This window comes from Puma concolor, chromosome E2 (genome assembly GCF_028749965.1).
Source record: "Puma concolor isolate L17-30 chromosome E2, mPumCon1.1.hap2, whole genome shotgun sequence".
NCBI lineage: Eukaryota > Metazoa > Chordata > Mammalia > Carnivora > Felidae > Puma > Puma concolor.
The window spans coordinates 57,551,679-57,623,767 of NC_141681.1; the positions used below are offsets into that span (position 1 = coordinate 57,551,679).

Sequence of the window (72,089 nt, forward strand, 5' to 3'; positions counted from 1 at the left end):
AACAAGGTGATGGATGGGTTGGCTCTTGAAGCTCCCATGGAACAAGAATGTCCTGTCTCATTTTGAGGGGAGTAAGAATCCCTGTCCCTTTCAGGTCATTCTGGGTGGACTAAGTATCAAATTGACATGACACAGATGAATGGGAGAGAATCAAACTTAATAGCATAATTATAAGGAAGCCACACACACACACACACACACACACACACACATAGACATCCCAAAGGCAAGCAGGCAAAATGAGGTATCTCTCTCATCCTGAACCAAGTAGAAGGGAGCAGGAGTCTGGGATTTCAACATAAAAAAAATGTAATTGATAGTGTGAAAGGAGACGAGCAGGTGTTTGAGAAAGAGGTTTAGGACAGATGCCCCTTAACCCCACCCAGAATGTGCCAATTTGGCATGTCGATTATTCTGAGCTGAAAACACATGAGTCCCTATGGTCTCAAGATACAGGTTTGTCCCCCCCTTAACCACACAGAACAACCTAAGTTGAAGGTCTTCCCAGAATAAAGGGTATTAACAAATTTTCTGAGTGATTCTTCTGTATGGTAGGGCTCATGTTTATCACCAAACCTCTGTTCTTCCTATTACCCTGTGAATTACATTTCTTTGCTCTGAAATTCCAGACCCCTACTCCCTTCTTGACAACCCAGAGGCCCATATATACCTCATTTTGCCTGTCTTTAAAATTTCCATGTCTCTGTGGATTCATTGTACATATGGCATTCCACTTGATTTTCTCCTGTTAATCTGTCTTCTGTCAATTTGATTCTTAGTCAAGTTAGAAAGACCCTTGAAGGAGACATGTGTTATTACTTCCTGACATTGGTAATTAGATGTTTGGTCTGCTGGATCTATGGATCACTCAGATAAAGTTTATCTCCTATAATAACCCTTATTTTGAAAAGGGCACCCAATTTAGATTCCTCTATGTAGTTAAGGGAGGAACCAAAATTTCCTGGAGCCCAGTGTCTTGATTGCCTTCAGCTCCAAATAATCCACATGCCCAACTGGCACATACTGGCAGGGCCTATCCCAACCCCTTCCAAAGCACAGAATTTTGTGAGAAAGACAGAAATGAAAGCACTAAAACATACAGTCTTTGCTTCCACGTATATCTGATTTGAGGTTTCAACAAAACATTAGCACCTAATGTTTGAGAATCTGTTTAAGAAGTGGGAGGAGGAGTGATCCAAACCTCCGGTGATTATCAACTGCTATTTTGGATCACACCCTTGTGGAGGGAAAAATAATTAAATTTAGTGAAATATTAAGAATTCTTTAATTCTATAATATTAATGTGTCATTGTTAGTTGTAGGTTTCATCAAAAGTACCAGAGTAATATCCATTGTCAACAACAAGGGAACAGGGTGAGGAGTAGATGAGTACTCTGTGTCCTCTCTGCCACACTTCTGCAAGTATTAATTACATAATAAAAATTCACATTAAAATTGTAACTCTATGGGGGCTCCTGGGTTGCCCAGACTGTTAAGTCTGTGAGTCTTGATTTCAGCTCAGGTCACAATTTCATGGTTCATGAAATCGAGCCCACATTCTCCACAGTTGTTGGGTTTCTCTCCAAATCATATTCTCCTCCGTCATATTCCCTGCAGTTGTTGGGTTTCTCTCAAATTATATATACTCTGATGTCAAGGAAATTCTGAGGAATATTTAAAGAATTCAGCCAATTCTTTACATCTGTAAGATTTCTTCCCAGTACGAAATGTCTGATGCCCAGGAAGACTTCAACTCCAGGTATAGACTTTGCCACATTCTTTACTTTTGTAAAGTTTTTCTCCAGTATACACTCTGTGATGTGAAAAACAAAAACAAAAATAAAAAAAACCTGAGTACTGGTTAACGGCATTGCCACATTCTTTATAGGTAAGGTTTCTTCTCTGGATGAAAATTCTTCCTTTAGCAAGTTTTGAAGACTGCTTAAAAACTTTGCCAAACTTACTACATTTGTAAGTGTCCTCTCCAGCAAGGAAACAGTGACATTAAGAAAATTTGAGGTTGGATAAAAGACTTTCCCACATTTCTTTCTTTTAAACTTATTCTATTGAAACTGAGCTCTCTGCTATTTATTCAGATTTGATACATGGTTAACCTTTTTCCCAGATTCACTGTATTGTTATGTTTTGTCTCCATGGTAAACACATTGGTAATTATTAAATACACAGTCCTTACTAAACATCTTCCCGAATTCACAACACATGAAAAGTTGCTCCAAATTCAGGATTATATGATACTATTGAACAGTGATGTTTGGATAAAATCCTTCCCATAATTATCAAAATTAGAACTTTGGAACAAAGAGGAATTATTTGTTCGTGAAAGGATAATAACCCCTCAAAAAAGAACACCCCAGGGGCGCCTGGGTGGCTCAGTCGGTTAAGCGGCCGACTTCAGCTCAGGTCATTATCTTTTGGTCCGTGGGTTCAAGCTCCGCGTCGGGCTCTGTGCTGACAGCTCAGAGCCTGGAGCCTGTTTCAGATTCTGTGTCTCCCTCTCTCTGACCCTCTCCTGTTCATGCTCTGTCTCTCCCTGTCTCAAAAATAAATAAAATGTTAAAAAAAATTAAAAAAAGAACACCCCAAATTGATCATATTTAGACATTTAATCTTCATTTTTAACTTTCTAAAATCTAAAACTGTTGGAATAATTTATCCAATCATATATTTGAAATGATTGGAATTACTACTTTTGGCACACACTCATTGAATTTCTAGATTTTCCAAATTTCCTTTCAGAGCATATATATGTTAAAAAATGGACTTTGGTCTTTATGTTCATAACGACATTGTTCCACAAACATAGCTGTCTTAAAGTGGGGTTACCCTCCAAAAGTTGTATATCCTTGTTCTCTTTTTAAGGTTTATTTATCTATCTATCCATTCAATCATTCTTTCATTCATTCATAAAGATAGGCAGGGAGGGACACAGAAAGAAGAGAGACAGAAATCTCAAGCAGGCTGCACACTCTCAGTGCACAGCCAAACTTGGGGCTCAAACTCACAAAACTGTGAGATCATGGCCTGAAGCAAAGTCAAGAGTGGGAGGCTTAACTGACTGATCCAGCCAGGTGCCCCTCCTCAATCTCTTTAGTCAGTAAACATTCTATTATGGGTAAATAACCCAGTTTGGTTCTATCCATCATAATATTCCTTCTGCTCTTCCTTCTCTCCTTCACCTTCCCAATCTTCCACTAACAGTGAATACTCAAAAGTCACAGTTACCATATCTTCCCAATAGCACCCCATGGAAAGAATCTCCTTGGCTTATCTTTGTCAACAAGCCCAAGGTGTCATCAAAAGGCATAACTGAAAGATACCAAGTAAATGATCCCACAACTGCACTTGCATCAATATACTATAAGGTGCTAATGCAAAAACTTAATACCCATCACCAGACATCAGCAGACTTGAGAAATAGGAGGAACAGAGACTTTGCTCCTCGAAGCAGAAACAGACTGACCCAACTGCCCTTTCAAGTGCCCCAGAATCCGGTTGGGAGAAGAAAGCACTCCCAGGCAAGGACAAACTGAAGAAGACTCACATCAAAGAGGGAAGAAAAGTTAGTGACACTTTCCCCCAATAGCTCTTCACTCTACCTGGGACTCCATGGCAAGATTATGAGAAAATGCTCAACTCTGCATAGGAAATAAGACATGAGTGACCTGTGTAAAGATCTGGCTCTTTTGTAGCTACCTGAGGGGACTGGATCCTGTCATACAGGACACTGAGGGCTCAAGGAATGGAAGCATATTATGAAAGCATTGTGCTGGCTGCTCAGAAAAAAAAGCTGAGTATTTCTTCAAACACCAGCGACTGCAGAACTTAAACCAAACATCAAGGAGAGAGAGATGTATCATGTGTTCTAATTAAGACCCAACACACACTTTCTTAACTGGGAAATTACAAAAGCTCAGGCTTCATACATCTTCAGAATGTTTCACAGGACCCAGGATTTACTAGCACAGCTGTGTTTTCTGTTTTCATTTACAAAGCAAGTTCACAAAGCCTGGGACCAGAGGCTGGTTTTTAAATTCCAAACACTCAGTGAAAGATCACAAAGCATACGAGGAAACAGAAAAATGTGTTAGGGGGCACCTGGGTGGCTCAGTCAGTTGAGTATCCAGCTTCGGCTCAGGTCATGATCTCACGGTTTGTGAGTTCGAGCCCTACGTCGGGCTTTGTGTTGACAGCTCAGAGCCTGGAGCCTGTTTCAGATTCTGTGTCTTGCTCTCTCTCTGCTCCTCCCCTGCTTATGCTCTCACTCGCTCATGCTCTCTCTCTCTCTCAAAAATAAATAAATAAACATTTAAAAAAATTTAAAAAAAAGAAAAATGTTTTACAATTGAAGGAACAAAATAAAACTCTAAAACTTACCATTAATTGTTACATAACTATTCATTACCTGACAAAGAACTCAATCATCATAACCATGATCATGGAGGAAGAAGAGAGAACAGATGGGGCACTAAGTGATACCAGAAAAACTATGTATGGCCAAATAAAAATTCAAACCAACAGAAAGTGTTGAAAAAATAAAACAAAATTTAGGAGTTAAACAGTCCAGTAAATGTATTTTGAAAACCAGTAGAAGGGGTGGCAGTGCTTAGCTGGCTTAGTTGGTAAAGCATGCAACTCTTCTCAGCGTTCTTGGTTTGAGCCCCATGTTGGGTGTAAAAATTAGTTTAAAAATTAAATATATTTATTTAAAGAAGAAAAAGTAGTAAAGGGTTAAGAAAAGACTTGATCAGGCAGAAAAAAAAAAAGAAACAACTTAAAGACCACTTGTTTTGAATTAATCACTGAGGGAACAAATTACAGTTGGAATAGAACAGAGTCCAAGGGACTTCTGGGACACCAAAAGTAAATCAATATACATAAGGGGAGCCCATATGAAAACAGAGTCAAAGGAGACAGAGAGCTAACATGAAAAACTAATGGCTCATAATTCCCACATTGGTGGAAAGAAACAAACATGCAAGAATTTCAGTGAATTATTAACACAGGATGAATGCCAATTCTTAAACAAAATGATACACTATAATTAACTGATCATAAATCACAGGTGAACAGAAAACTTTGAAACACTAGGAGAAAAGCAACTCATCTTGTGCAGCAGATCCACTGTAAGTTAGTAGTGGTTTCTCAACACATCTTATAGGAAGTAGGCATAGGATGATACATTCAAGTACTAAAATACCAAAAAATAGCAACCAACAACATGGTACCTGGTAAAACTGTCCTTCAAAATGGAGAAATGAAGACTTTACCAGGAAACACCCCTAGAAGTTTACCAGTAAACTGTCTCTACAGGAAAAATTCAAGGAAGATTCTGGTTAAAGTACAAAGAGTGTAGAAGTAACTGACCCAAAAGGAACATATAAAACTCTCCGCTTGATGGAAATACTTAAACAAAGAGAGAAATCCGTCGTTTGTAATAAGGTACCACAAATCACTTTTATTTCTGTGACAGAGTATTAAAAAATTTAAAAGTATAAAAATCACGAATCCATATCATAGTGTATGCAAAATAAAAGACAGAATTTGGGATATCAGTAAGACAAAAGGGGTGCAGTGGTGGACATGGCATGTGTGACAGGTTTTCAGTCATTCTCATGGAAACCACATACAAAATGCCTATAGAAGACATAGAAAGGATAGGAGAATGGTATCAAAGCATGTCATTACAAACACCACAAAAACATAGTGGGACACAGGAACAGTGAGGAAGTGGCATAAAATAGCCACAACAAATACAGAAAACTATAAAAAATTGGTAGCAGTAGTGGTTCCCTTTCAGTAATACATTGATTGTAAAGGGATTCAAGTCCTCCAATCAAAAAGCATAGACTGGTTCAGTGAGTTAGCAACAAAATCCTACAGTCTCCTGTATATAAGAGACTCACAGTAGACTTAAGAACACACATAGGATGCACGTAAAAGTGTGTCAACAGACATTCCATGCAAATGGGAGCCAAAAGAAGGCATACGTGGCCATACTGTTATCAAACAAATACACATTAAGTGTCAAAAAGTGTCAACCATAGAAAAAGGACATTATACAAAGTCATGAAATTACCAGGGCACTAAAACAATTATATTTATGTGTGCACCTAGCGTCAAGGATCCCATACATGTGAAGCACACATGACGGAATTGAAGCAAGAAGTAAACAGCATCATAAGAGTAGCAGAGGTCAACACTCCAGTTTAACTGGATAGAAAGACCGCATACCATTCCAGTAAAAAGCACACTTAAGCAACATTACATACCAATTACACATAATAAACATCAAGAGACAGTTCCACCAAGGAAGAGCAGAATACACAATCTTGTCAATTACACACTGATCATCATCCTGTATAGATACTGTGCTAGTCTACAAAACAAGTCTTAAGACATTTGGGAAGATTGACATCATACAAGTATCTTTTTTGTCCACCATGGAATGAAACTAAGTTTTAAGAGCAGATGGAAAATTGTAAATTCCACAAACATTTGGAAGCTTAACAATATGCTCTTGAACAGTCAGGTATTGAACAAAACGACCAGAAAATTTCTTGAGCCAAGTGAAATGACACACAATATACTCAAACATACGGAATTCAGACAAAGTAATTCTAAGGAAACAGAGGAATGAATAGACAACCCGTGAAATGAAAGGAATTTTTTTGCAGAGCACTTAGAGCAGAAGGAGGTAATATCCACAATAAAGAACTCGTGCATCAACAACCAGAAAGCACATAACATGATTTAAATTTGGAGAAAGGATAGATGAGCATCATCCAGTGAAGATATACAAGTGGCCAACCATATGAAAGATACTCAAAACCATTATTCCTTAGGAAAATATAAATCTGATCACAGTGAGTTATCACATTACACCAGTTCACATCCCACTATTAAACAAGCATATGTTGGAAAGGATGTGGACAGACTGGAACCCTTACACACTGCTAGAGTAAACACAAATGGTGCAACTACACTGGAAAACAAGATGAAGGTTTGTCAAGAAAATTTAAATAATATTATCATAAAATCCAGCATCCCACTTGTGGATATATAACCAGAAGAATTCAAAGCAGGGTCTGTAAAAGACATGTGCACAAGTAGATTCCTAGCAGCATTATTCAGAAAAGCCAATAATAAGCGAAAGCAATAGAAATGTTCACAGGTGCACGAATGGGTAAAGCAAATGTACCATATACACACACTGGAAGAATATTCAGCTTTGAAAGAACCTATCTCATCACATTATACAACCTGGCTAAAATGTGATGACATTATGCTCAGTGTAATCAAGGAGTCACAGAGACAGATACACTGATTTCACTCATGTGACTAATGTAATGTAGTGAGCCTCACAAAGAAAGAAAGGAAGAAAGAGGGAGAAAGAAAATGTACTTGGGGATTAGAACAGATACAAATGTGGAAGTGGTTATTTAAGAGGCGTTGAGTTTCAGTTTTCCAAGATGAGAAAATTCCAGAGGTTGGTTTTGTAACAACTTAAGTATACTTAACACTACAGTTTAAAATGGTCAGAATAGTAAATTTTATGGTATATGTTTCAACCACAATTAAGAGTAAAATATAAAACTTAAAGTTGATACACAGTTATGAGTTTTAAAATATTACCTTCAATTCAATACGTTATTTCTCATACAATGGGAATATACTTTCATACAGAAATACATTATGACCTGAATTCTACTATAACAATTCACCAAGACAGAATAAAACAACCACTGATCACTCTTCAAGAAAGGAAACAAGGTAAATCATAAGCAAAAAAAGTATGGGTAATATTAATACCAACAAATATATAAGTAATTTATTGGCAATTGACATATGGCTGATTCCTGTTTAAATTAAACCTTAAACTATACAGAGTTGTACTGAGTTGTTCAGTGAGTACTGAAATGTACGGAGTTGAAAATTGTTATCCACAAACATAAAACGTAGATAAAAAACAAATACAAATTAATTAATGTTGTGGAATCTATCAGACAAAACGATGAATGGTTACAGAATTGTCTAACAAGAATAAAAGAAATTTTATCCATCAAAATCCTGAATAAATCATTGATATTTATTAAAAAAGCATCTGCTAAGAAAAAAAAAAAAAGAAAACCTCCACCTCCAACTATTATTGATACAATAACAAGCAGTGGAAACTAAAATGTAAGTAGTAGCCAATACCGAGAACCCAGAAAAGGACCCACAAACGTATTGCCAACTAATCTTTGACAAAACAGGAAAGAATATCCAATGGAATAAAGACAGTCTCTTCAGCAAATGGTGCTGGGAAAACTCAACAACGACATGCAGAAAAATGAACAGGGACCACTTTCTTACACCCTACCCAAAAATAAACTCAAAATGGATGAAAGACCTAAATGTAAGACAGGAAGCCATCAAAATCCTCCGGAGAAAGAAGGCTAAAACCTCTTTGACCTTGGCCGCAGCAACTTCTTATTCAACACATCTCCAGAGGCAAGGGAAACAAAAGCATAAATGAACTATTGGGAGGGTCAGAGAGAGAGGGAGACACAGAATAGGAAACAGGCTCCAGGCTCTGAGCTGTCAGCACAGAGTCTGACGCGGGGCAGGAACCCACGGACTGTGAGATCATGACCTGAGACTAAGTCCGAGGCCCAACCAACTGAACCACCTAGGGGCCCCTGATTTTGCTTATTTTGATGCAAATACTATGTGCCTTCTGAATGTGGATTTCTGTTTCCTTCCCCAGAGTAGCAATGTTTTCTATTATTTCTTGAAATAACTTTTCTTCCACTTTTGTTCCTAGAGTTCCTAAAATTAAAATGTCATTCTTTTTGATGAAGTCAGAGTTCCCTAAGTCTCTTATTATGTTGGAAAACTTTTCTCTCTTTTGTTCAGGTTCACCATTTTCCATTATTTTGTCTTGTAGGTCACTAATTCATCACTCTGCTTCCTCCAGACTGCTGTTCATGGCAGGAAGCTGATTTCTAATCTTGTTTATTGCATTTTTCGTCTCTGTTGGGCTGTTTTTTCACTGTTTTACCCCTGCGGAAAGGGTCTCCATATGTTTCCTATTCTTTTCCTAATCCATTGAGTAGTTCTTAGGATTATTGTCTTCCATTCTATATCTGGCATGTTACTGACAACTGTTTTTGCATAAATCTCTGGCCGAGGCCATATGTTGTTTTTTTCGTTATGGAAGCATTCTTCTATCGTGGCATTTTTTCTAAGTCTCTGCTTTCTTCTGTATGTTCAGAAAGCCAGTTCTGTCTCCTCACTGCAGGCCAGTGCTCTGCAGATGCTCTCCTTGCCTGCTGTAGACAGTGTTTCATGCCTGGACTCAATGTGGTGAGTGTTCACTGGGTGTGCTGAAGTCTGTTTGCAAAATCATACCTCACACCGACTCCACTAGAACTATGGCCCTGCAGGACTGTCTAGTCCAGAGACATGGTGTGGCCAGGGGCTTGTGCAGGTCTCTGGAGAGGGGCTGACCTTGCTGGGCTTAAGGGAAGCTTGATTAAGAAGGATACTCCCACCACAACATGGGGGTGGTGGTGGGGGAGTGGGGCTCTGTGTAACCAACTTAGACAACCAGGGACCATGCTGAGATGCTCTGCTCAGGGGCCCTGTGTTTATGCTGGGGGTGGGGGGGAGGAAATGGTGCCACCCAACTCCTTTCTTTTCAGACAGGCATATCTGTGAATGTTGCCTCTAGGTAAGTCTCCTAAAATAGTGAATAATCTCACCCTGTGTGCCCCGCAGTGATCTTCAAATCTCGGTTTCCAACCTGTCTGCCCCACCCACCAGTTGTATGCCTGCCTCCTCTCCAGGAGCAGTGCAATACCCTTCTGTCTACAGCTGGCCTTTGAAACTCTAGGCATTAAGCCATGCTGGTTGAAAAAACTCACAAAATTCAACTCCTCTTGTTTTCCAAGCCACTGGCTTTGGGGAAACATTCTCCTTGGGCATTCCTGTGTGGTCCTCTTTCTCTGCCCTTCTCCACATCCACACCTTGTTGCCTACTTAGTGATTAACTTTGTATTCTTCCCTACAATGAATATTTTGATATAATGTCTGAATAGAGTGACTGACATAGTGCTTTCTACTCTGAATTCTGTGACAGTTACTGATATATGATGTTAAATTAAATACTTTTCCAGGTATTTATGGCTTTCAAGTTACTTTTATGCATCTCTGGTGTTTGTTAAAGTGTACTTTTAATACAAAGGCCTTTTCTCATTCAATATGTTTGCACAGTTTAAATCTAGTGTGCATGCTGGGATATTAAGGATCGAGTTCCAGTGAAAGGCACTGAAATTTTCTCTACATATTTTAGTTTCTATCCTCTAAGACAGCTATGATGTTGAGCAAGTTACGAATTCCATCTACAGGCTGGACACATTTATGACCTTTATAATGTTGGACTCAGTGTAAACTATCTGATGTTGAGTAAGGGTTCAGCAGCCCTAGAAGTTGTACCACACCTTGACATTTTTAAGTTTTTTCTCCAGTATGGATTCTGTGTTGTAGAGTGAATCTTGACCTTTGATTAACAGGATCACCAAATTCTTTATATTTGCAAAATCCTCTCTCACTATACATTCTATGATCAGTAGTCGGGGTTTAGCACTGCTTACAGTCCTTGCCACACTCTTTTGTATTCAATTGTTATTCTCCAGTATAAATTCTCCAGGGTGACGTAAGGGGTGAGCAGTGCACAAAGATTTTCTCACATTCCTTAAATTTGTAAGGTTTGTTCAAGTATGAATTCTGTGGTCAATGTGGTAAATGTCAAACAGTGATCAAACACTTTAGAAATTGCATTGGTAAGCTTTTTGTCAAAGATGAATTCTGTGATGTTGAATAAGGTGTAAAATTTGGCTAAAGACCTAGCCACATTCTCTTTTTTTCTTTTTCTTTTTTTTTTTTTTTTTATAAAATGGGGTTGTGTTTTTTTTTTTAATTTTTTTTTTTAACATTTATTTATTTTTGAGACAGAGAGAGAGCACGAACAGGGGAAGGTCAGAGAAAGAGGAAGACACAGAATCCGAAACAGGCTCCAGGCTCCGAGCTGTCAGCACAGAGCCCGACGCGGGGCTTGAACCCATGGACCGCGAGATCATGACCTGAGCCGAAGTCGGATGCTCAACCGACTGAGCCACCCAGGTGCCCCTGGCCACATTCTCTACATTGGTAAAGATTATCTCCAGTATGAATATGGTGGTGATTAATAAGAGTTGAGTGATGGAAAAAGAGACACATTTGTGGGTGACAAAATGTTCCCCTTGAGTAGGGAAATGTTTCTTTTCTTTTCTTTTTTTAACGTTTTTATTTTTGAGAGAGAGACAGAGTACAAGCAAGGGAGGGCACAGAGAGAGGGTGACACAGAATCTGAAGCAGGCTCCAGGCGTTGAGCTCTCAGACACAGAGCCCACAATGTGGGTCTTTAACCAATAGACTGTGAGACCATCACCTGAGCCAAAGTCAGGCACTCAACTGACTGAACTGTCCAGGCACCCCAGAAATTTGTATTTTCAAAGGTAATTTACACACAGTTTTGCAAAGTAAATGTACTTTTTACATTCCTCTCAGCAACATAGGCAAATTCTAATTCCTTAACATTTTCATGAATATCTGGTGTTATCTTTTTTTACTTTAGTCATTCCAGAAAATTTTGACAGGTTCTCATTGTAAAATATGAAATGGTGTCACTACAGTTATCCTGGTGACTCAAAATGAAACTACTTAAATGTGTAAAGTTGAACAAAAATCAAAATGTCTGCAGTCAAACATCAGTAGGCTTGATATTGAAATAAGCAAAGTAAGCAAAAGCAGGTCCACAATGAGACATGTTTGAATTAAATTTGCAAACTATGGTGATAAACAAAAAATCTTAAATGCAGCAAAAGAAAAGCAGTCCTCACTTGCAAAGGAAGGCCCATAAACCTGTTGAGATTTCTCAACAGAAACTTGGGAAGCAAGAAGGGCATGGCATGATATATTCCATGTACTGAAGGGGGAAAATCTGCAGCCAAGAACTCTATCCAGCAAGGCTATTCTTCAGCATAGGAGAGATAAAGAGGTTCCCAGAGAAGCAAAAACTAAAGGAAACTCACCACTTAAACAGCCCCATGAGAAACATTCAATAGGAATCTTTGAGCGTGAAGAACATACCAAAAGTGACAAAGACTTGAGAGGATCAGAAAAAATCTTCAGAAACAGACAAAACAAGTAATATAATGGCAGTAAATGCCAATGTATCAATAACTCCTTTGAATGAAAAGGTACTCTGAACTCCTGTCAAAACACATAGGCTGTCTGGATGGATTAAAAACCCAGACCCATCTACATGTTGCCTACAAGAGACTCAATTTAGACCTGAAGATATCAGCAGACTGAAAGTGAGTGGGAGGAAAGATATGTTTCATGCAAATGGAGGTCAAAAGAAAGAGTACCGACACTTTTGCGTTGGACGAACTAGACATTTTTGTTCCTGTATTGTGCTTATCATCCTTTGCTATCAGAGTAATTCTGGCCACATAGAATGATTTTCAATGCTTTCCCTCTATTCCACTGTTTGCAAGATTGGGATGAACACTGTCATTTGTCATTTTTTAAAAAGGTTTCTTAGCATTGGGGCGTCTGGGTGGCTCATTCGTTCGGTTGAACGACCGACTTCAGCTCAGGTCATGATCTCACAGCATGTGAGTTTGAGCCCCGTCCCTTCCCAGAGCTCAGAGCCTGGAGTCTGCTTCGGATTCTGGGTCTCCCTCTCTCTCTACCCCTAACCCACTCGCATTCTTTCTCTGTCTCTCTCAAAAATAAACGTTAACAAAATAAAATAAAATTTAAAAAATTAAAAAATAAAAGGTTTCTTGGCATTGACCAATGAAGGCATGTGGTCTTGGGCTTTCATGTGTGGGAGGTTTTTTATTCCAAATTCAACTTTCATTCTTGTGGTCTAAGAAGATTTCCTATTTCTTGGGTTCAAGATTCTTATTTCAATTAGGTAACTTATGCATTTTTAGGAATTACCTTTTCCCCTACGTTATGGGATTTGTTAGCTTATAATTGTTCATAATAATCTGTTATCACACTATATACTACTTGGGGTATTGTTTTCTCATTTTCTCTTCCAACCATTTTCTCTTCCAAAAACCAACTCATTTGGATTTTGAGTCTTCTCTCCTGTTTTTATTCATGTAGTTAAATCAGCATCTATTATGCTTATTAAAAAAAAAAAAACAGAGCACCATTTTCAATGTTATTTTATTATTTGGTCTGTATTTTATTTATTTCTGATTATTCCTTGTAATTTACTACCTCTACTAAGTTTCACCTGTATTCCTTTCCAGTTCACCTGTATTTCCCCCCAGTTCCTTGTGGCTTAATGTCAAGAACATAAAGTTAGGGCACCCAGGTGGCTCAGTCAGTTTACTGTCCAACTGTTGATTTCAGCTCAGGTTATGATCTCATCCTTCATGAGTTCGAGCCCTGACTCAGGCTCTGTGCTGTCAGTACAGAGCCTTCCTGGGATTCTCTGTCTCCCTCTCTCCCTCTGCCCCTCCACTGCTCTTTCTCTCCACCTCTTGCTCTCTCAAAAAGAAACACTGAAACAAAAGAAAAAATGGTGGAACAAATTGATTCAAGCATTGGTAGTATAAAAATTCAAAAATAGAGTGTCTACTAGATCAGATTAGCAGAAGTAAGCAATACAAGTGATGACCAAAACAAACCAGTAACAACAAAGATAAAAAAGTAAGGATTCTTGGGGTGCCTAGGTGGCTCAGTCGGTTAAGTGTCTGACTTTGACTCAGGTCATGATCTCATGGTTAGGGAGTTTGAGTCCTGCGTTGGGCTCTGTGCTGACAGCTTGGAGCCTAGAGCCTGCTCTGTTTCTGTGTCTTCCTCTCTTTCTCTGCTCCTCCCCCACTCACACTCTGTTTCTTTCTCTCCCTCAAAAATAAATAAAAACATTTAAAAAATTAAAAATAAAAGTCATGACACCCTTTAAAAATTAAAAAAAGAGAAGTAGATAATATGAATTAATGTGGTAGAAATGAAGAAATCTTCATAGATATAAAATACTAGCTAAGTCTTCCCTCAAATGGCATGGGATTGTACATTCACATTTTTTTAAGAATTACTGGAGGACTGGGGCGCCTGGGTGGCGCAGTCGGTTGAGCGTCCGACTTCAACCAGGTCACGATCTCGCGGTCCGGGAGTTCGAGCCCCGCGTCAGGCTCTGGGCTGATGGCTGATGGCTCGGAGCCTGGAGCCTGTTTCTGATTCTGTGTCTCCCTCTCTCTCTCTGCCCCTCCCCCGTTCATGCTCTGTCTCTGTCCCAAAAATAAATAAACGTTGAAAAAAAAAATTAAAAAAAAAAGAATTACTGGAGGCCTGAAAGTGTGTTAGTATGGAGAATTAAAGAACTAACAACTTAAAATGCAGGGTCATAAGTAGGTCATGAGGTCATAAGCCTCATGGTAACCACATATCAAACTCGTGTTCTAGATATGTGAAAGAGGAAAGGATCGAAGTTTACCGCTATAGAAAGACCTAAATGTGAGATAGGAAACTCGAAATCCTACAGGAGAAAATAGGCACAACTTCTCGGACTTAGGCTACAGCCACTTCTAGTGAAGATTTCTCCAGAGGCAAGGGAGAAAAACAAAACAAATAAAAAACAAAAATGATTTATTGGGACCTCATCAAGATAAAAAGCCTCTGCACAGTAAAGGAAACAATCAACAAAACCAAAAGGCAACCGAGGGAATAGAAGATATTTGCAAATGACATATGGGATAAGGGTTAGTATCCAAAATCTGTGAAGAATTTACCAAACTGAACACCAAACAAATTACCCACTGAAGAAATGGGCAGAAGACATGAATAGACAATTTGCCAAGGAAGACATCCAGATGGGTAACAGACACATGAAAAAAGGCTCAACGTCCCTCATCATCAGGGAAATACAAATCAAATTCACAATGAGATGCCACCTCACACTTGTCAGAATGGCTAAAATTAACAACAGCATACAGAGAAAGGAGGACACTTTTCCAGTGTTGGTGGGAATGCAAATTGGTGCAGCCATTCTGGAAAACACTGTGGAGGTTACTCAAAAAATGAAAAATGGAATTACCTGCAGCCCAGCAATAGCACTACTAGGAATGTATCCAAGAGATACAGGAGTGCTGATTCATAGGGGCACATGTACCCCAATGTTTCTAGCAGTGCTATTAACAATAGCCAACTTATGCAAAAAGCCCAAATGTCCATCAACTGATGAATCAAGAAGCCATGGTACACACACACACACTGCAATACTACTCAGTGATCATAAAGAATGAAATCTTGCTATATGCAACAATATGGATGGAGCTAGAGAGGATTATGCTAAGTGAAAGAAGTCAGTCAGAGTAAGAGAGATCATATGATTTCCCTCATTTGGAATTTGAGAAACCCAACAGATCAAAATAGGGGAAAGGAAGGTAAAAGGAGATAAAAACAGAAGGGAGGCAAACTACAAGAGACTCTTTAACACATAAAACAGAGTGAGGGTTTCTGGAAGGGAGGTAGGTGGGGGGATGGGTTAAATGAGTGATGGGCATCAGGGAGGGCACTTTATTGGGATGAGCACTGGGTGTTATATGTAAGAGATGAATCACTGGATTCTATTCCTGAAATCAATACCACACTGTATGTTAACTAACTTGAATTAAAAAAAAAAACAAATAAATATAAAGGGATTAAATTCTCCAATCAAAACATATATATTGGCTGAATGGAAAGAAATACAAGATACAACTCTACAGTACCTTCAAGAGACTCGCTTCAGGTTTGGGAACACAGTCAGACTCAAAGTGCAGGTAAGGAAAAAGACATTCCATGCAAATGGAAATAAAAGAAAACACAGTAGCTATGCTTACTTTAGACAAATAGACTTTAAGCTAAGGGCAGTATTAAGATGCAGCAAAAATGCTTATAAACTAATGGGTCACTTTCTGCAGTGTTTTTAGCTATGTGGTGTTGGGAAGAATGACAGTAAGGCTTTCCCAAAATTTGTGTTTGGAAGGATATGAATAGGGTGTTTCTGTAACTCATGTAGTACTTACCACTTTTCAACCCAACACCTTTTTCCCCCCATAAATGTTGATGGTGTTTCACCACATACCTCAATTATAGCTTGAGTAAAGTTGATGAACATCTGTATCTTAAGAGTTCCCTAAATGGTTAGTTGATATTCAAAAACCTATTACTGTGATTTGAGGATCGGGGAAAAAAAGAACACTAAATGACAATTTGAGAAGGACCTATTATTTCCAGACTTTTATGTGTGTGGGAAAATATTGTTGCAAAGAAAGCTTGGTCCTTTACTGTAACCAGTAGCCAATAATTTATCAAAACCAACTTGTACAGGCTAATAAACATTCTACCATAATGTGTTTTCTAACCTCTTGCTACTGTACATTGTATATTTTATCACTCATATGTTGTTAAATTACCTTGGTATCTGGCATTTTAATCTCCAAATAAGTTAGTTGTCCTTTCAGGCAGGTTATCATTAAACTCCTCTGTGCACCTTGTGGTATAAGTTTTTGAGCAGCTTTTCATTGGGCAGACATTCCAGAAAACGAGCAACTACCAAAGGTTTTATCCAATCAAGCTGTCCTTCCTTTGCTTCCACATCGTCTCTGTAAAAACCTTACCACTATCTGCTACTAATGGAACGTGCCTAGCCGTTTGAATAGATCAATTAACCGGTCAGATTAAGTCTTGAAAATATGAACATATATCAGTTCATCTTTTAACACCACACAGTACCACCTTTCATTTTGAGCACCTTTCTCCCTGGCCTGGACAACTTGCCCACTCGCAACGTGAGCATAAGACTCAATAGGACATCTTTCCCTGCCCCTTTCGGCCCACTTTTGCACATGCACATTAGACACCAATGTGACTCTGCTCTCACTTGCGCAGACTCCACTCTCGGCAATGGCTCCCCACAGCACTTGCGCAGATAGAGTTTCCCACCAAGTGCTGCACATGCGCATAGAGGATTTCCGGAAAACACCGACCCGCTCAGGAGCTAAACCTGCAGTCATGTGTTCCTCCCTTTACCAGCCCGGAGTTACAGAGCACTAGCCTTGAACTTTAGCTCAACTGTCCACACACCGGAGTTCACAGTGGAGGCCAGCTGGGGCTAGAGTCTACAGAGCAGTCATCCCTCGGACCAGTGTTACCACACCCAGAGTTTTCGATCCTTTTCCCGTGTCTGCCTTCAGTATCATCAAAACTTCACACAAGCACGCAAAGAGAATCCCCATGAACCCGTCAAGCTGGGCACCTCCCACAATGAAGGGAGCCCGAGCAGATGGGGAGCAGGGACTGGCCATCCAGGAGCATCCTGTATAATAGAAACGCTTAGGTGTCCATCAGTTCTACCACTGCAGGGGACCTTCTGACATCCTCAGATTCCTGTTTCATACTTTGGGGCTAACATTCTGGGCAAAGAGCTCAGCTGTCCCAGGATTTGCATCTGGAATAGTCCTTGTCTACATGGTGCTTGGGGAGCCTGATAGACAATTGTCCCTTCAGGTTCTCTCGAAAAGGACCTGTTCCACCACAAAATTGACCTCTCTGGCCCCGGTGCCAGTCCCTGATCCTCCCTTCTCAGGACAGCTCAGAGAACAGAGTTCCTAGCAGCTCCACCTCCTGGATAGCCCATTGATATCCACACTTTCCTGAGGCTCAGACTCAGATAAGGGAGAGAGCAAAGGACCTAGAATTTGGGGAGTCCGTTTCACCTTTCTGGTACCAACAGTGCTTCCAAGAGGACACATAGCATCCCACCTTCCATTCCTGGAATCTCCATTGATTTTCAACACATTAAAATAGATCAAATATGCAAATGCAAATGATAGATGCATCAGATTTCCCTCAGAGGTTCTACTCCACCCTTTCTGTCTCCTATCTGCTCTCTATATTTGTGCCTCCACCTCCAACATGGCCTTCGAGAGTACTGATGTTGAAAGAGAATACAAACAATCTCTACTCCCAAGAAGGCTCACCCTGGATCCAACCTTCCTAGAAAAATGAACATAGTGTACACAATCCCCAGGGTTTTACAAAGATTAGTTCACACAATATACGTAAGTTTCCCAGCCCAACGTCTTGAACACGGTGCATCCTCATACACTTGCAGCATACATAAGATACTCAAGAAACATCCCTTTCATGGATGAGTACACATGTACACCAAAGAGCTGTGCTCAACCACTGCTGCCTTAGCTTTTCCTTTCCCAACTTGCAGGGGATGTGCATACAATGCCATCTTGTTGAGAGTAGTAGTCTTCACTGGGAACAACAGGGTTTGTGTTGAGATAGGATGGCTGGATAGATGGGACTCAGGTGTGCTCTTCTGCACTCTCTAGCTTTGGGCAACTGGAGATGAAGTCTGGGGACAGCAACCTCAATGTTTGTTATGAGAACAAATTAATGATTTCATCTAAACCTAGACAGACATGATATCTGAGTGTGGGGCCCAGAATCTGTTTTTAATGGGAACCTCAAGGGATTTGTGTATACATGAAATTTTCACAAGCAATGTTCAAAATGTGATTCTTAGCTTTGACATCATATTGTGAACCCCTGTGTAGTTATTTGAACTACCTTCTCTGGGGTCCCATCCTCAAAGATTCTGGCACTTAGTTCTTGATGGTGTCCAACATCAAATTAGGTCTTAATGAAGTGGCCCAATTATTCCACTAATAGGCAAATGTAAATGCTGAGGCTCCCAGTATATTTAAGAGTACAAAGTGCCAGGCAATGTCGAAGGCTCTATGAGAAAGGCTGCACTGTGTAAGTTTTCATAGGGGATGGTCAGTTTGCCTCACATTCCTGATGTTGTGCCACACTTTGTGTGTGTCTCCAGGAGATAAGAGCACCCAAAACTGGGACAGAAGTAAATTACGTTGGGGCCTCCACTTAGATTCTCCCTATGTGTACAGATATTCACATGTCCTCAAAATCAAGTCAGATCCCATAGAGCCTCAGGGGACATGGGGATGCTTTTGGATTTCTTTGGTGAATGCCATGGTAGACACTGGCACAGAGGGTAAGCCTCAAGGAATGCAGCAGCATGGGAAGGGCATGACAGGAATGCCCTTCCATGACCACTAGAAAAAATACACCTAGGCTTTCAGAATCATTCCCTTCAAGCAGAGCTTCCCAGACCACATTTTAAGATTAAGTTTTCTCCTTTGACCTTTGACCCTCACTTGTGTCATCTGCTTCATTCATTCCCACTTACTTGGGTGTGTGGTTACTCTCTCCTGTCCTTTTTTGCACAAGGTCTCTTCCCTTTTCCAAAGATCATACCCAGATCAACTCTAGAGACAGCAAGATCTATAGATAGGAAAAAAGATACATGACCCTTGCTGGAGAACCTACAATTTCAAATCCAGCACTGTGTTCTATAGAGAAGAGAGCACATTTCAGAAGCTAATAGAAAACTAATTCTCCCAATGCTGTTTCCTGATGGCCTCTTTTTAGAACACTTAGGAAGGCTTTTCAATATTCAGTTCCCTAACTCCACTTCCAAGTAGTACTGAATCAAGAATAATAAATATTGGGGCACCTGGGTATCTCAGTTGGTTAAGCGTCTGATTTCAGCTCAGGTCATTATCTCACTGTTCCTGAGTTCAAACCCCACATCGGGCTCTGCACTGACTGTGTGGAGCCTGCATGGCCTTCTCTCCCTCCCAGTCTCTCTCTCTCCACACCCACCCCCACACACACACACTCTCTCTCTCTAAAAATAAATAAATAAACTTAAGAAAATAAGATTTAACCAAAGAATAAGGAATGTATATCAGATTTTAAGATGGTGACAACAATATCCTATGCCATTTAGTTTCTAGAATTATCACTAATTCACAGTGAGGGTAACAGAGAACTTCAGAAAAGGGGAAAGTTTAAGATACAACATCATGAATATTTCATTCCTTACACCAACAAATGCCTAATTATTTCCTTGAAATTATATCATTTGTCATTTGTGCGAAGTTGAATTACAGAATTTTAAGACCTATGAACATATAGTAGTTCTAAGATATTTGTTATTTTTTTTCAGCAAAAGCTAATAATGAAGAAAACATCTGCTATGCAAATAAAAATTGAATGCAAAATAAACTATGCAAATAACTATGCAAATAAACTTACTATGCAAAATAAAATTGAAACTTAATAGATTGAGGACCAATATAAAACCTTTATTTGCAAAGACCAGGATCTCTAGTAAACAAAAGAGAGAGATTTCATTTTCTGGGGGAATCTGTCAGAGAGACCCCGATCCATGTGAACAATGTTAACATCAGCTGTAATGAGACAAATTGATATCAGGGTCTTCATGCATGTACACGGACTCATCGTTGATGTGATAGACTTTGCAAAGGAAGAAAAAAACAACAGCAACAAAATCATACTAGGATACGAATCATGAAAATGTGGAAAATTTTTGCAAATTTCAAGTCACAGATTCCTCCCATGTCCTCTAGTCTTTAATGCTTTGTAAGTAGTAAATCTTTGAAACAATCTAGACAGCAAAGCTCTTTTTTCAGAACATTGACTTATTTGGGCCCCAAAGCTAGTTGATTTGCTTTTCATGTTTTTTTTTTTAAGTTTATTTATTTTGAGCAAGAGTGAATGGGGGCAGGGGAGAAAGGGAGAGAAATGCCAGACAGGCTCTTCTGACAGTGAGCAGCCTGACACAGGGCTCACTCAAACCATGAGATATTGACCTGAGCTGACATCAAGATTGCATTGCTTAACCGACAGAGCCCCCTGAGCCCCCTGGTTTTTCATGTTCTTAATCAGTTTACATAGACTCATGTCACACCCAGACAGGACATAAATATATAGTCTCATCTACTGGAGTCCTCAAACCTGATGTATCTCCCATGAGAAACTTGGGTAGCAACACATCCCCATACTGATCTGTCATCAAAGGTTTATTTTAAATAATCTGCAGGTCATGAATTCATGGCAGGAATTCCTCATGCTGTATAGAAAGCCTGGTTGTAGAGAATGGAGAGAAGGCCCTGGGATGTAACAAGGAATGTCTTAAAGAGCTGAATTTGACTATCATGAAAGGGATAAATACTAGTCCAAAACAAATTTATTAGGCAGGTCCATGAGATGTAGAGAAGTAAATGTTTGCAGCGCTAAATACATGGCATTTCAGTAAGTAATGAGGATACAGTCCCTGAGCTAAGCCCAGACAAAATTTATTTGAGAAGCAGCCATTTCTTCCTCTCCTTTCTGCTCTCGAGAGCTTTCTGGGGTGATGTTATGTGGAGAAATCACATCTGTATGCCTTTAAAGGCCTTAGCACACAGCCTCTTCACCGGGTTTCATCACCTCAGAGGCAGAAGAATCTTGAAATGTAGAAAACACCGCCCTCTCCTTGACTTTGTCACAGGAAAGATTCAGAAAAACTGAGCTCCAGCATTGACACTTACCTGTGAGTTTCTCCTTCCTGGTTTCAGATATCCTCTTCTGTCACAGACAGCCACACATCCTGCCACAGCTCAGGGAATGTGGGCTGCAATGACCTGCCCCTTCCAAGTGATGCTGAACAGACTATCATCACCTCTTCTACTGAACGGCAGACACAGCCCTCCCAAGTATGTTTGTGGATTCTCATGCTTCACCCTGGCCTCACCTGAGAATCACCTGGAACCCATAGTTAAAGTAGCACCAATGCTCTCACCCTGACCAATAGAGAGACCAGAAGAGGGCACAGCTGATGCTGGTTCTTAAAACTCTCCATGGGATGTTTATTGTAAACCCATGCTGATAAGTATTTCTGTACTTTCAAGTTTTAATGTGAATACAAATCATGTGGTGTTCCAGGTCCCATAGAAGAAATGGTGATTCTGCAGGTTTGGAATGGGGTCCATGAATTGACATCTTTCACCAGTTCCGTGTTAGTGCTGATGCTGCTCCCTGAGACCCATGTTTACTGGCACTACCTGAGAGAATACAGGCACAGCACACCTGAGCCCACAGCCACCATCTTACTCAACACAAACAACTCCTACTGAGTTCTCAGGCAAGAGTTCATCACTTACTTTCCACTGTTGTGACTTTACTGTTTTTCCCAGCAAAGACCACTATCACCATCCTGCAGAGCAACATGCTTTCATAGCACTTCAAAGTTTAGTGAAAGAAGCCTCTTGAATGCACTAATGTCTGAGCCAGTCTCTATTTGGAAAACAACACGTATAAATCAATTACTGCCATGTGGATTAAACACTCATTTCCTGTTTACAAGGAAGTTGTGATGCACCATGTAGAGAACTTCACATACATGATGTGATTTAATCCCCATAATATCCTGCAAGTGGCCACTAGTTGTCCTACAATAACCATGAAGATGTAGATACTTGGCCTGAGCCATTTGTCACCTTCTGTTTCCCTGTTGATTGAAAAAGAACATTTGCATGCCATAAGAGTGAAATATGGATGAATTGAAAAATGCAGAAAAGAAGGTTAGATTTGAAGTTCAAAGAGTTTTCATTATTGTGTGTGCATTTTTTAACAGGATAGAAAAATGTTTGTGTTTATAAGTAAATGCCAGTTTTCCTGTACTTGGTACACTCTGATCAGCAATATATGATCAGTTTAATTCCTCCATTTTTTGAGTTTCTACTTTTGTTTTTTCCTCAAGTGTAATCACTTGAGAAGATAGGAAGTATTGTCTCCTTGTAGTTTCCCTGCTTTCCAGGAGGAGTGTATGGAACATGTGGTATATTATTTATGATATAAAAATAAATATCCTATAACATTAACAACTCAGGCAACAACAGATGTTGGTAAGGATGTGGAGAAAGAGGATCTCTTTTGTATTGTTGGTGGGAATGCAAGCTGGTGCAGCCACTCTGGAAAACAGTATGGTGGTTCCTCGTAAAATTAAAAATAGAACTACCCTACGACCCAGCAATTGCACTACTAGGCATTTATCCACGGGATACAGGTGTGCTGCTTCGAAGGGCCTCATGCATCCCCATGTTTATAGCAACACTATCAACAATAGTCAAAGTATGGAAAGAGCCCAAATGTCCATCGATGGATGAATGGATAAAGAAGATGTGGCATATATATACAGTGGAGTATTACTCGGCAATCAAAAAGAATGAAATCTTGCCATTTGCAACTACGTGGATGGAACTGGAGGGTACTATGCTAAGTGAAATTAGTCAGTCAGAGAAAGACAAAAATCATATGACTTCAGTCATATGAGGACTTTAAGAGACAAAACAGATGAACATAAGGGAAGGGAAACAAAAATAATATAAAAACAGGGAGGGGAACAAAACATAAGAGACTCATAAATGTGGAGAAAAAAAACTGAGGGTTGCTGGAGGGGTTCTGGGAGGGGGGATAGGCTAAATGGGTAAGAGGCATTAAGGAATCTACTCCTGAAATTATTGTTGCGCTATATGCTAACTAATTTGGATGTAAATTTTAAAAAATTAAAAATAAAGTTAAAAAATAAATAAATATCATAGAATATATCATGTATCATGAATAATATATACCATATGTAATATATAATACATCTATATATCTATCTAAATATAGATATCTATATCTATCTAGCTAGTTATCATCTGTTTGTATATACACACAATATTCAGCCTTAAAAAAAGAAGGAGATCCTTTCATATGGGACAATGCAGGTGAGCCTTGAGGATGTTATACTAAGTGGAATAAACCACACAAAATTGCAAACACTGTATTATTTCAATGGTATCTGGAATATAACAACACTGAACTCCTAAAGCAGAGTAGAATTGTGACTGCCAGGAGCTGAGTGAGGGCACAGTGGGAGATGTTGGCCAAATGGTACAAAATTTCAGGTATGCATGAAATTCTGGAGATCTAAATTGCACCATGGTGACTACTGAGGATTTTATGTCTATTATACTTGAAATTTGCTTAGAAACTATAACTTCAATGTTCTCAACAAAAATTTAAAAATCAAAAATCCTAACTGTATGATGTGGGGGGCATGTTAATTAGCTAGATTGTTACAATCATATAAAAAATATACATATATTTGTATATTTTTTTACTTGAGCAACTACTGAATCTGCATGAATGAAAATAAGATTCTGGGTAAAAGCTTATAAAAAACAGGATTTAGTAGGAAAAGCAGAAATGAAGGCACTAAAATGTGTAGTTCTATGCTCCCATTTATCTGCTTCTGGATTTTTGGAATTGTGAGCACCAGCCCTGGAGAGATGAAAGGACAACCACCCAGAATCTCATCCCTCTGTCTTGGGAAGGGAGGGGGTCCCAGAGCCAGGTAGACCTGGGCACAGTCTCAGAAGTGGATGGATCTGTTTTAGGGGAGGGAGGAAGCTAGCTGCAGGCTCTGATCTCCCGCTGGGGTACTTCCAGCTCTGACAGTCTTAAACCTGTCCAGATAAATTTAACTCCCAGAGTTCTAATATTTTAATCTATTTAGTCTCTTTCCTTTCTATTTCATAAAATAAAATAAAAAGCAACTTACCATAAATACTTAGAGTTTTCTGGGACAATTATATTAGAAAACTTGTATTCTTTTTTTTTAGCTTATTTATTTTTTTGTAATCTCTACCCCCAACGTGGGGCTCAAACTCACAATTCCAAGACCAAGAGTTGAGTGGTCTTCTGACTGAGCCAGCCAGGCACCCCAAAGAGACCTGTATTTTATTTTATTTTTTTACATATAATTTATTGTCAAATTAGTTTCCATATAAGACACAGTGCTCATCCCAACAGGTGCCCTCCTCAATGCCCATCACCCACTTTCCCCTCTCCCCCAGCACCCATCAACCCTCAGTTTGTTCTCAGTATTTAAGACTCTCTTATGGTTTGCCTTCTTGCCTCTCTGTAACTTTTTTTCCCCCTTTCCCTCCCCCCTGGTCTTCTGTTAAGTTTCTCAAGATCCACATATGAGTGAAAACATATGGTACCAGTCTTTCTCTACCTGACTTATTTCTTTTCTTTTTTTTTAATTTTTTTTAAACGTTTTATTTATTTTTGAGACAGGGAGAGATAGAGCATGAACAGGGGAGGGTCAGAGAGAGGGAGACACAGAATCTGAAACAGGCTCCAGGCTCTAAGCTGTCAGCACAGAGCTCGACGCGGGGCTCGAACTCACGGACCGCGAGATCATGACCTGAGCTGAAGTCTGCCGCTTAACCGACTGAGCCACCCAGGTGCCCCTCTACCTGACTTATTTCACTTAGCATACTACTCTCCACTTCCATCCACATTGCTACGAATGGCCATATTTCATTCTTTCTCATTGCCAAGTAGTATTCCATTGTATATATAAACCACATCTTCTTTATCCATTCATCAGTTGAGGTACATTTAGGCTCTTTCCATAATTTGGCTATTGTTGAGAGTGCTGCTATAAACACTGGGGGACCAGTGCCTCTATGCATCAGCACTCCTGTATCCCTTGGGTAAATTCCTAGCAGTGCTATTGCCGGGTCATAGGGTAGATCTATTTTTAATTTTTTGAGGAATCTCCACACTGTTTTCCAGAACGGCTGCACCAGTTTGCATTCCCACCAACAGTGCAAGAAGGTTCCCATTTCTCCACATCCTCACCAGCATCTATAGTCTCCTGATTTGTTCATTTTAGCAACTCTGACCAGCATGAGGTGTTATCTCAGTATGGTTTTGATTTGTGTTTCCCTGATGAGGAGTGACGTTGAGCATCTTTTCATGTGCCTGTTGGCCATCTGGATGTCTTCTTTAGACAAGTGACTGTTCATGTCTTCTGATCATTTCTTTTTAATTTGTTTTCATCTTTATTTATTTTTGAGAGAGAGACAGAGTGTGAGCAGGGGAGGAGCAGAGAGAGAGGGAGACACAGAATCCGAAGCAGGCTCCAGGCCCTGAGCTGTCAGCACAGAGCACCAACTCACGAACTGTGAGATCATGACCTGAGCCGAAGTTGGATGCTCAACTAAGCCACCCAGGCGCCCCTTTTCTGCCCATTTCTTCACTGCAAAACTTGTATTCTTAACGAAAATAAATGTTACTACTACTGTTAATAAAACCTTTTTGGGGGGCGCCTGGGTGGCGCAGTCGGTTAAGCGTCCGACTTCAGCCAGGTCACGATCTCGCGGTCCGTGAGTTCGAGCCCCGCGTCAGGCTCTGGGCTGATGGCTCGGAGCCTGGAGCCTGTTTCCGATTCTGTGTCTCCCTCTCTCTCTGCCCCTCCCCCGTTCATGCTCTGTCTCTCTCTGTCCCCAAAATAAATAAACGTTGAAAAAAAAAAATTAAAAAAAAAAACAAAAAAAACAACCTTTTTGGTCCACAGATGACCCATCAGAAGTGACACCAGAACTCACACCACAATACAGAATGGGAACCGGCCCAATTTCAGCAAAGACCCCTGTGTTCCCACCTCTTCCTCTTATTGACTCCACAATCCTAAATTAAACAATGTACCCTTTTGTTCTAGTCTAAAAATTTCTCCATGGTAGGGATCATGATTCCTCGTCTGTTTTCTAATGAGTAGATGTCTTGGAAACAATCATTTCTATCTGTTTGCATCTCTACACTTACTCAGTGTTCATTAAAGAGTAGAATGAACTTGGAATGAGTCCCACCTGGTTACCATGAAGGAGATTTCTTCTGTAGAGGGAGGAGAGGAAATTGGATGACTCACTCTTCTTTCTCTGAGATGGAAGCAGATTCAGATTCTGGTGCCAGTCTAACCCCAGCCTACATAGGACATCCCCAAATATTCCAAAGGGTCCTTGTTGCTGTAGAGATTGTCCCTATAAGACTGACCTGATGCTTCCATTGGGATCCAGGTACCAGAAACCTTAGGCTGAGCCTGGGCCATCAGGTAGAGCATAGACCTGTCCTGGTGAAGCAGTATCCTTGATGAAGGTGGATATTTCCCGTCCCTGTAAAGGACTCTCTGGAGTAAAAAGCCTTCACTTCAGTTAACACAGGTTTCAAGTAGCTATAGTTGTGGTTGTAATTCTAGATATTTTGTGGGTCTTATTCTTGCAATGTTAAAGGATCTTCTCTCCTCTTGGGGTTGCATTAAGGCAGGACCTGTTGTGGCAGGTTTTATTTTCTATGCTTGATGCTACTTAGAGATTCTTCATTGACCATCAGGAGTGTCAGTGTCTTGAAGTCAAACATGTTAAGTACCATTGTGAAACTGTCTTTAAAAACCCATGCCCAGGTAAATGTTAGGCAAATAAAATATCTCATATTGAAAGAAACACATTCGGGGGCACCTGGGTGGCTTAGGCAGTTAAGTGTCTCTTGGTTTTGGCTCCAGTCATGCTCTCATGGTTCCTGAGTTTAAGCCATGCCTTGGGCTCCATGCTACCTGCATGGAGCCTGTTTGGGGTTGTCTCTCACCTCTCTCTCTGCTCCTCTCTTCTCTCTCTCCCTCTCTCTCTCTCTCTATCAAAGTAAATAAAGTTAAAAAAAGATAGATACACATTGACAGTTATTTTGAGTAACTCTGCATTCTTTCAGGAGAAAGCATTTCATTCCTTTTTTTAAATTTTATTTCTTATTTTTTAAAATTTACATCCAAATTAGTTAGCATATAGTGCAACAATAATTTCAGGAGTAGATTCCTTAATGCCCCTTACCCATTTAGCCCATCCCATCTCCAAGAACCCCTCCAGCAACCTTCAGTTTGTTCTCCACATTTTTGAGTCTCTTCTGTTTTGTCTTCCTCCCTGTTTTTATATTATTTTTGTTTCCCTTCCCTTGTGTTCCTCTGTTTTGCCTCTTAAAGTCCTCATATGAGTGAAGTCATATGATTTTTGTCTTTCTCTGACTAATTTCACTTGGCATAATACCCTCCAGTTCCATCCACATAGTTGCAAATGACAAGATTTCATTCTTTTTGATTGCTGAGTAATACTTCATTGCATATGTATATGTGTGTGTGTGTGTGTGTGTGTGTGTGTGTGTGTGTGTATACCACACCTTTATCCATTCATCCATCGAAGGACATTTGGGCTCTTTCCATACTTTGGCTTTTGTTGATAGTGCTGCTATAAACATGGGGGTGCATGAGTCCCTTTGAAACAGCACACCTGTATCCCGTGGATAAATGCCTCGTAGTGCAATTGCTGGGTCATAGGGTAGTTCTATTTTTAGTTTTTTTGAGAAACCTCCATGCTGTTTTCCATGCTGTGGTCATGAGAGAGCAAGAGAACACATGCCTGCAGGTGGACAATACCAGAGGGAAGAATTAGAACAGCTAGAGCACACCATAGGGTGTCTGAGCCATGTTATCAGACCTGAGCATCTACCTACTCCCTGTGTACATAACACAAAATACACAGCTTTTTCCCTATGTACACATTGACCTTCTCATGGTATAGCTGAACACAAAATAACAGCTATCCCATATTGCATCGTTATACTTCAATGTGCCCATGTTAAATGTGAGCACAACTGCTACCCAACTTCATGGTATAAGTTTCTACCACAGACAGAAGCCCTCAGAAGATGGGTGAAATGCATCATGTGCTGTGAATGAACAGAGGGGCATCTAGCCTAAAAACTAGGTGGACTGTACGAGGCAGAAGCGCTCACTGACTGTGTCTGGTGAATTGCTCCCCAATTAATCAGTACCTTGCACAATCTTCAGAGTAGAACACTCATCGTGGGGCTCATGCAGGACTGAGTTTCCTGCCAGCTGTGGATCAGATTCCCTGGAATGTCATCCATCTACGGTGGATCAGACCAACATGCGGTTATAAACCTAAGATTCTAGTGCTTTGTGGAAGGACAGCGCACACCTCCTGATCCTGCCGGTGTCCAGAAGGACTTCTCATTTCCAGCATCTACTCTGTCATGTGACATTGGGAAGCTATGCCCACAACATTTGTATCTTCCAGCAACCCCTCTCCTTCCACTGCCACTGATTTTGGCCTGAAAAGTATAGGAATCTCTGTCATCCAACATCACGTGTCCTCAGCACTACACAGGGACATATGAAATCACGAAGATAGGATCTGACTTCTCTGAAACCCACCTCATTCGCCAAATCTCCATCTCTGTCACATTTGTTGATCAAAAGTAGATTCCTAAGGCCTTGCAGTGACTAAAAGAGACTCCCTACCATTTGTGTCCCACATTTCGAGTTCTGCATATTTGCTTTCAGTAGACCTATGTTACACTCAAAGAATACCATCATTATGTTTCATCTGCCTTCATAACTGTCTCAGTGCCAAGTGCCTGAGTTAAACCTGTGGCCCATTGACACCGCTGTCCTCTTATCTCAATGAAGTGGTGACGATGTTGTATCTAAATTTTAAATATAGCCTCCAGTGATCTGTTTAAAGATAATTTCTCATTGCTGAGAAAAATTCCAAACTACTCATGAGATGTTTCTCAATTTGCCTCTCTTTTATTAATCCTTTGCTTGTTTCAGTTCTTAAATACACCATATGCACCAGTTCTTAAATGAAATCATATGGTATTTGTCTTTTTCTGACCTATTTTGTTTAGTATAAAACTCTCTACCTCCATCTATTCATTGCAAATGGCACGATTTCATTCCTTTTTATGGCTGAGTAATAGTCCATTGTGTATATATACCATATCTTCCTTATTCATTTCAGTCAGTGAACACTTGTGCTGGACTGTCGGAAGCAGAAATGCTGACTGCCACTAACAGTTGAACGGTTCCTCCAACAAATCAGTGCCTCAGACAGAACCAGAGCACAGGATTATACTCATCATGGGGCTGACTGAAGGGAGGATGGTCCCTCACAGCAGTGAATTAGCTTCCCTGAGAGGTCATCCATGTAGACTGGATCTGAACTGAAATGGGGTTATATACCTGGGGTATTAGTACTTTGGTGCAACCACAGCACATGCCTTGCTGACCCTGCCTATTATAGTGTTCAGAAGGCTTCTTCATCTCAATTATCTACTCTTCCATGTGACATTTTAAACCTATGCCCAAAGTGTTTGCATCATCCAATATGCCTTCCTCCATCCACTGCTCCTGATCTAGGCCTGGGCATTTACAGTAATTGTTGTCATCCAACAGCATCTATTATTCAGTAACACAAGAATTCAGTTAAATCATGAAGATAAAATAGGAATCCCTTAATCATCAGAAACTCACCACATTTACCAATCCCTTATCTCCATTACATTTATTCAACCTAGGACACCACCAAGAGCTACTTATGACTTTGGGTGACAAAGGGGAACCACCTCCATTTCCTTCCCCACATTTGAAAGAGAGTTCTTCACATCTTCTTTTAATAGCTCTTATCTTTCTCTCTAAGGATGGTGCCATCATCATTTTACTTATATTTTCATTCCACATCCTAGTGCTAAATGTCTGAATTAATAGTGTGTCCCACTGGCCAAACATCTCTATGATCTCAGTTAGGATTTCAGTGACATCACTCTAGTCACAACAAAGGCAGAGAATAATGCTTTTGATGCCTATGTAGATGAAAACAAAAATGAGGAAAAATAGAATCGGATATCTAGAGATAACTAGGAATTAAAGCAAGTAGTTGTTATTTTTGTAAATCCAGAGAGTCAGTTGTGTAACTCAGGACAGGTGTCTTCTCTCCACATGCAGAATTCATTATGCTACTTCTTTACTTTGCATATTTTCTTATCTCTTCCCTGGGACTATAATATCACTCCTATTACAATATGTTTATCCTACTTATGGGGTATCTATTTCACACCCAGCACTGTCATATATGCATGTTTACTTCATGTAAACATCAAAACAACACTTCCACATATGACATGGGGCATATACCTTTATTTGGGTTCATGGTGGAGTGTTTTAGTGTCTTTGGGCTAAGTCCAAATTGGGCCATTCGCTAAGGCAGGTTTAGGTAAGCTCTGTGGGAGTCTTCTCTAGAAGACATACAAGAGTAAAGCCATGGGGGATAGGAGAGATGATTCCTCACAAGGGTGGATTGGAGATGTCTTATCAGAAGTTACATTAACTTGTGACTCTTCAGGGTGTTGTTTAGGGATCATAGTAGTGAGACGGGTTGATCCAGTTCAAGGCCTCTACAAAACTACTGGCTACACAAAGTAAAAGCCAGGTAGCATTATCATGCAGTACTTGAGGTAAACGTTTAACAATACCCCTAGAAAATCTGTAATATATACATCTAATATCTCAGCAATACCAACGAGGTAAAAATAAAACAATAGATAAAGTAGGGTAAAAATAATCACACATTATTTGAAGCTTAAGGCCACTGAGAAAATGGATTACAGGATATATTATTGGATTCCATTACCAAAGAGTTGATAGGTACCATCAGTTACCTACAATCTTTAATAAAATGAGGTATGTTTACACTGGTGGTGGGATAACACTTCATGCATTACACATTGAAGTTCACACATTAAAAAAACATTGCTTTTGGGGTGCCTGGGTGGCTCAGTCAGCTGGGTGGCTGACTTGGGCTCAGGTCATGTTCTCACGGCTCATGAGTTCAAGCCCTGCGTCGGGCTCTGTGCTGAGAGCTCAGAGCCTGGAGCCTGCTTTGGATTCTGTGTCTCCCTCTCTCTCTGCCCCTCCCCTGATCGCACTGTATGTGTGTGTGTCTCTCTTTGCTCCTCCCCTGCTCACGCTCTGTCTCTCAAAAATAAATAAACATTAAAAAAATTTTAAAAACATTGCTTTATTAATTAAAGCATATTAAATTCACACATAGACTAAGTTATGCATTTCAAATCCACTCTGTAATCCTTGTTAAAGATACAGAATACAAGCATTCAAGAAGCTGTTTCCGGGGCTGATATCAAGCTGGGAGCAGTGATATCCTTGACAGGCCTGAGGTAATTCTTGAGGAATGTGGCTGTATGATTGTATACCATTTTATGGAAGAATTAGCTATCCTCTTTCAGATATCTGTGACAATTTCATTTCAACCACATTCACTATTGCTACAATGAAGATATATCAGTATTTTATTGGACTGCCAATACTAAAGACCAATTACTAAAACATTTTATTTATAATATTCAGAAACCTTTTTAGTTTTAATTAATAGAGAAGAATGATGATCTGAAAGCCTATTTCATGGTACTTTAATCAATATTATAATCACAAAATAGCATCTGCATTAGATTCTTTGTAGATCGTGTATCATATTTTTCTTCCTTTTCCATAGACAATTAGATATGCATGAGTCCCACGTAATGAAAAAGGTCATTTAATTTCTTTGATGCAGCAACAATCAGCGCCATGATTTCATAAATCCACTAGAAATAAATGAATTTTGTGGAGTGATTATAGAAATACATTAATATTTGTTAGTCACATCTCAAATAGGGTCAATGTAAAAAAGCATATATTCAAATTAGTAAACCTATGAAAATCCATCCCCTCTATCTTTTGAAGGATACCAGCAAAAACATTATCTAAGTGTTTAACTTTGTATTATCCTTAATAATACGTATTTGGATGTAATGTCTGAATAGACATACCGCTTTCTACTGTGAATTCTGTGACATTTATTGACACTTGATGCTCAGTTAAATACTTTTCCAAATATTTACATCTTTCAAGATACTTTCTTTTATGCACTCTTTGGTGTTTGCTGAAGTGTATGCTTAATAGGGAGGACTTTGCTCATTCATTATGTTTGTGGGGTTAAAATCTAGTGTGCATTTTGAGATATTGATTAAGAATTGAATTCCAGGTACAAGCACAACAACTCTCTCTATATTTTATGGTTTCTATCCTGTAAGACAGCTATGATGTTGAGCAAATTCTGAGTTCTGCTACAGGCTTGCTACATTCTTTACCTTTGTAATATTTCTCCTCAGTATAAACTCTGTGATGCTGAGTAGGGTTGAGCAGTCCTGAAAGTTTTACCACATTCTTTGCTTTTGTAAGTTTTTTTCTTCAGCATGAATTTTGTGATGAAGAGTGAAGCTTGACCTCTGATTAAAGGGCTTGCCAAATTTTTTATATTTGAAAAATCCTCTCATATACCTACTCTGGTCAGAACTCAGAGTTTAGCATTGCTTAAAGGCCTTGCTACATTCTTTAGAATTCTATGGTTATTCTCCAGTATAAATCTTCCAATGTGAAGTAAGGGATGAATGGTTCTTAAAAGTTTTCTCACTTTCTTTAACTTTGTAAGGTTTGCTCCAGTACAGAATCTGTGATAATGAATAAAGGATGAACAGTGATTACAGATCTTGTCACATTCTTTACATTGGTAAACCTTCTCTCGAGTGTGAATTCTGTTAGGTTGAATAAGGTGTGATTACTTCTTAAAGTCCTTGCAACAGTCCTTATATTTGTAAGGTTTCTCTCTAGTATGAATTCTGTGATGTTGAGTAAGAATTGAGTGCCAGGTAAAGGCCTTGCCACATTCATTACATTGGTAAGGTTTCTCTCCGCCATGAATCCTATGATGTTGAGTAAGATATGACTGCTGGTTAAAGGCCTTGACACATTCTTCACATTTGCAAGGTTTCTCTCTAGTATGAATTCTGTGATGTTTTGTTAGGGTTGAATGCTGGATGAATGCCTTGCCACATTCTTCACATTGGTAAGTTTTCTCTCCAGTATGAATTCTATGATGTTGAGTAAGGATTGAGTGGCTCTTAAAGACCTTGCCACATTATTCACATTTGTAATGTTTGTCTTTAGTATGAATTCTATGATGTTGAGTAAGTCTTGAGCGGTTGTTAAAGACCTTGCCACGGTCTTTACATTAGTAGAGCTTCTCCCCAGTATGGATTCCCTTATGTCCATTTAGTGATGAGCCATACTTAAAGGTTTTACCACATTCTTTACATTTGTAAGGTTTCTCTCCAGTATGCATTTGTTGATGTTGAATTAGTGTTGAGTGCCACTTAAAGGCTTTGCCACATTCCTTACAAATGTAACCTTTCTGCCCAGTATGGTTTGTCTTATTTATATTTAGTCTTGATGACTGACTAAACATGTTCCCAGGTTCATTGCATGCGTATGGGCTTTTTTCCTACAAGAATCCTCTGATGATCACCAACATTAAGTGATCAACAACATCATTAAGTGTACATTCTCAAGGCACTATGTTTGTATCTATCCCCTGCCACTTTTTGGAAAGAAGCTTCTATGCACATCTTTGGCAGAAAGCCCTGAGTACCAGTTCAAGACAGCTGAAAGATAACAAATAAGAGAATAGTAAAATCATTCCACTTAATCCTCTCAGATGAATATAATGAAGATTTCTAATATGCAATATTCATCTCAGAGAACTTCAGCAAGATGGCTGAGAAGGAATCATCAGGACTTCATTCCTCCATGGACACATAGAGTTGTACGCAATGCTCACAGATAGTTCTGTAGTATTGTCATGCTATAGCACACATCATGTTCCTATTCCTCCAATAATCAGGGAAAGTACCATATGATCCCAAATTACCAGAAGAAGGAAATTTAAAAATAAAACAGAAATGAACAAAATAGGACATAGTAAACAGGAAAATATCGACAGTAGGAAGAGTTGGTTTTCAGAAAAGCCCAACAAATTGGACAGACCTATAACCAAATCAAGTAAGAATGAAGGAGAGAAGACCAACTAAAATCAGACATGGACAAATGAAACAGTATAATAGACAGCATAGAAATAAGAATCATTTTAAGAGGTGACAATGGATAATTGTGTGCCAAGAAACAGATACTGAAAAGGGGGTATAAATTTCAAAAATGATAAAACCTGCCTGGACCCCATCAAGAAGAAATATTTTTAGCTATCTCAACGGAGCTACAACTACTACGTACATTGAAAATTAATTTAAAAAATGCCCAACAATTAAAATTCGCGTGCCAATGGATTCACTGGATAACTCATACAAACACTTAATGAAAGCGTTCTTCAAATCTCCTCAAACATTTCCAAGCAGTGAAGAGAAGAGAGTTTGTGAACACACTCTCTGTGACACCAGCATTAACAGGTTATCAAAGCAAAAGAAGACATTACAAGTAAAGAAGAGTACAAACTACTATCTGTGGGGAATATTCATGGAAAGCCCAAAATAAAGCAAAGCAAACTGAATCAAAAGCACTTTCACCATGTTACCACATAATCAAGTGGGAATTCTTCCTGGAATTCAAGGGTGTTTCAACATATGGAAAACTATCAATTTAAGACTGCACCTTAACAGAATGAAGATCAAACATGACATCCCATTAATTCATGCCAAACAAGAATGCAAGCATATAGGCTACCATTTCAGGATTAAAAACACTCAATAGTAGGAATAGAAGGAAACTACCACTACCTAGTAAAGTCCATATATGTACAAAGACCTGAAATCTAACATATTCAATAGTAAGACTGAAATCTTGTCCTATCAGAAACAAGGTTATGAAGTGCCTTCATCACTTTTGTTCAACATAATACTGGGTATTCTAGTCAGAACAGTTATGCAATAAAAGTACATTAAAGGAACCAGTAGAAAAAGTATCCTTATTCACAGATGACATGGTCTATAAAAAATCCTAAAGAATCCTTATTTTTATATTGTTTTTTTAATCGTCACTTGTATTTTTAATTTTTGCCAATTTTTCCTACCCACCTTTCCATTTTCAATATTTTTTTAATGTTATAAATGCTTGAGTTATGAAAAATAGTTCAAATAAACAACATTACACCACAAGGAAGCAGATTAAAAAAAAAAACGTAGCTTAAATTTAGTAGAGGAAAGAAATCAGAAAGAAAAATCAGAAACAAACAACTGAGATATCAGAATAAACAATAACATAACATTGAAAGTATCAAAATCCCAACGTCATTTTTGGCAGAAGGATCAAAACCCACCATAACATTCATATTCATGTCACAGGATAACACACACCCAAAATAATCCTGAAAATGTACATTGTTGGCACCACATGTCATGATTGAAAGCATACTACAAATCGATAGTTATCAAAATAATGTACTATAGACATAAAGACAGGCATAGAATTATGGAAAAGAGATGGTGAGCCAGACATTCTTCTCCAATGTTAGTGTGTATGACAACCAACTAAAGATCTTGCTAAAATTCATATTCTGATTTGGATTTCTGGGTAGGGTCTGAGTTTCCACATTTTTCACAAGCTTCTGTGCGATGCCTACATCGTGGGTTCAAGACCCACACTTTTAAATTCCAAAAATGAAATTTAAAAAAGAGAAGAAATCATAAATGACTTTGACCTTAAAGAATACTGTGGAAATTATGAACTCTAACACCAAGAACAGAAACAATTCTTGATGAACATTTACTACATACCATTCTGACAGTTTTTCATAAATGTACCCATAAATACACAGTAATGTAGGAGAACAATAGAATTGTTTTTCATCTTTCAAAAAATATCTTGGCAAAATTTCAGTAATAGTATAGCATGAGTTTTACCACAGATTGTAAATCTGTGACTGTGAATTCATCTAAGAGGAACACAAAGACTGCAATCCTATAAGAAGGTACAGAACAGATTTCAAAGTGAAAATGGTAGTTCAAACACAATTATACCACAGAACATATGACGTAAATGAGGATAAAACACAAAACGCAAAAATTACAAATAAATAAAAAAAAGAATAAACATGATAAAGTAAAAACTTTTTATTGTGATTCAAACTAAGAAATGTTTTAGGTGCCATACAACTTGTAAATCTATGTGTGGAGGAAGGTTTTTTGTGTCTTGCAAACATGCCACAGGGAAAAAACACACACTGATATAACTGGAATACCTACTGTTTGTGAGTCTCTGATAACATTGAACTTTTTTTTCCCCTCGTTCATCTTTTGTGGTGAGTTATATTTTACAAATTTAAGCTTAGTAGAATATATATGATGCATGTCTTTTTTTCCTCTGCAACCACAGAGAAGTTATAAGGAAGAGTATACCAGTGACAGAGTACAGAATAAAATGGAAACTAGCAGGACGGAGCCCTAATTTACAATCTCTACTTCTAACACCATTATCTCCAGTGAACACAGGAGAGACGCTTTATTTTCCAAAGCAGTCTACAAAGTGAACCATAGGAGGGAAGGAGCACATGAAATGAGATGAGTGAATCCTTCCAAGGTACTTACTGATAAATGGTGGTGGGGGGTGGGGTGGGGATAATAACCTTATAGTGTAGGGATCCAGCAGAGAGCAGAGGAGGGTATAAAGCACATAAACCTGTGATGGTGCACATTGGGGTCAGGTGCCTAACGTTCTTCCAAGGACACATAATAACTGCTGTGAAATAAATGCCCAGAAAAGAGTAGGTAAATCATAATCTACCTGCAAACATGAAAATATCTGTGTTATTCAAATACCAAGACAAATAAAGTGCTCATGCTCTGTAATCTGTATTAGTGCACTTCAGCTTTGTCTTTCATGTGTGATCAGAAGCTTTCACAGGCTCCTCTTTGCATTCCCATCAGCCCAATCACAAAGACTTGGTCCAGAAACACTGATATGACAGGTTAACTCATGTACAAAAACTGTGGAACTCTGATCTCTTGTAGGTGCACTTCCCTCACTTAATAATGTCCCCTAGGGTTCCTAAAACTTTGTGGGATTTCTCCACCAAAACACAGATATACTGGGAGTGTTGATAGAAGTCCTAATCCTCACACTGACCCATGTCCTGTCCAATTATTTTCTGTCATGGAGGAGGTTTGTTCTCCTCTCTCTTTTTTATTTTTAATTTTTTTAAATTTTATTTATTTTTGAGACAGAGAGGGACAGAGCATGAGTGGGGGAAGGGCAGAGAGAGAGGGAGATACAGAATCTGAAGCAGGCTCCAGGCTCTGAGCCATCAGCACAGAGCCTGATGCGGGGCTCGAACCCACGAACTGTGAGATCATGACCTGAGCTGAAGTTGGATGCTCAACCAACTGAGCCACCCAGGCGCCCCATCTCTCTCTTTTTTTAAGTTTATTTATTTATTTTGAGAGAGAGAGAGAGAGGATGGTGAGGGCAAAGAGAAGGAGAGAGAGGGAAACAGATCATCTCAAGCAGGCATCTCAAGCCTGACAAGTGGCTTGAACTCACAAACCATGAGATCGTGACCTGAGCTGAAATTAATATTCAGATGGCCAACTGACTGAGCCACACAGGAGCTCCTAGGATGATGTTTTTCCTTCTTTCCTGAGTGTGCCCATAGCAAGGTATCTCTCTGTACAAAGGTTATTCATCTAGTAAAGTAGAAGGGTAACAGGCAAAGTTCATTTAATACCAGGGGTCAATCTATGGCTCCCTTATTTCATTGGTCTCTTAGGTTTAACCAAAGAATGGTAAAAATTCATTCCTTTCTAGTAGTAAAAGAAAAGAAAAAAATAGAAGAAAGAAGCACACCTCAAATGGGAACCAAGAGATTGAATCAAGCCTGCATGGAATCCAGTTTGAGTTTAGTCAAGGTACTAAGGGTATTGAAAAAACACAACGGGGCACCTGGGTGGCTCAGATGGTTAAGCACCTGACTTGGCTCAGGTAATGATCTCACAGTTCCTGAGTTTGAGCCCCACGTCGGGCTCTGTGCTAACAGTGCGAAGCCTGGAGCCTGTTTCAAGCTCACTCACTCTCTCTCAAAAATAAATAAACATTTTAAAAATTAAAAAAAAAAAAAAAAAAGAATTTCCCCTCCTAAATACCTCATAATTTGAAGCACACTGCCACTTCTGAGCAGTCAAACCTCCAGAATGTATGTCCATCCTAGAAATCCAAGCCTGCATCACAGAAGATGAAGTTTCAAAGGGTTCTTAATCAAGGGGTTGCGAACAAAAGAGGTCAGTCTGGAGTCCTTCCCTCCCTTCACTTCTCTTTCAACCTGACTCCACCCTTGCATGGTAAATTTGATGAACCACTTTTATTTCTCCTTCTTCCAGTTACCATGTCAAACATTCTTGCAAATAGCTCCCTCTCTGACAAGTTACGCAGGTAAAATATCCTCTGGTTACAGTGCTGGATTTCTTAGCTTGCCCCCCTGCCCCTGATTCCATAACCTTTAAAAATATCAAGTTTTCCCTGTACTTTTACTCATTCCCACTGCTTCATGCTGCAGAATCTCTTCTGTTTTCAACTCAGGTGTCCTCCTAAAAACTGACCCTACCTGATAGGAGCATGGACAGAAAAATCTGTTGCACTTTCAGGTTTTCCCAGAAGAATCCACTTATACAGAAAAGCCATCATGAGACATGTGGCCATTATTACATACACTTTAATGGTGACAGAGGAGAGAGAGCACTGCAGGGAAAACAATTTAAGAAGCTCTCACAGAAATTATTGTTCTTCCATGTATCTCCTGGGCTGCCAGACTCTGAGGACTCCAGGCTATTCTGTGTCTTCCTATTCACTTGTCCACCATGCTAGGCACACTCTTCTCTCCTCCGTGTCCTCTCTTTCTCCAGCAAGTTACCTTTTTCTCCTCTGGGTTACAGAGAAATTTGCTTTCCTAAGTTTACATTCTACTATTAACACCTAGGATGAGCTGGATTTGGAGAGTAGGTTAGCTTTCCTTACAGGCAACTTCTTAGAAAGTAGTTGAACCTGTATATGTATATGCATATCTGTATCTACTTTATATTTTCTCTCTTTCCATTAAAGTATACTTGAGAGGTGGCTGGGTGGCTCCGTCAGTTAAACATCTGACCCCAGGTTTCAGCTCAAGTCATGATCTCACAGTTCATGAGCCCTGCACTGGGCTCTGCATGGACAGTGTGGAGCCTGCTTGGGATTCTCTCTCTCCCTCTCTCTTTGACCCTCCCCCATTTGTGCTCTCTGAAGATGTAGCAATTTTTTTTAAAGTATACTTGGTATAAAATGGTACATTAATTCAGGTGTGCCACAAAGTGATTGACAATTCTATAGGTCCTGCTATGCTCACCACAGTGTAGCTACCATGTGTCATCACAAAACGCTAGTATGATAGCACTGAATGTATTCCTGATGCAGTAGCTTTGTCCCATGACTTATTAATTCCATAATGGTAAGCCTGTACTTCCCATTCCCTATTACCAATTTTGCTCATCCTCCCGCCCTGTTTCACTCTGGTAACCAATGGGCTGTTCATTGTATATGGGTCTGTTTCTACTTTTTTTGTTGTTTCTTGCCAATGTTGGGACAATATGGATAGATGTAGAAGGTACTATGCTATGTGAAATCAGTCAGAGAAAAACAATGCCATGTGATTTTGTTTATATGTATAATCTAATTAGCAAAATGAATGAACAAAAAAGCAGAAACAGACCTAGAAATATCTATTTTGTTTTGAAGAAAGTCCACAGAAAATCTCAAGAACTATAAAATTCTAAGATTACACACATTCTATAGTGTAACAAGTTGACCTGTAACAATTTTCCAATCCTGGCAGAAGACAGGAGACTCCTAGACCAAAGTCCAAGGATCTTATGGCTCATGACACAGCAAACACCATAAACATCTTGATCACACTAATTTCACTTGCCAGCCCTATACCCACAATTCATACAGGCAGATGCTGCACATGCAGTGGGTCTGTGTCCCACCTGTGAGACTCTGAGCATAGGAAATATCTTAAAGGATCATCTTAAAGATCTTAAGGATCTTAATATCTTAAAAGATCATCTACAATATCTGCTTGAAACTTTGCCATTGTCAGAAACATCTCTGTTTTCCTGTCCAATAAGCAAATCTGTCCTATACCCAGGAGCAAGATACTATCACAATATTCCAAAAGGTTTTTATACGCAAATATCAATGGAAACACAATTAGAATAAAAATTTCAATGCCTCTATATCCACAATACATGGAGAAACAGAAACCCATAGAAAATCATCTCCTAAAAATATCCAGAATGCAGTTTGACCGTGATTTGGCCCCTGCCTAATTTTTCCATGTGTACATCATCTCGTCAAAAACTCATTAATCTGGGGCACCTGGGTGGCTCAGTCGGTTAAGTGTCAGACTTCAGCTCAGGTCACGATCTCGCGGTCTGTGAGTTCGAGCCCCGCGTCGGGCTCTGGGCTGATGGCTCAGAGCCTGGAGCCTGCTTTCGATTCTGTGTCTCCCTCTCTCTCTGCCCCTTCCCCGTTCATGCTCTGTCTCTCTCTGTCTCAAAAATAAATAAACGTTAAAAAAAATTAAAAAAAAACCTCATTAATCTGACACAGGGTCTGCAATAAATTCTATTCCATTTATGTCACAAAACATTTTCCAAGGCTATGATCAGCAGGGTACAATGCAGAAGAATCAGTGACCTGAAATGTTCACTTCTGCAATGTCCCTTTGGGTTTTTCCTGATTTAAACCTGGTAAAGAAATCTCAATACCCATGAGGATCTACCTTAAATTTCTGTAGTGAACTTTCTATGGGAGCTGGGTGAAGAAGCAAGTAAACTGTGCAAAAGCATACAATTTATATGAATCTGATGAGACGAGAGAATTTTGAACTGCTTACCTGGACAAAACATGTCCTGGATACAGTGGAATCATGGTTCAATACAATAAAAGGGCTGAGCATTGGGAAACACAAAAGAACTAGGGCAGAGGATTAGGGCAGAGATGTTCACCAACCAGTGGACAAACCCCTGGCCACTCTGTAGACATACCAAAGAAATGTGCATCCAAAAACCATGGCAGACATCTTTTCACCCAAAAGCTGTCACTGTTGGTGGGACTCCTTTAGAGACAATGACCAATGTCTTGACTATCATCACTTGTTTGGCAATAAAATCTGTACAACTCAATGCACACCCAATGCGGCAAAGACAGACATCATTGGAAAACAGCTATAAATTTGCCAAGTTTCCAATGACAGCCCTTAACAAGATTACTGCTATTGCCAAGACCCTAGAGGCCATTCTGCTATGGAAATATAGGAATCATCTTTCTTCTAAGCAAAAAGGCCCATGGAAGGTTTTTGACATCAAACCTGACATTGAGGGTGTGGTCCTGGGAGACTGCTAAACATCAGTAGAGGCAAGAAAAGATGGAGAGAAATGACAGAAATCTTCTCCAAGATCATGATGATGTTAATCCATGTGAAGAAATAACTTGTGCAAGCAAACAAAAAGAAAGCACATACAACATTTTCAGAATATTTTTTCAATTTGTTAGCAAATTTGTTGGAGAAAAAAAAGAAAAAGACTACAAAACCTCAGTCACCACAGTAATCACACAACACATCAATTTTATTTTTTATTAAAAAAAATTTTTTAACTTTATTTATTTTTGAGACCGAGGGAGACAGAGCACGAACAGGGGAGGGGCAGAGAGAGAGGGAGACAGAGAATCTGAAACAGGCTCCAGGCTCTGAGCTGTCAGCACAGAGCCCGACGCAAGGCTCAAACCCACGGACTGTGAGATCATGACCTGAGCCGAAGTCGGACACTTAACCGACCAAGCCACCCAGGCGCCCCCAATTTTATTTTTTAAGTCATCCATTTATTTTGGGAGAGTGAGAGAGAGTGCACATGGTCATGAACATGAGCGGGGTTCATGAAAGAACTTACTTGTCAATCGACTAATGAATGGATAAAGGAGATGTAGTATATACATACAATGGAACATTACTCAGTCACCAAAAGAATGAAATCTTGTCATTTGCAATGACATGGGTGGAGCTAGAGTGTACTATGCCTAGTCGGGTCACTCAGAGAAAGACAAATGCCATAGAATTTCACTCATATGTGGAATTTAGGAAACATAACAGGTGAACATACGGAAGGAGGGAAAAAGAGAGAGAGAAACAAACCATTAGATACTCTTAATGATAGAGAACAAACTCAAGGGTGAAGGAGGGAGGTGGGTAGAGCATGGGCTAGAAGGGTGATGGAAATTGAGGGCATGTCTTATGACGAGCACTAAGTGTTGTAAGTAAGTGATAAATCACTGAATTCTACTGCAGAAACAAATTTTCCACTGTATGTTAACTAGAATTTAATTTAAAAAAAATTTTTAAATAATAAAAATAAAGCAAAAAAAATTGAGACTTTACTATAGGCAGCAAGTTCTGAGTTCTAAAAGTTCTAGGTCCCCTTTGGCATGAGCTTTTGAAATGAAGTAATAGATTAGATTTTCTCATTTTAGAGAGGTACTTTGTTATCAGATTAAATTACTCTTAATTTTGTTTGATTAAGATCAAATTCTCTGTAGGGGCACCTGGGTGGCTCAGTCAGTTAAGTGTCTGACTTTGGCTCGAGTCATGATCTTACAGTTCATGAGTTCAAGCCCCACGTTGGGCTCTGTGCTGACAAGTTGGGGTCTGGAGCCTGCTTCAGATTCTGTGTCTCCCTCTCTCTGTCCCTTCCCTGCTCATGCTCTCTCTCTCTCTTTCACTCTCCAAAATAAATAAATATTTTTAAAAATTAAGAAAAAAAAAAAAAACAAGATTAAAGCCTGTGTAACATTGGAAAGCATAAACCGGAAAACATGTGGTATCTGTCTCCAGTGTTCTCAGGATTTCTGCACCAAAACCCAATATGCACACCATTACACTGACATCTGTCTCATATGAGGCAAAAATAGAACTTAGAAAGGGCTTAGCATACAGTTCCTCAAAAATACAGAGATTTCCTCCAGGGGCCTCAAAACAATGGAGAAGATCTCAGATTATGGAGACTTTTGCACCCCAAGGGGAATCCTTTGGCTGTCACACAGATGTGAAGAGCCATCATTGGAGCTGAAGGAGAATCCTTAGGGAACATAAGAGCATGGTAATATTGGTTAGAAGATGTCCCTATGTGAGGGGGAGGAAAACAAACAAACAAACAAACAAACAAACAAACAAATTAGGTTTCTCAAACTATTTCCTTTCAAGGAGAGCTGCCTGAACCACATTTTAAGGTTTATCTTCCTCCTTCACATTTGGACCTCACCTCTGTCATCTGCTTCATTCATTCCCATCTATCTGGGTGTGTGGCTACTGTCTCCTTTCCCTTCACATTCCAAGACTTCTTTTGCTCCAAAAAGATGACCAGGTCTGGCTTAGACACAACAAGACCTGTTTTAGAAAAAAAGAATAGAAAATCGCTGGGAATTCTAACCTTTGATCGACTATTGTGCTCAGTAGAGAAGAGAGGACATTTTGGAATTCAAGAAAATGATTTCCCAAATGCTGTAGCCCAACAGATCCTTTAAGAACACACAGGAGGGATTTCCCAAGTTCATATCTTGAACTGAACTTCCAGGTACTAGATATAATAATAAGGATTGGAAATTGAAGTTTAAGCTGTGGGCAGTACTATTTTATGTCACTCAATATTTAGAATGGCCACTAATCTACAGAAATGATGATGTTATCCTAAGGAAGGGAAATCTAAAACTGAAAAGGAAACATCAGGAAAATTTTTCTCTATATCTACAAACCCCTACTTCTTTCCCTTACTACAGGGAACTGAATCCCAGCCATGCAAAGAGGAATTTTCCAAGAGACAGTCTTCAAAGGAAGGAACAAACCCCTGAGTGTGGTTTGGGAAGTCTGGAAGGAGTTATCCTCACCCAAGAAGAGGAGGTGTCCATAGGTCTCTAACATCACATCCCTGTACAGTGCCCACTGACTGTGGTTCAGGAATCCCCACTCTTCCTGAGAGAATTCTATGGCCACATCCCTGAAGGTCAACAGTCCCTGCAATAAAAATGACAGTTACCAAGTGGCCATAGGCTGCATTCATAATGGTACCCAAGATGAAAAAGGGAGTTAATGTCACCAGCTAGACCCCAGCACCTGATCTTTACTGCTTACCTGCTTGTACCCACTGAACTTAGTCCTACATTTTACTTAACCTCTTCTTTCCATCTTATCTTTTACTTCAGGCAAAAGACCCCATGGGCATAGTGACCTCTGGTGGAAACAGAAACTATGCAGCGAAAGATAATGACTATCCTGAGGAAGAGCTTGGGCAGGCCCAATTTGAGCTTAACCCCTGCCTCACACCTATGCAGATGGACCAAACAGTAACCCAAGGAGTGACAGGCAATTACACATACCTCATTACAATACTAAAATCTCCACCCAAGGAGGAAGACAAACCTCATTTAAATAAGAGACAAAGTAGGTATAGAACTATTGTCTTAAGGTGAATGTGTGGCCTTATACCCAGCTCTACAAAAGATGGCAAGACCCCTCTTCCTAAATATCCACTCTAACCCTAAAAAAAGGAGCCCATTCCCTTTTTCTCTCTGTGTCTCTGCTTTGGAAGTTATTCCCTGTCATCTCCTTACTGGCTGCAAAGCAAGTTTCCTTTCTGTGACAACCCCACCTGGTGTAGTTTTTAGTTATGACTCTATTATATTTCTGGGTTTTAAGACCCTCAAATATGTTATTTATGTGATTCTTGTTTTTTGTCTGAAAATGTAAAGAAGTAAATAGGAGGATATTTCTATGACCTGAGTGTGGAATAAAATAAAAACCCACAGAATGGAGGTCTGATTTAGAACGTCCACTCCCAGAAGTCAGTATCTCTACTACACCAAGGTGAAAGCATTCATTGTCCAATAGAAACTGATGTGATGTGGGCTGGGAGCGAAGGGTCAGAAAGTATTCTTGAAACATTTTTGGTGCAAAGAGATGTATTTATTAAAGCATGGGTAGGATATGTGGTAAGAAAGACCAGCACTCTTTTAGTGAAAAGCCATTGCTTATATAGTTTTAAGTTGAGAGGCAGAGATAAAGGAAGTTTCTGAAGCAATTTTCACATGTTAAAGAAGACACAGGATCCTGGAGGTCTGGCTATTATCAACCTAAAGTTGTTTTTTACCTGTAGCAAATATTAACACTAAGGCAGTTGTGAATTCCTTGAGGAATGTCATACTCTCCCTGTCCCAAATATTTATTAATGGGCTGCAAGTTGAAGGAAATTTCATTTTATCTACATTTCTTTTGCCTTTGGTCTCCTCATGTGAAACTACAAGCAAGAGAAATTGAGAGGAAAGAAGTTTCCAGTGTAAATGTGATGGTTTGTGCACATCATTAGTAATTCCATCTAAGATCCTTAGGAATGGTAAGAGGGATAATATGAACTTTATAGTGGAGGAATCTGGCAGAGAGCAACAAGCCAAATAAAAGAAGGTAACATCAGCTTTAAGGAAACAAATTAATATCAGTGCCTAAGACACACCGAAGGCACATTACCACTGGTGTGTTCTTGTGGTCACCAAACATTAAGTCAGAACATACACGAAATTTTGAGAATACAATGGATTTATACAACCTTCAACCACATATAGTTTCCATGTCCTGCAATATCTAGTATATTTTATTCATTTATTTTTGTTCATTTACTTATTTTGAGAGGGAGTGTCAAGTTGGGGTCATAGGGAGAGGGAGAGAGACAAAGAATCCCAAGGAAGCTCTGCACTATCAGCTCAGACCCCGCTGTGCGGCTCAAACTCATGGACTGTGACATCATGACCTAAACCAATGTTGGTTGCTTAACTGAGCCACATAGGCACCCCTCTAGTATATTTTAAAGAGAGTATCTTTTTCACATTCTAAAGAGCAAGCTACCCATTATTATTAGTAGTAATAATAGTAGTGAACTTTCCAAGTTATTCTGGGCCTCATATCCACTGTGTTTATTTGTAGATTTCTTTTCTTTTTTAATTTTTTTCATTGAATCAGGGAGGGGGTGGAGGGGCAGAGAGAGAGAGAATTCCAAGCAGGCTCCACACCACAGCATGGAACCAGTTACAGGGCTTGAATCTGCAAAACCGGGAGATCCCAGGTCATGATTTGAGTCAAAGCTTAACCAACAGAGTCACCCAGGAACCCCTATTTATGCATTTTCTTAATACTGTCTTACACAGAGCTGATAAAGCATCCAGATGGGACCAAATATGAGCTGTTTTCCTTGACTGGAATCCCAGGACCAGATCTCATCAGCAGTAAGAATCTTGGACTCATTGACTTCCCCTGCAGATCTGTCACAAAGGGAATATTTACAATACATGCAAGACTTTAATTCAAAGTGACAACTGTTGATGCCCTATTGGCAGCCAGGTTGGGGAGAAGAGAGAGAAGATTCTGGGTTGTAGGAGAGGAGTGTTCTAAAGACCTAACCTTGAGTATCATTTTTGTGAAGGTTTTCAAAATTAGGTGAAAACATGAGATAGAAACATCAGAAGTAGAGAAATCAACATTTTCAACTTCTAAATGCACGGAATTTCAGGAGAAAAAGAAGACAAGGACTCTCACCTGGGATACCAGGCTTACCTGAGAACTGGCCATCTCTTCTTTCACCTCATGCTCTAGACTTCCTTCTGAGGATATTTGTGGAGAAATCACAGCTGCATCAGGAGACTATGGTCTCAAGGCCTACACAGCCTCTCCACTAGTATACTGCTTGCCCATAGGCAAGACTTTTAAATGCAGAAAAGGCCCAACTTTCCAGTCCCTTGTGTCTTGAGCTTTTCAGCAACTATGAGCTCTTACTTGGGGACCAATCTCCTGACTTTTCCTTCTCTGCCTTCAGGGGGCCTCCCCTCCCACAGACAACCACAAATTTTGCTACAGAATAGGAAGAATGTGCTACATGGACCTGACCCTCCCAGACTCCTGTAGAGAACTAGGTGCCTCTCCTTGAGCCAAAGCCTGGACTCAACTCTCTTAAATTAATGGAAAGCCTTCCTGCTTAACCCTGGCCTCACTTAGAATCACCTGGAGAACTTAATTAAGACAGCACTGTTGTTTCCACCCTCACCAATTGATGGATTCTGAGGGGGAGGGCAGCAGCAATGATGATTTTTGAAACTCCACACGTGAACCTATAGGGAAGCATTTGGGGAAGTGACCAAGCAAACCACATGAACCAAAGCTATGGTTGTTGTCCAGATTAAAATCCATGCTTTCTCCACTGATCAGAGTTTCTCAACATTTGTACATTTTCCCTCTTTCTGCTACAAAGGGGGAGACACCTTTACAAATGGAGTTTTCCCTTATATATGCAAATATGTTTTTCATAAGAAACTTATACTGGGCTTCAGAGCTTTTCCTTTATCCATTTCTTTAAAATAACAGCCTACAATCATCCTTAGGCCAAAGATATGTTTTGGGTGACAAAATGCTTATTTCCATAAGTAACTGACACACAGTTTTCCAAAGTGAATCTACTTTTTACACTCCCATCAGCAATATATGAGAATTGTAATTTCTCAACATTTTCAACTGAGAATTGGTGTTATCCTTCTTCTTTATGTTAGCCACTCTAGAAACTATTGAGTGGTTTCTCACTATAAATATGAAGTGGTCTTACTCCAGTTGTGCTGGTGACTCAAATTGAAACCACTTAAAAACATTAAGTTGAGCAGAAATCAAAATGACTGCATTAAAACATTAGTGAGCTACATATTAAACTAAGTATCAAAAAAAATTTTTTTAAATAAACTATCACTTTTCATTTCTTCCTCAAATCTCCCCTCCTCCCTCTTTAGCTTTTCTTCAAGATGCTGGTAGCACCCTGAAAACACGGACAGAGCAGAGCCTGCTTGGGATTCTCTGTCTCCCTGTCTCTCTACCCCTCCCCTGCTGCCTCTCTCTCTCTGTCTCCCACTCAAAAAGAAATAAACACTTTAAAAAAAAAAAAAGCAGTACACAGAAGTAGAGAATAATAGTGCATGTGTTTCACATGAAGAAATCTTCCCAGATATCTGTAGAAGATATCTTTTTTTTTTTTTTTTTTTTTTTTTTTTTTTTTTTTTAAATTTTTTTTCAACGTTTATTTATTTTTGGGACAGAGAGAGACAGAGCATGAACGGGGGAGGGGCAGAGAGAGAGGGAGACACAGAATCGGAAACAGGCTCCAGGCTCTGAGCCATCAGCCCAGAGCCCGACGCGGGGCTTGAACTCACGGACCGTGAGATCTTGACCTGGTTGAAGTCGGACGCTTAACCGACTGCGCCACCCAGGCGCCCCAGATATCTTTTTTATAAGGTCATATGATTGTATATGACATTTCTTAATTATTTGAGGCCTGAAATTATTGAAATTATTATTCATAGGTCATTATACCAGAAAAGAACACTTCTTGAATGCTTGTAATCTGTATTTTGAACAAGGATCACATAATGGATTTAAAATGCAGCACTTAGTTTATTTGTGATCTTCGTGTATTTTAATGATTAGAACATAATGGTTTTGAATGTGTTAACACTGATATGTAATGAATGGTGTATTATCCTGCAACGTATATTATCTTACCTTACCTTATTTCAGAATGTAGATCACAGATAGTATCTACCACCTATTTGGTAACAGAATGGCGTAATAGAAGTAGTAATATGTTTTCTCAGTAGCCTCAGACTTTAAATAATGTGTGGTTCTACTTCCCACAGTTTATTTATTGCCATGTTTTCTCCTCCTTGTAGCTCCTGGGACAACAAGATGGTTATATTACAAACTATGTAGGAGTACTGTAGACAGTTTAGCTTAAGTACTCCATGATGGTGTTACTTGGCAACCATTTTGTGTAGTCAGTTGGCTTGCATTGGACTTGACCTGATACAAGACCTTTTCAAATAAATAAGGTAAACAAACAATTACAAAGACAAAATAAGGTCTTCTGAGGCCTCTTCGTCCACTCCCCAATCTTCTTTCTCAATAGACACTAGGAAGTCAGCTTGTGCTCAGGCCCCAAATCCAGTGCCATCTTCCTGTTTTCTCCCTTCCTAATCTCCACTCTCATTCTATCCCTTTGCTGTACCTTCCTTTTCCTGTGAATCACCTTCTGCTTCCTCCTTTCCTGATCATATTAACACAGGCCCCTTTAATATTAGTCTTCTGAAGATATGAGGGGACCCAAAAATTCTTATCCTCCCTGGAGTAAGGCTGAACTTTGAGCCATAAAGATTTCTTTAAAGTGAATGAGGAACCCACAGGTTTGCTGATGACTTTAACATAGTTATTCAACATCACCTGGCTGGCTTCTCAGATTTATATCAATTAGCCCACATGCTTATTGGTGAGGACCAGGCCAAACATTGGATAAAACTAGCCCAGTGGGAATATCATGAACAGGATCTAAAGAAACAGACCCCTGCCTTTTGGCATGATGCTAGGAAAGTCTCTGGAAAACCCCACTGATCAATTATAATGGCTTTTCCCAATTCTGTCCCAATCAGAACAAAATTCAGCCTGTACACAGAAGCCTGAAGAATCTCTTCATAATGATTACAATCAACTCCAACTTCTCTTAAAAAAAAAAAAGTTCTGGTCCTTAGATGTTGAATCCACCCATGTAGCATTTAACTGTGTTCATTAATGGACTGATCCAGAATGTTTCCCTTTTTGTGAAAATGACCAGGATGGAATGGGTCACTATCTCCACTCCTGATTTAATTAACCTGGCAAACCAGATTGCTCACACCCTGGAGAAATCACCTAGAGAAAAGATGGCTAAAATTTTTCAGTATTCAAATCCAACAAATGAATGCCCCTAACCAAAACTGGAAGCCTTGGCTCTGCAATTGCTGTAAGGAACCAGGACACTGGGGGAAAAAGAGGGCTACAAATTGAAGAGCCTCAGACACCTTCAGCTCTTTAGCCAACCTTTTTAATGTCTTCCTAGTTCCCAATGGCAGGGCTCCAAGGAACTATAGGGGCTGTTCTGAATCCTCCCTCTCAATTGGCTTGGGGAAACTACTCTCCCCATTGGGAATAAACCTGTCTCTGTCCTTACTGACACCTAAGCTACCCTCTCAGTGCTCAAGCCCACTGCTATCAAGCAGCCAGCCCCTGTCTCAGAGCACTAAAACAGTTTCAATAATATAGGTCTCTAATAAAACACAGCATGTCCCTGTTTTGGAACCTATTGCCTTGTGTCTGGACCCTAAGAGCATTACAAACCCTATTCTCCTTAGTTCATCTACCCCAATTAACTTAATGGGCTGAGGTTTCTTGGCGAAATGTCATGCCAGAATTCTTTTTCCTAAAAGGGGAAAATAATTCTACAATTTGACAGTAGTAACCACAGTTGGAATAAAGGAGGAAATAAATGGCCCTTCAACATGTTTTCTATGCTCTGTCTCTGATGGCACTTTAGCTAAGGGCAGGAGTACTGATCACTTATTCCTATTGGATCAGCTACCATCCTCTTTATGAGGAAAATGGTCAACTGATATTGGTGTAATCCACAGTGCACCTCCCATCAAAACTCAAATAGATCCCTCAAAATCTCTGTCTGGAATTAATCATTACCCTATAAATAAAGAAGTCCATCAGGCATCAAGCCCATGATAGAGTATTACAAGGCCCAGAGCCTCCTTATGCCCTAACCTAGTCCTTGTAACATCCTGATTTTACCTGTGAGAAAAACCAAAGCCTTAGGATGGAGGTTTGTCTAGGACCCATGAGCAACAAATAACATTTTTATCTGTTGGCATCCTGTTGTTTCCAATCCTTGCACACCTAGTGACATTGATTCCCACTGAAAGCAAATTTTTCACTGAAATGGACCTATGCAGTACATTTTTAAGTATTCCAGTTGATAAGGATAGCCAGTATCTTTTTGCCTTCACTTGGAAGGAACGGCAATACACCTGCTCAGTAATCCTCAGGGTTACACAGAGTACCCAGCCTATTGGTCACAAACCTTAAAGGCTGTTTTGAATGACATAAAGTTTTCTGTAGCCTCTCCTTTGTTACATTGTATACATGATTTGCTTCTCTGCTCCCTTCTCAAGCTTGTTCACTGAAGACATCTTCTACCTGTTGAAACTTTTGCCCTTGAAGAGACATTAAGTCTCCAAAAAATAATTGCAGCTTGCTCTCACTTAGGTTAGATATTTAAGGCACCTACAGTCCTGACAAGGACTAGAATTGGATCCAGCTAGACTTTGAGGCATCCTGTGTAAGTCCAAACCTAAGACTAAGCACTAATTATGAGGATTTCTTGGATTCTGCTGGTTATTGCTGAAATTGGATTCCAAACTTCTCTTTTAGGGGTCAGCCTATATATGCTTTACTGAAACAAAACAAAACAAAACAAACAAAACAACAAAACCTAACCCTATAATTTGAAATGAGGGGATGTCATAGCCTTTGATAGTTTAAATAAAAGTCACACACAATAATGAAAACTCTCTGAACTTCAAATCTAACCTTCCTTTCTGCATTTTTCAATTCATCCATATTTCACTCCTATGATATGCAAATGTTCTTTTTCAATCAATAGGGAAACAGAAGATAGCAAATGGGTCAGACACAGTATCTACATCTTCACGGTTATTGTGGGACATCTAGTGGCCACTTGCAGGATATTATGGGGATTAAATCACATCATGTATGTGAAGTTCCTTACATGGTGCATCACAACTTCCTTGTAAACAGGAAGTTAGTGTTTGATCCACATTGCAGTAATTGATTTATACGTGTTGTTTTCCAAATAGAGACTGGCTCACACATTAGTGCATTCTAGAGCCTTATCTCAGTAAACTTTAAAGTGCTGTGAAAGCATGTTGTTCTGCAGGATGGTGATAGTGGTCTTTGCTGGGAAAAACAGTAAACTCACAACAGTGGAAAGTAAGTGGTAAACTCTTGCCTGGGAACTCAGCAGGAGTTGTTTGTGTTGAGTCAGATGGTGGCTGTGGGGGGCTCAGGTGTGCTGTGCCTGCATTCTCTAGTGTAGTGCCACTAAACATGACTCTTGGGGAGTAACAGCACTAACAAGGAATTGGTGAAAGATGCCAGTTCACAGACCCCATTCCGAGCCTGAAGAATCACCATTTCTTCTATGGGACTTAAAACACCACATGATTCACATTCACATTAAAACTTGAAGCACAAAATTGCTTATCAGCCTGGGTTTACAATAAAAATCCCATGGTGAATTTTAAGAACAAGCATCATCTGTGTCCTCTGCCAGAGTCTATTGGTCAAGGTGAGAGCATCGGTGCTGCTTTAACTATGAGCTCCAGGTGATTCTCAGGTGAGGCCAGGGTGAAGCATGAGGATTCGCAGGCATATTTGGGAGGGCTGCATCTGCCTTTCAATAGAAGAGGCGATGACAGTCTGTTTGGTGTGGATTTGGAAGGGGCAGGACAGTGCAGTCCATGTTCCTGGAGCTGTGGTAGGATGTGTGACTATCTGTGGGAGGGCAGGACATCTGAAATTGGGAAGGAGAAACTCACAGGTTAAGTGTCCACGCAAGAGCTCCATTTTTCTGAATCTTTCCTGTGACAAAGTCAAAGAGGGGGCAGCCCTTTCTGCACTTTGAGATGATGAGTGCAGGTGAAGAGGCTGTGTTGAGGCCTTTAAAGGTCTACAGGTGTGATTTCTCCACATGCCATCACCCCAGAAAGCACTCAAGAGCAGACAGGGAGGAAGAAATTACTGCTTCTCAGGTAAATTTGGTCTTGACTTAGCTCAGGGACTGTGTCCTCATTTCTTACTGAAATGCTATGCATTTAGAAATTGCAAACATTTACCTCTCTATCTCTGATGGTCCTGCCTAACAAATTTGTTTTGGACCAGTATTTATTCCTTTCATGACAGTCAAATTCAGCTCTTTAGGACATTCCTAAATTATGTTCCCAGGCCTTCTCTCTATTCTCTACAACCAGGCTTTCTATACAGCATGAAAAATTCCTGCCATGAATTCATGACTTGGAACTTTGAAATAATTCCCTCTGCGACAGATCAATATGGAGATGTGTTGATACCCAAGATTCTGTTGGGAGATGGGTCGTGTTTTGGGACCCCAGTGAAGGATGATATTATACAATATTTAGGTTGTGTCTGGGTATGACATGAGTCTATGTAAACTGGATTAAAAACATGAACAAACAGGGGCTCATGGGTGGCTCAGTCATTTAGGCATTAGACTCTTTGTTTCAGCTCAGGTCATGATGTCACAGGTTGGAGTTCAAGCCCTGTGACAGGTTGCTGTCAGCACAACTTCTCTCTTCCTCCCTTTCCCCTTATGCTGTTCACTCTCTCACATTCAAAATAAATATAAAACCAAAAGAACATGAACAAACAGATCAGATGGCTATTTGGCCCAGAATAAGTCAGCGTTCTGGAAAAAAAAAAAAAAAAAAAAAGCCTTCTTGTCTAGATTGTTTCAAAGGCTTACTATTTAAAATGGATTGACCCCAATGTTCATAGCAGCACTCTCAACAATAGCCAAATTATGGAAAGAGCCTAAATGTCCATCAACTGATGAATGGATAAAGAAATTGTGGTTTATATACACAATGGAGTACTACGTGGCAATGAGAAAAAATGAAATATGGCCTTTTGTAGCAACGTGGATGGAACTGGAGAGTGTGATGCTAAGTGAAATAAGCCATACAGAGAAAGACAGATACCATATGGTTTCACTCTTATGTGGATCCTGAGAAACTTAAGAGAAACCCATGGGGGAGGGGAACAAAAAAAAAAGAGGTTAGAGTGGGAGAGAGCCAAAGCATAAGAGACTGTTGAGAACTGAGAACAAACTAAGGGTTGATGGGGGGTGGGAGGGAGGAGAGGGTGGGTGATGGGTACTGAGGAGGGCACCTTTTGGGATGAGCACTGGGTGTTGTATGGAAACCAATTTGACAATAAATTTCATATATAAATAAATAAAAAATAAATAAAATGGATTGAATACTATAGGACATGGGAGGAATCTGTGGCTTGAAATTTGCAAAAACCTTCTATATTTTCATGATTGGTATCCTATTATGATTTGTGGTGTTTTTGTTTGTTTGTTTTGTCCTTCGGAAACTCCATCACAACAATGGTGAGTCCTTCTACATGCATGAGGCCACTGATAACAATTTGTCTCATTACAGCTGATGTTAATATTGTTCACATGGATTAGGGTCTCTCTGATGGATACCCCTGAAAATGAAGTTTCTCACCTTTGTTTACAGGAGATCCTGGCCCTTGCAGATAAAGGTTTCATTGATAGGAAACCTTGATCTCTTGAGATGCAATTTTATTTTGCACAGTATAACAGATGTATTCTCCATCATTACTTCTTTTTATTTTCAGCAAAAGGAAACAAGCATCATATACTTACTATTTGTGAATAGGTTTTAAAATCCTTGGCACAAATGTAACTTGGCACAAATGACATAATTTCAATGAAATAATCAGGTATTTGTTGGTGTAAGGAAGGATTAATGATGTTTGATCTTGACTTAACCTTCTTCTTCCCTGAGGTTCTCTGTAAGCATCACTGTAGATTAGTGATAATTCTAGAAACTAAATGGCATAGGATTCTGTTGCCCACATTTTAAAATCTGATATCTAGTCCTTATTTTTTATGCAATAGTACTTTGAGGCGGAGTTAAGTGGCTGAACTTTGAAAAGGCTTCCTAAGTGTTCTAAAGAGGCCATCAGGAAACAACATTTGGAGAAATGAGTTCTATATCGTTCTGTAATGTAACATCTTACTGAGGATAGTGCTGGATTTGAAATTGTAGATTTTCCAGCCAGGGTCATGTACCTTTTTGCACATCTTGCTATCTCCAGAGTGGATCTGATCAAGTTCCTTGAAAAAGGAAAGAGCCCTGGCAGATGAAGAGAAGGGAGACAGTAACCATACACCCAAGGTAAGTGGGAATGAATGAAGCAGATGACACAGGTGAGGGACCAAAGTCAAAGGAGATAACTCAACCTTAAAATGTGGTTTGGGAAACTCCGATTGAATGGAATGATTCTGGAAACCTAGGTTTATTTTGCTGGTGGTCACAGAGGGATCTCTCCTGTCTCCCTCTTGCCATGCTCCTACATCCTCTTAGGTTTACCCTCTGTTCCATTGGAACATTGCTCCATCATCATCTTCTATGACATTCACAGTGAAATCCAAAAGCCACCCATGGCCACTGAGGGACTATGTGATGTTTGCTTTTCCATTGGTTTTGGGAGCACGTGAAAATCTGTACACATAGAGAGATTCTAAGTGAAGGCCTCAATGTAATTTACTCCTGTCCAAGTTATGGGTGCACTTGTCTCCTGGAGACAGACACAAAGGCTGGTACAACATCAGGAATGTCAGGTGGATTGATGCTCCCCTATGAAATCTTATACAGTGCAACCCTATCCAGATAGGCTTCCCCATTGACCAAACCCAGTACTCTGTGCTCTTAAATGTACTGGGAGCCTCATCATTTACATTGGCTGCACAGTGGAATAATGGGGCCACTTCATTAACACCTAATTAATACTAGGCTCCATCAAGGACTAAGTGCCAGAATCTTTGGGGTTGGGACACTAGAGATGGGAGTTGAAAAAAAACTACACAGGGGATCCCACTATGAAGCCAAAGCTGAGAATGGCATTTTAAACATTGCTTGTCAAAATTCCATGTATACACAAATCACTTGAGGTTCCCATTAAAAACAGACTCTGGAGCCCCACATTCAGGTATCCTGACTCCTTAGGTCTAGATGAAGGTCATTAATTTGTTCTTTATTTTTTTAATGTTTATTTTTGAAAGTGAGAGTGTGAGTGGAGGAGGGGCAGAGAGAGGGAGACACTGAATCTGAAGCAGGCTCTAGACTCTGAGCTGGCAGCAAAGAGCCCGATGCAGGGCTCAAATTCAGGAACCAGTGAGATTGTGACCTGAGCCAAAGTCAGCCACTTAACTGACTAAGCCACCCAGGTACCCCCATTAATTTTTACTTTTCACAAGCAGTGAGGTTGCTGTCCCCAGACTTTATTTCCAGTAGCACTAGAGAGAGCAGAAGAGCACACCTGAATCCGTTATACCCAACCATCCTATCTGAACACAAATACTGCCGTTTTCAGTGAAGACTACTAACTGCTTTAAAAAAGATGGCATTCTCTGCTCACACCCTGCAAATTGGGAAAGGAAAGGATAAGGCAGTGGGGTCTGAACATGGCTCTTTGGGGTACACATGTGTACTCATCCACAAAGGGGATGTTTATTGAGTATCTTCTACATGCTCCAAGTGTATGAGGATGCGCTGTGTTCAAGAAGTTGGCCTGTAAATAAAAACGTTGAAAAAAAAAAAATTAAAAAAAAAAGGGGCGCCTGGGTGGCGCAGTCGGTTAAGCGTCCGGCTTCGGCCAGGTCACGATCTCGCGGTCCGTGAGTTCGAGCCCCGCGTCGGGCTCTGGGCTGATGGCTCGGAGCCTGGAGCCTGTTTCCGATTCTGTGTCTCCCTCTCTCTCTGCCCCTCCCCCGTTCATGCTCTGTCTCTCTCTGTCCCAAAAATAAATAAAAACGTTGAAGAAGTTGGCCTGGGAATCTTACGTATATTGTGTGAGTTAATCTTCCTAAAACCCTGGGAATTGTGTACACTATGTCCATTTTTCCAGGAGGGTTGGATCCTGGGTGAGCCTTCTTGGGAGTAGAGATTGTTTCTCTTCTCTTGTAATATCAGTACTCTTGAAGACCATGTCGGATGTGGAGGCACAAATATAGAGAGCAGATGGGAGACACAAAGGGTAGGGTAGAACTCTGAGGGAAATTTGATGCATCAATCATTTGCATTTATGTATTTGGTCTATTTTAATGTGTTGAAAATCAGTGGACATTGCAGGAGTGGAAGGTGGGATGCTATGTGTTACATTGCAAGCACTGTTTGAAACAGAAAGATGAAATGTACTCACCAAATTGTAAGTTCTTTACAATCCTTTATCTGAGTCTGAGCCTTAGGAAAGTGTGGATATCAATGGGCTATCCAGGAGGTGGAGCTGCTAGGAACTCTGTTCTATGAGCTGTTCTGAGAAGGGAGGATCAGGGACTGGCACCAGGGCCATAGAGGTCAATTTCGTGGTGGAACAGGTAACTTAAAAAATTTTTTTTAACATTTATTCATTTTTGAGAGACAGAGAGAGCCCCAAAATGAGCAGGAGAGGGGCAGAGAGGGAGACACAGGATCAGAAGCAGGCTTCAGGCTCTGAGCTGTCAGCACAGAGCCCAATGTGGGGCTTGAACTCACAGACCTCAAGATCATGACCTGAGCTGAAGTTGGACGCTTAACAGAATGAGCCACCCAGGCACCCCTCAAACAGGTCACTTTTCGACAGAATCGGAAGGGATAATTCTGTCAGGCTCCACACACACCTGTAGACAGGAGGACTGTTCCAGATGCAAATTCCAGGACACCTGAGCTCCATGCCCAGAATGTTAGCCCTGAAGTATGAAACAGTAATCCGGGAACATCAGAAGGTTCACTCCAGTGACGGGACTGATGGACGCCTAAGCGTTTATGTCATGCACGGTGATCCTGAATGGCTGGTCCCTGCTCCCTACCTTCTCAGGCTCCCCTTCATTGTGCGAGGTGCCAAACTTGATGGGTTCACCAGCATTCTCTTTGTGCACATGTGTGAAGTTTGATAATACCAAAGGCAGAAACGAGAGGAAGCATCAAAAATTTTGGGTGTGATAACACTGGTATGAGGGAGGACTGGTCTGGCCAGAGACTGTGACCCCTTCACGTTTGAAACGTAAACTCAGGTGTGTGGGCTTGGTTGAGAAGAGATTAAAGGCTGGTGCTCTGGAGGCCTGGGCCAGTAAAAGGAGGAGCACAGGATTACAGGTTTTGGCCCTGAGAGGGGCCATGCGTGCACAGAAGTCCTCTGCGCACATGTGCAGCATTTGGCCAAAAACTCTATCTGTGCAGGTGCTGTGGGGAGCCATTACCACAAGTGAAGGCTGGGGCAATGAGGGCCGAATCGCATCAGTGTCTTATGCACATGTGCAAAAGTGGGCTGAGAGAGGCACGGAAAGGTGTCCTACTGAGTCTCATGCCCACGTTGTGAGTGGGCAAGGTGTTCAGACCATGTGGGAACGGTGCTCAAAATGAGAGGTGGTGCTGTGTGGTGTTAAAAGATGAACTGGTACGCGTTCATATTTTCAAGAGTTAGCTGACTACTTTTTTGTCTGTACAAATGGTTAGACATGTTCCTTCTGTAGAAGATAGTGGTAAAGTTTTTTTTTTTAATTTTCTTTTTTCAACGTTTATTTATTTTTGGGACAGAGAGAGACAGAGCATGAACGGGGGAGGGGCAGAGAGAGAGGGAGACACAGAATCGGAAACAGGCTCCAGGCTCTGAGCCATCAGGCTCGAACTCCCGGACCGCGAGATCGTGACCTGGCTGAAGTCGGACGCTTAACCGACTGCGCCACCCAGGCGCCCCAAAGTTTTTATAGAGATGTGGAAACAAAGGAAAGACAGTGATTTATCGGATTCAGTATTTGCCCTTATTTTTGAATGCAATTTTATACAAACAAAAACTGCCCAAAAATTAATAGCAGAAACCTTACAGAGGGGTATTATGGTAACCTGCCTGAAAGGACAACTTACTTGGAGATTAAAATACCAGATAATAAGGTAAATTAAATAACATATGAATGAAAAAAAATGCAGTGTATAATAGCAAGAGGTTTACTATAGAAAACATTTACTATAGAAAAGATTTATTACTATAGAAAAGATTTATTAGTCTGTACAAGTTGGTTTTGATGAACTACTGTCTACAGGTTACAGTAAAGGACCATGACTTTCATTGCAACAGTATTTCCCACACACATAAAAATCTGGAAATAAGTCCTTCTCATATTGTCATTTAGTGTTATTTTTTTCCCCAACCCTCAAGTCACAGAAATAGATTTTTGAATATCAACTAGCTAAAAACCCTGCACAAAGTGACCATTAGTCACATTAGTCTCACACTGGTGTGACTGAGTGTTTTTAGGTTGGTGGTATTTGGAAGAATGACAATAAGGTTTTCCCTCAGTTTGGTTTTGGAAGGATATGAATAGGGTGTTTCTTTAACTCATGTAATGCTTACCACTTTTCAAACCTACACTTTTTTTCTTCCCACAAGTGTTGGTGGTGTTTACCCAGGAACCTCAATTAGAGCTTGTGTAAGGATTATGAACATCTGTATCTTAAGGGGTTTATCTCCAGTATGGATTTGCCTATGTCCATTTAGTGGTGAGCCATAAAGGTTTAACCACATATTTCACATTTGTAAGGTTTCTCAACAGTATGTATTCGCTGATGACGAGACAGTTGAGTATCAGTCAAAGGTTTGTCCACATTCCTTACAAATGTACCTTTTCTCACCAGTACCATTTGTCTTCTGTATATTTAGTCTTGAGGACTGACTAAACACGTTCCCAGGTTTATGACATCTGGATGAGGTTTTTTCCCCCACATGAATCCTCTGATGATCGTCATCGTTGGAGGACTGGTTAAGAGCTTTCCTGCATTCATTATATTCATAGGGATTCTCTCCCATATGCATACTTTTATATATAGTAAGATTGGAGCTTTGATAAATATCACCCCCTTAATGATTCATAATGATTGTCTGGAAAATGAGTCCTTAGACATTGTTAACAGCTGACCCTGGTTAAACTGTTTTCTCAGATTCACTGCATTGTACAGTTCTGTCTCCATTAACAATGCTCTGGTAGGATTGTGGGTTTGACTCCTTGGTGAAGGACCTCTCAAATTGAAACCACTTAGCACTTTTTTCCTTCATTTTTAAATCTATGATTTTCACAAGTATTTTACGGAAAGGTCAATGCAATCCTATTTTCGAAATGGTTCAAATAATTATTTTTAGCATGGACTAGGTAACTGTAGACAGGTCCTAAAGGTGCGGTGATGACAGAATTGGAAAGCAGAGGGCTGAGACTTTCCAGGAGCTGAAGCATTGGTCCCCTAGCTCAAGCCTCTTTTATTTTTGCAAATTGACTGATAACAGCAAGCACATACAACATTGTGTTGGACGTCTTGACAGGTCCTACACCTGTAGTGTATTCCATACTGGGTCATGAGTACGTCTGGTGCCAGACAACACATTCTCATCCCCAGGCCTGGTGCCCATATGATGTTCTTCTGGAGAGAACGAACAGTCCTGGCAGCCTTCTGTCCTGGGAATGAAACTGCTTTCAGTTTCTAGCTGCTCTGTCCCTTTCCTTCAGGACATTCTTATGGTGCCTCCAGCTTCTTGTCCTCCAACATCTCCCCCTTTTTGTTTGTATACAATGGACTGGAGAAGGACATTGCATAACCCAAACTGTCAGTTGGTACGTTGACAGGCTCATTTTCCCCAGCACCAGACTGTACATGCAAATATAAATATACTGTATATTAATACAAACAGAATAGCGGTAGAGAAACTGAAAATCTTAATATGCTCTGTACGGTTTAATTTTACCAATCCCTCTGATCTACTTTCTAAGATCTTAGAACCAGATAACATGTCCAGACTTGTTTTGAAAGTCTCCTCTATCTCTGCTTGCAGATGTTAAATGTCCGTGGGCACATTAGATTGCCCAAGCAAGTGTCTCTTAACATGATTCCATGGAAATTTGGTGTTATTAAACGGTAATGGGGTTACACATACTGATGTAGCATACCAAACACATTTTAATGATATTTGCCTTTGTAGGCTCGCTAACTGATCTCCCAGAAATATCACAGCCTATTGTAGGTCTGCAATTTTTCTGGACATTCTACTGTCAATATCCCTCTCTGTGATTTCTCATGCCATTGTTGCACAAGTTGTGCTGTCTACACAGATTGGTGCAATGAGACAACAGCAGTAGCTGTGGTGGCAGTGACAGCGATAATGTCTTTAATAGCTGCAACAAGCATTCCAACAAATTGTAGGGATTGAAAAAGAATTTGCTGTAGAGCCTGGTCCATCAGATACATTTCTGGAGAATATTGCCATGGTGGAGACCTGCAAACCAGCACCCACAGGCCAGTGTGTGCTCCAAGTAAATACAAGCTTTCGGATGACCGATTAAAGCGTAGGGAATTGTTAAGACAAGTGTATAATGAGCAGTTAACACAGGTTATAAGGGCCTCAGAATCATTCCAAACTATGTCCTTTTATTTTTTATTTATTTATTTTTTTTAAATTTTTTTTTTCAACGTTTATTTATTTTTGGGACAGAGACAGAGCATGAACGGGGGAGGGGCAGAGAGAGAGAGGGAGACACAGAATCAGAAACAGGCTCCAGGCTCTGAGCCATCAGCCATCAGCCCAGAGCCTGACGCGGGACTCGAACTCCCGGACCGCGAGATCGTGACCTGGTTGAAGTCGGACGCTTAACCGACTGTGCCACCCAGGCGCCCCAAACTATGTCCTTTTAATAGTGCGTATGGCAAACGGACACAAGCCCATATGTACCTGGTACTATTGCCCGTGAAGGACAAAGTAGTAATATTGTTGGAGCTGTCTTTGTAATACGTGCCCTTCCAGGTATGTAAAGGGTGAAGGGCAGCAGTTAATTTCAATATATGCTTTTGTAATGGTCCTTGTTGTAACTGAGGACTGGGCACAGAAAATCCCCCACCATGCCAAACAACTGAGCCATTAGCAGTGGTGCTGATAGTATGATTATGAACATACCATCGTAGATTTTTAAGGCAAGCTGAGCCAAAGGGCTCCAATCAATGATGCTTCCATAGGAAGTATTTAAAAGAACTCGACCTATCTCCCCTCTACATGCTTCCCAAGTCACCTGTCCATTCCATTCTGACAATGTATGAGTAGCACAAGATGGAAGTATTAGAAGAGTGTCATTAAGATTGGAGCCAATCAGAGAATGGGCTGATAGTAAGAAAATAGGTTTGTGCTGGGTTCCATTTTTAATAATAGATAGCCATGCTTGAGGCTTACTTTTGAGGCCGTTTCCCATAACCACAACATATAGGAGGACCTTCAATCCCTACAGTATAATAATCCATAACAGTACCTTCTTCATCTGGCCTAGGGGGTCCTCTGCTCTCAAATGGTCCAGGTGTCCAGTGTCATTTGTATATACTGGCACAGGGGAGTCATACCAATTTACGTCCTGATTGAGAGGTGGATGAGGGATATAAGCCCAATAAGTATAGTGATCAGCGTTTACTGTAGTAATGGTAGCTGAGAGCATCATATGGAAAAGGCGAGCAGGAGTTTGTGGGCTGCGAGTCTGCATCAATATTTTTTCAACATCATGCGTCAACCTCTTAACTTGTCCCCAAGTAGGAGGTTGAGCGGTCCTAGTGCACCTCAGAAGAGGGTGTGGTGCATTGGGCACAATTATTGGTTTCTGGATGGACATTCTGCAAAACTCTTCAACTAGTGGGGTCATGTCGAACCGAAGTTGCTTGGATCATCTCATGCCTGGGTTTCAACTGGCAACTGGGTAACTACTGGTAGCCTTGATCTGTAGAGACATAAGCATACCCTTTGCCCCACACAACAACCTCTCCCTATTCCCAGTGTCCCTTCTCATCTTTCCAATATACTGGCTGGTGAACAGGGGTGACCTTTTGCTTGTGCCAGTGTACTTCAGCAGCAGGACATGTATGGGGTCCTTGTATGTCCAAGAAATTTCAAGTATATCAGGCACGATGTAATTGTTTCCGTGGTGTAGGTCAAAGTCCTTCTGCTCCTACCCCTTTTTGTTTAATTAACATGTTTTCAAGTACCTGATGAGTATGTTCTATGATCCCTTGACCATGAGGGTTATAGGGAATGCCAGTAAGATGAGTAATTTTTTGGGCTGCAAAGAAGTGGGCCACCTTATGAGATATATATGCGGGGCCATTATCAATTTTAATGCATTGTGGGATACCTAGAATTACAAAGGTTTTAAGGAAATGAGCAATAATGTGCAAAGCCTTTTCTCTGGTATGTGCCATGGCCCAGATATATCTGGAGAAGATATCGATAGTAAAATGCACATAAGAAAGCTTACCAAAAGCAGAAATATGGGTAACATCAGATTACCAAAGTTCATTTGCCTGTAGTCCACGAGGATTCACTCCAGAGTTGTATGGAGCCACAGTGAAGGGCTCGCAAGAAGGACAGGCACTAACAATATCTTTTGACTGAGCATGTGTTACAGCATGTCTATGGGCAAGTCCTCGAGCACTAGTAGGGTGAAGCATATGCTTCTGTTGTGCCATTTGTAAGGTGCCTTGTAATAGGTCATCAGCGATGGAATTTCATAAGGCTAATGGGTCAGGAAGGTTAGAATAACTGCAAATACGAATGATATATAAAGGGTGTTGCCTATACTGTATTCTTGTAAATGCAAAAACAGAAGATGTAATTCATTTTGTGGAACAATATGTGCAGTTTCAATATTTATGACTGTGAACCACACATATTGTGAATCTGTCACAATATTGAGGGAGGCAGGTACAAGATGCAACAGTTCTATAATAGCTGCTAATTCAGCCTTTTGGGTAGATGTATAGGGTGTCTTAGAAATAGGGCCATGTATAGAAGCTTTACCATGACCAATTCCATCTGTATAATACGTGTCAGTATCTGTCAAAGGCCAGTCTCAAACTAGCTTTGGCCAAATCCATGATGTAGCCTTGAGAAATGACAAAATTTTGTCTCTTGGATAGTGATTGTATAATTTCCCTACATAATCAGACAAAGTTATTTGCCCTTGTATATTAGTTTGGTAAGCCATATTAATTTGTTGATAAGGGAATAATTATAGAGGAGGGATCGTCACCATTAAGCACACGTAATCAGGATCGGCCTCTCCAAATTACATTCCCAATTTTATCCAGATATATGGTAAGAGTTTTAGTGTCCTTATTTGGTAAAAACAGCCACTCAATGATTCCCCTGTCCTACCATAAGACCACAGTTGGAGAATGTGGAGTAGAAAAAATCAATAATTGAATAGGAATATTAAGTCAAATATGAATGAGCTGACAATTTTGAATATGATTTTCAATTCATTGTAATTCAGCCTCTGCCTCTTCTGTGAGAACCGTAGGGCTGTTAAGGTTGGGATCACTGGCTAATGTTTAGAAAAGATGAGATAAGGTATAAGTCGGGATACCCAAAGCAGGTTGCAACCAATTTATATCTCCTAATAACTTCTGGAAATCAATTAAAGTTTTTAAATTATCTTGGCGAATCTGTACTTTTTGGGGAATGATGGTTGCCTTGTAAATTTTTGCACCAAGATAAAGGAAAGGATCTTGGGTTTGCATCTTAACCTGTGCTATTATTAGGTCGTATTTGGGTAACAATAATCTAGTGGCCTGATAAAGATCTTCTACCTGTATAGGTGTTTCTGCAGCAAAAAAATATCATCCAAATAATGGATAATCAATGCCTGTGGAAACTGAATATGTAATTGTGAAAGTGGCCGATTTAACAAAATGCTGACACATAGTAAGGCTATTAAGCATACCTTGTGGAAGAACTTTCCATGGATAGCATTGCACAGGAGCCATATGATTGTATGAAGATACAGAAAAAGCCAATTTTTCTCTATTATCTGGCTGTAGAATTGTGAAAAAAACAATCTTTTAAATCTGCTATAATTAATGACCAGTTCTAAGGAATCATAGGAGATGGGAGCCCAGGTTGCAAAGGTCCCATGGGTTGTATCCCCTCGTTTACCTTTCTTAAGTCAGTAAACATTCTCCATTTTCCGGATTTTTTCTTTATCACACACACAGGAGAATTCCATGGACTGGTGGACATTTCTATATGACCTGCATCCAATTGTTCTTACACTAATTGCCTTAAAACCTCTAACTTCTCTTTTGGAAGGGGCAACTGTTCCACCCACACCAGGGCAGTTGTTAACCATTTTAATGGTAAAGTATAACGTTGTTCAGGAACAGTTATGTATATATGTATGTTCAAAATTACACTAAACTTGAATTCTGTACAGGATATACGGGATATCACAGGCCCCTATAAGGAGGCCGCATTTCAGCAGTAATTGGCTCCATAGGCCCACTTCCTTGTTGTCCAAGCCCTTTTAATGGATTTCATACATTTTGGACATAATATTGGTTGTAGCAGGGGAAACATAGGGAATATTAATATATGCTCTCCATTGACTTAATAGGTCTCTTCCCCACAGATTAATAGCTATATCAGTAACATAAGGCTACAGAATAACAGCCTGGCCTTCAGGCTCTTTACATAGAAAAAATTCAGATATCCACTCTGTTGGATATCGGCAGCTTTTCCTACACCCAGAAAGACTGCGGATAGAGGTCGAAGTCGCCAATTCTTAGACCAAAACTTAGAAGCAAGGATGGTGATGCTGTCAGCTCCTGAGTCTACCAGGCCAGTAAACAATTTTCCATTAATTTGTAAGGTCATCTCAGGCCTTCTGTCCTTTAGAAATGTTTGCCAAAATACCTGTTTTCTGGTAGATCCAAACCCTCCCTGCCGTTAGATCAGTGTGGAATTTAAAACAATGTAAGGCAACAACAATAGTTGAACAATGCAATCTCCTGCCATGGTATGATAAGGAACAGAATTACTCTCCATTACTAAAATCTCAACCTTAAAATCAGCATCTATGACTCTTAAGTGGACATGGTTCCCCAACTAGGAATTGAAACCTGGTCACAGCAGTAAGAGCACAGAATCCTAACCACTACACCACCAGGGAGATTGAGCTACAATTGTCTCTGGGCCATTAACCTGGGACCCGGTAGGTTTCCAATCCTCCAGTAGTGGGGGTAGGGGCTCAGATTCTGAGTCCTCGTTATCTACAAGCTCATGATTACTTTCAGCCAGTGAAGGGTTGCAAGGGCCAATACCCCTGTCTTTCCCCAATTCTGACTGCAAGGGCTGCCACACCAGGGAACTTAAATTACATAAAGACCATAGGGAGAGAAGGATGGCTTCTCCTTGCTGATGAGCAAGGCGCAAAGCACGTAAAACCAAATTCCATTGTTTCTGATTCAAAGCATTTTTGCTAGAGGGCGTAAACCAGTAACAATGTTTCTTTACTAAATAAAACAAATCCTCAAAACGGGAACATTTCACTTTTATCCCTGAGCTCTTTAATGAAGTCTGCAAGAGCTGAATATGTGAGTTATAAGTAGATGGGGTGGAATCCCCAGTACTTACTCTGCAGAAACCCCGAAGGAGGAGCTTCTCTGGCTCTAAAGTTCCCTTCAGTTCCCTGGGCATTTCTTCAGTGGTGCTGCACATGTCCACCTTCAGGTCCCCGTTGGGGCACCAGAGAGACAGGTCCTAAAGGTACGGTGATGAGAAAATTAGAAAGCAGGGGCTAAGACTCTCCAGGAGCCGAAGCATTGGTCCCCTGGCTCAAGCCTCTTTTATTTTTACAAATTGTCTGATAACAGCAAGCACATACAACATAGTATTTGACGTCTTGACGGGTCACGTACCTGCAGTGTATTCCATACTGGGTCATTAGTACATCTGGCATCAGACAACACATTCTCATCCCCAGGCCTGGTGCCTTCTGGAGAGAACAAGCAGTCCCAGTGGCTTTCCATCCTGGGAATGAAACTGCTTTCAGTTTCTAGCTGCTCTGTCCCTTTCCTTCAGGACATTCTTACGGTGTCTCTGGCTTCTTGTTCTCCAACATCCAACCATGTTTATCAAAATTAAGGGACTTTGGAACGAAAAGGGATTGTGTGTTGGTTGAAGAATCAAGAACCCTCCAAAAAGAACTTGTCAAATCAATCACATTTACAATTAAAAAAAAAAATTAATGTTTATTTTTGAGACAGAGACAGAGCGTGAGAGAGGGAGGGGCAGAGAGAGGGAGACACAGAATCTGAAGCAGGCTCTGAGATGTCAGCACAGAGCCCAACGTGGGGCTCAAACTCATGGACCACGAGATCATGACCTGAGCTTAAGTCGGATGCTCAACTGACTGAGCCACCCAGGCACCCCGATCACATTTAGGATTTTTATCTCCATTGTTAAATGTCTAACTTTCAGAAGTGTTTCAGTGAATGATTAAACCCATGTTATATATGAAATGGTTTGAATGATTACTTTCAGCATGGACTAGGTGATTTTCCAGAATTTCCAAATGTCCTTTCAGAGAATATGTATTTTAATAATGGATTTGGGTCCTTTCATTCAAAGACAGTATTCTGCAAATATAACTGACTTATGTTGGGTTTTGCCTCCAATTTTTATATCCTTGACCTCTTTTGTCAGTAAGGATTTCATCATGGTAATACAGCCAGTTTTGTCATATCCATCATAATATCATTTCTACCCTTCTCTACCCACCCCCCATAATTATTGCTGTCATTCATTAAGTATGAATACTCAGGTGTGAATGCAAACTGGTGCAGCCACTCTGGAAAACAGTATGGAGGTTCCTCAAAAAATTAAAAATAGAACTACCCTACAACCCAGCAATTGCACTACTAGGTATTTATCCAAGGGATACAGGTGTGCTGTTTTGAAGGGACACATGCACCCCCATGTTTACAGCAGCACTATTGACAATAGCCCAAGTATGGAAAGAGCCCAAATGTCTATAGATGGATGAATGGATAAAGAAGAAGTGGTATATCTATACAATGGAGTATTAGTCGGCAATCAAAAAGAATGAAATCTTGCCATTTGCAACTATGTGGATGGAACTGGATGGTATTATGCTAAGTGAAATTAGTCAGAGAAAGACAAATATCATATGACTTCACTCATATGAGGACTTTGAGGGACAGAACAGATGAACATAGGGGAAGGGAAACAAAAATAATATAAAAACAGGGAGGGGGACAAAACAGAAAAGACTCATAAATATGGAGAACAAACTGAGAGTTACTGGAGGCACTGTGGGAGGGGGGATGGGCTAAATGGGTAAGGGGCTTAAGGAATCTACTCCTGAAATAATTGTTTCACTATATGCTAACTAATTTGGATGTAAATTAAAAAATAGATTTAAAAAAGAAGTATAAATACTCAGGGCCACAGCCTCCAGATCTTCCCAAATTAAGTCTAAGGAATCAATCTTTTTTGACAATCATTGCCAACAAGCCTAGGATGTTATGGAAAGATGCAACTACAAGATAGAAAAGAAGTTATCTCACTTATTAAACCTACATTTATATATATTAAAATGATAATGTAGAAAATTTTACCCATCCATAGGACATAGCAGAATGGAGAAATAGGAAATACCAGTACTTTGCTGTTCCATGAAATTAAAAATGGACCAAATGACCTTTTGGAATGCTCCAGAAGCCAGTTGGGAGAACACAGCACACCTAAACAAGTACAAATGAAGAAGAACCACATCAAAGAGACAAGGAAAGTTTGTGAAACTTGCCCACTACAGCTGCTCACCGTCTCTGGCACTCCATGGCAAGACTGTGAGAAAACTCTTACCTCCTCTAAGGAGGGAAACAAAGGACTGACCTGTATGTTCAATGATCTGGCTTGTTGGCAGCTGCCTGAAGGGCTTGTTTCTGTCTGGGAGGACATGCAAAGCCAAGGGACTGACAGCACTCTCTGTACTGTGGTGGCTGCTCAGACAGAAGATGAGTATTTTTTCAAACAATGGAAACTACAGAGGTGAAGACTGAGAGATTGAAGGTATCACACACTCTCACGTAACTACACTTTCTTAAACTGGGAAATTTCAAAACCTCAGACATGATAATGGCCAATACATGCGTGACTGAATTACTGTTATTTATCTTTTCCTCTACAAAGCAAGTTGATAAGCCTGTGCCCAGAGGATTTTTTTTTAACTTCCCAAATCTCAAGGAAAGATCACAAAGTATAAAAAGAAATAGAAAAACACATTATAATCAGATGAATAAAAGAATAAAATAAATCTTTTTTTTTTAATTTTTATTTATTTTTTGAGACAGAGAGAGACAGAGCATGAATGGGGGAGGGTCAGAGAGAGGGAGACACAGAATCTGAAACAAGTTCCAGGCTCTGAGCTGTCAGCACAGAGCCCGACATGGGGCTCGAACTCACAGACCACAAGATCACAACCTGAGCCAAAGTCGGATGCTTAACCGACTGAGCCACCCAGGCACCCCTAAAATAAATCTTTAAAACTGGCCCTAAAGTAATAAAGAACTTATAATTGCCTGGCAAAGATTTCAAGAAATGATCATAAATGAGGCACTTAGCTGGTGCAGTCAGTGAAGGGTGTGATGCTTGATTTCAGGGCTCTGATACTGGGTGAAGAGATGAATTAGAAATAAAATCTTAAAAAAATATATCCTAAAGATGCTCTTGGAGAAAGAAGAGGAAACAGGTAGGTAATTAAATAATATCAGAATACTATGCATGAACAAAATGAAAATCCAAAGAGACAAGGTACAACAAACAACCCAGAATTGGGAGGTGAAGAGTACAATTACTGAGTTAAAAATACACTAACGGGACAGCAACAGACTTGATCGAGCAGAAGAAAGAATCAGACAAGCAAGACTCCTTGTTATAAATTATCTATGAAAACCAAAGAAAAATGTGGAAAAGAATAGGGACTCACGGGACACCGACAAATCTCACTCCCCATAAGGAGAGGAGAGTGGAAGAGATTACATAAACAACTAAAGGTTTGTAGTTCCCAACTATATGGAAAGAAGAAATTCAATAAGCTCAGTGAATTCATAGGAGGATACATATCAAGACCTGAACGCAGTGACACATTATAATTAACGTATCAAAAATCACAAGTGATAATTGTTAAACACCATGACAAAAGCAGCTCATCTTTTTTTATTTATTTATTTTTTTTTAAAATTTTTTTTTCAACGTTTTTTATTTATATTTGGGACAGAGAGAGACAGAGCATGAACGGGGGAGGGGCAGAGAGAGAGGGAGACACAGAATCGGAAACAGGCTCCAGGCTCCGAGCCATCAGCCCAGGGCCCGACGCGGGGCTCGAACTCACGGACTGCGAGATCGTGACCTGGCTGAAGTCGGACGCTTAACCGACTGCGCCACCCAGGCGCCCCCAAAAGCAGCTCATCTTATACAAGAGAGCTTCTTTAAGAAGCTTAAGCTCTCTTCTTAGTGGGATTCTCAGCAGACCTTATAAGAAGAAGTGCAGGAATGAAGAAGAAGAAGTGGGACAATGTATTCAAGTAATGAAGGATAAAAATATATCCACCAAGAATGCTTTATCTAGGAAAATTCTTTTCCATGAATGTAGAAATGAAGATTTTCCCAAGTGAAACCAGCCCCATCCCAAGTTTACCAGTAGACCTGTCCTATACAAATGTTCAAGGAAGTTCTTCTAGTTGAAATAAAAAAGATTCTAAACAGTAACTGAAACCACATGACAACATGTAGCTCTCTGCTAAATTTAAACATTTACACAATTATAGAGATGTTTAGTGTTGTAACTGGGTAGTTCATGTCGCTTTCATTTCTGCTAGCAATTATTTTTCAAATAAAAGCATAAAAATCCTATCTAGGTAATAAAGTATAAAACATAAAGAAAATAATTCGTGATAGTGGTTGGGTACAGGGTTGGAGATGACAAGTATGGATTTTGCATGTAATGGACAATGTCAGTTTATGACGGTTTATTATAACCTTGAGATGTTTTAAGTAATCTCTAAGGTAACCACAATGAAAATACATACGGAGGACATAAAAGTTAATGAGAATGATATCAAAGCATGTCATGGGTATAATGACACAATTAGGGATAAAATGATACCTAAACTTGATACCATGGTATAAAATGTTTAAAAATACCTTCAGGGGTGGGGCACCTGGGAGGCTCAGTTGGTTGAGCGTCCGATTTTGGTTCAGGTCATGATCTCAGGATCTGTGAGTTAGAGCCCCAAGTCGGGTTCTGTGCTGATAGATCGGAGCCTGGAGTCTGCTTCAGATTCGGTGTCTCCCTCTCTCTCTGCCCCTTCCCCCACTCATGCTCTGTCTCTGTCTCTCTGTTAAAAATAAATAAACATTAAATTTTTTTTTTTAAAAATTACCTTCAGGGGTGCCTGGGTGGTTCAGTCAGTTAAGCAACTCCAGCCCAGGTCATGATCTTATTGTTCATGGGTTCAAGCCCACAGCAGGCTCTGTGCTGATAGCTCAGAACCTGGAGCCTGCTTCAGCTTCTGTGTCTCCCTCTCTCTGTGCCCTTCCCCCACTCACACTCTGTCTCTCTCTCTCTCTCTCTCTCAAAAATAAACACTTAAAAATTACTTTCAATTCACAAAAAGTGTTTTTCTCATGCAAAGGGAATATAAATTTACCAGTAGATCATGAAATTCTATTATTATGACAACTCCCTTAGATATGACACAACATTCACAGAACACTAACCAAGGAAAGAAATGAACAACATGAGTCACAATCAAAGTATGTATGGGTGATATTTAT

General features: G+C 40.0%; 1 protein-coding gene and 1 pseudogene across 1 annotated transcript; both read right to left on the reverse strand.

The window, feature by feature from the left end:
• Nucleotides 1–33,099: 33,099 nt before the first annotated feature.
• Nucleotides 33,100–60,248, reverse strand: LOC112850875 (uncharacterized; annotated as a pseudogene).
• Nucleotides 43,939–47,270, reverse strand: LOC147573814 (KRAB domain-containing protein 5-like). The gene is made up of 3 exons (XM_086690607.1): nt 47,256–47,270; nt 44,543–44,669; nt 43,939–44,045 (listed from the first exon to the last, which is right to left on the reverse strand). Exons 1-3 carry the CDS (start codon nt 47,268–47,270, stop codon nt 43,939–43,941), a joined length of 249 nt encoding a protein of 82 aa, XP_086546733.1.
• Nucleotides 60,249–72,089: the final 11,841 nt, after the last annotated feature.

Bases quoted from the DNA above. Each gene is read 5' to 3' on its own strand.
- LOC147573814 (XM_086690607.1), bottom strand. The intron at 44,046-44,542 runs GTGAGGATAACT...TTTCTAAAACAG, and splicing joins TGGACACCTCCTCTTCTTGG to GTCTTGTTGTGTCTAAGCCA.